The 72089-nt window shown below is 38.2% G+C and overlaps 4 protein-coding genes across 8 annotated transcripts; 1 reads left to right on the top strand and 3 right to left on the bottom strand.

The window, feature by feature from the left end:
* Positions 1–1297: 1297 nt before the first annotated feature.
* Positions 1298–10129, bottom strand: LOC129418093 (myelin and lymphocyte protein). Its single transcript, XM_055173018.2, has 4 exons — positions 9956–10129; positions 4608–4772; positions 2971–3126; positions 1298–1802 (listed from the first exon to the last, which is right to left on the bottom strand). The coding sequence occupies exons 1-4, from the start codon at positions 10028–10030 to the stop codon at positions 1728–1730; spliced, it is 471 nt and encodes a 156-aa protein (XP_055028993.2). The 5' UTR covers positions 10031–10129; the 3' UTR covers positions 1298–1727.
* A 9352-nt stretch (positions 10130–19481) lies between these two features.
* nphp1 (nephronophthisis 1) lies at positions 19482–32896 on the bottom strand. Its single transcript, XM_055172788.2, has 20 exons — positions 32575–32896; positions 32298–32362; positions 32098–32158; positions 31875–31993; positions 30043–30268; positions 29848–29949; positions 29592–29683; positions 29351–29393; positions 29139–29223; positions 28856–28950; positions 28614–28742; positions 25818–25892; positions 25612–25722; positions 24085–24167; positions 23932–24008; positions 23759–23861; positions 23081–23193; positions 20609–20682; positions 20282–20326; positions 19482–19934 (listed from the first exon to the last, which is right to left on the bottom strand). The coding sequence occupies exons 1-20, from the start codon at positions 32638–32640 to the stop codon at positions 19686–19688; spliced, it is 2013 nt and encodes a 670-aa protein (XP_055028763.2). The 5' UTR covers positions 32641–32896; the 3' UTR covers positions 19482–19685.
* A 292-nt stretch (positions 32897–33188) lies between these two features.
* Positions 33189–34003, bottom strand: lnc.lemp (lncRNA encoded micropeptide). Of its 2 annotated transcripts, none has more exons than XM_055172789.2 (2): positions 33727–33991; positions 33189–33506 (listed from the first exon to the last, which is right to left on the bottom strand). In XM_055172789.2, the coding sequence occupies exon 1, from the start codon at positions 33910–33912 to the stop codon at positions 33742–33744; it is 171 nt and encodes a 56-aa protein (XP_055028764.1). In that variant the 5' UTR covers positions 33913–33991; the 3' UTR covers positions 33189–33506; positions 33727–33741. The 2 variants fall into 2 exon arrangements, 1 of the variants encoding a protein (XP_055028764.1); XR_008635905.2 differs by having other exon boundaries at positions 33691–34003.
* Positions 34004–34176: 173 nt separating this feature from the next.
* ttbk1b (tau tubulin kinase 1b) lies at positions 34177–71476 on the top strand. 4 transcript variants are annotated; one of them, XM_055172297.2, is made up of 15 exons: positions 34177–34720; positions 39281–39424; positions 40731–40878; positions 41879–41952; positions 42101–42241; positions 44027–44131; positions 44757–44822; positions 45660–45752; positions 46125–46250; positions 46385–46533; positions 46662–46869; positions 49155–49327; positions 49672–50185; positions 65431–66800; positions 67426–71476. In XM_055172297.2, the coding sequence occupies exons 2-15, from the start codon at positions 39317–39319 to the stop codon at positions 67874–67876; spliced, it is 3726 nt and encodes a 1241-aa protein (XP_055028272.2). In that variant the 5' UTR covers positions 34177–34720; positions 39281–39316; the 3' UTR covers positions 67877–71476. The 4 variants fall into 4 exon arrangements, with proteins under 4 accessions (XP_055028272.2, XP_055028271.2, XP_055028270.2 ...); XM_055172296.2 differs by having other exon boundaries at positions 34183–34720; positions 39292–39424; positions 67423–71476; XM_055172295.2 differs by having other exon boundaries at positions 34185–34720; positions 67423–71476.
* The last annotated feature ends 613 nt before the right edge of the window (positions 71477–72089 follow it).

Below are 72089 nucleotides of genomic sequence, written 5' to 3'. Positions count from 1 at the left end.
AAACAAAAAGCTGCATCCTCCGGAGGTCGCATATGCAGGCTGCATACGTCATCAAGGTTTATTTCAGTTAATTATCTGAGCATTATATTCGAAAGTCGTGAGCATATTACAACAAGTTGCGATTAACTAAATAATTAGTAAACTTTATAATTGTTAATATCCTCTAATAAGACAGTCTTTATGAAGTAAATGCAGTTTAAAAATGCGACCTACGAAGGATGCAGTCTATTTGAGAAACGGCCAGCATTTCACCTCCACAAGAAATCTTGCAAGACACAGTTAATCTCGCGAGACACATTAATCTCATTAATCTTAGGAAGGCAAAACAAAACAGAAAACTTTTGTTTAAATGCAGCTTAAATAAATTGATTTCAACCATACCTTAAAAAAATTTAGTAAATTGAATGAATAATTGTTTTGATGTTATACAGAATGATTTTAAAATGCTGTATTATCATTATACATACATTATACAGTACACATAAACATGAGACCAGAAGAATGTTTTCATTTTGTCATATTTAACTATAGAATTTTATGGCTGCAGTGTTTCTGCCACTTTGTAATCAGTAATAACAAGTTACATACATATACAGTACGTTTACCGTGTGACATAATAATGTTTTTGACATAATAGTGGTATGTAAAAAGGAAACACAAACAAGCACTTTGTATACTGAATGTCTATTTATTTTGAGCTGAAAACCAAAATGTGCATAATAATAATTTTAAAGAAAGAAATCAGTGCATAGAGGAATTAAATTTCGTTTCAGCACTGATGAATATTAAATAAATACATTACATTATGGTGAATGATGAATAGTACCCCAAATAATGACAATTCTCTTTAAGATGTAGATCAAGAGTAAAATGCAAATAATAAAGAGAAGAAATATATAATATTAGTTATATATTTGTATGTGTGCTCAGTGCTGCTCGTCGTCTTCTGTGTTCACGGCTTCAAAAGACTATGAAAGGCTTCTTAAAAATCTATTGTTTTTATTCCAGCCTGTCTTACATTTGCATCTCTTCATCACGCCCAGTCTGAAAAAGACTTAATAGGGAATTGACCCCATGACTGCACCTGTGGACTGCCTAGTTATTGTAGATAATACACACAATCAAGCATATCGAGTATAATTTCTCAGAACTATACATATCACATTGATTTATTTTTAAAAGGCTTATTCCAGATTATTCACACAAACCATTTTCAATAGAAAATGTTAGTTGTTTTTGACAGCTCAAACACACAATAAATGTAAATAAAATTATAATCAATAGAGACCACCTAAAATTCATAAATCAAGATCTATTTTTTATTTCCAATGATCAGAAATACAGATTTATTATAGAATAAAAAGTAAACAAACAAAAAGTAAAGAAAAAAATAAAAACATTTCACCTCCTATTTTCATATCAAGCACCTCCTCAAATATCCTGTCAACATAGGTGCTTGGTTATGGTAGGATGTTATTCCTGATATTCTGCTGGTTGACTGATTACCTGGTTAAGGTAAATATCTGTCTCTGATATCCTCCTGGTTTGTTTGGCTAATTAGTTTAGGTGGTAGGTTTGTCCCTGGTATCCTGTTGGTTGATACGGATGGTTACTTTGGGTAAGGGTGTAAGGATTTGCTGTAATATGTTTATTTTGTTGTTTGGTTCATCTCGGCCTTTTCAGTGATGTTTTCTAAAAAAGTGTTTCATTTCTGTAGCTTCACATTTTCAAGAGGACTTCCATCGGAGAGCAGAGAGGATTGCGTGAATGAAGTACAACAATGTGGTAACGAAAGCGAACACCTGTTAACACAAGTTAAAACATTAAGTCAATCTACTTCAGGGTTACAAACATGGCTTCACAGGTTATCAAGTACTGCATAGGCTACTATACCTTCCAAAAGAAATCTGATCAAATGTATGAACTTACTCACTGCAAATTTTATTACATTTAGGCTGCAAGTAGTTTAACCCAATTAAGTAGCATTTTTTAAAGTCTAAAGTGGTTTTTATTTTATTTACAGAGATATGTGCATATGCATATATTTACCAGAAATTTTGATTATCAGCTGGGTGCATAGGAAGTTTGGTAATATACTGTAGAAGATACGTCTTAGAAGATACGACTTATGTTTATGGGGTATGTATTCTCAATTCTGGAATAGAACCAGGGTCCCTCTTAATGCTATTGGACCATTGATCTACCCAGCAGGATAAGGGGGCATGTACACCAATGCGTTTATGCCTGTGACTAGTTGCTTCCAATAGAAGTGGCACACTTTTTAAAAACGCCAGCAGCTGGTGGGTTTTTATCAGTTTTTTTTCTGCGCCCAGAGATGATACTTTTGTGTATATCAGCCGCCAGCTGCTTGCATTTTTTAAAAGCGTGGTTTGAAAAAAACTGAAACATTCGCCGTCCGCAGGAAAAAACACCTTGGTGTTCACTGTAGTTTAGAAAGTGAATGATTTATACTAGGGCTGTCAAAAGATTAATCGCGATCAATCGCATACAAAATAAAGGTTTTTTTTGCATAATTTATGTGTGTGCACTGTTGTAATTATTTTATATATATAAATACACACACGTTAATGTTTGTATTTAAGAAACATTTACATGTATAATTGTATATATTTTGATATATTTTATATTATAAATATAAATAAAAAATATACCTAAATAACATTTTCCTTAAATTTATGTATATGTGTATAATATATACAGCAAGTACACACATACATTATGCAAACACAAGCTTTTGTTTTGTATGCGATCAATCCCGATTCATCCCTTGACAGCCCTAATTTATACACTATTTGTCCACTTTTAATGAACATGTCAGATATATAACATTTCATGTTTGGCAGCTTAATTACACGAAAAGTTAAATTACACTTAAAATTATCTGTGATTTCTGTCCTGCTAATAGATGCTGATCCCAAAAAAATACCAAATTTAAGTACTGAGTCTTACCACAGCGGAAATGTACTCCTGGTACGTCTTGAAATAATAAGGGAGAACGGTAACATCGAGAAAATCGAGTGTTGTCTTCAAATTCAAGGTCACTAAAGCCAGAAGCACAGAGGCACTCAAATAAAAGAGCACAGCAATGGCATGATATATAACATCCTAATGAGAAACAAAAGACAGGACAAAAGTGTTTAGATGTGTTGTGTCTTGACAGTGGAAAACAAAATTAAATTCAAAGTTATTTATAAGGAGGATAGCATACGCAACACAAACAGACTGCTTCAATACATGTACTGTAAAAAATGATTTTGTGGATTAGTAAATTTAACTAAATAAAATGAGTACATTTTTTTTAATTATTCTTGATTTTTAATCAAATTTTAGTAAAAATAACACAAAAAGGTGAGTAATTCTAAATGAACACATTATGTAGTAAATTTAACCAAATTTTATCATGTACAATTTGTAAGAAGGAAATAAAATTAATAATTTTTGGTTAAATTACTTGAATTATTTTAGTTAATATAACTAACTAGGCAGTGGACTAAAAATAATAGGCTGTATTTACTTAAAAATACAGTGCATCATTTTTGCATCCAAAAAATGCAATTGCTTAAACTGCATAAAATTCCATGTAAAATTTACTTTAAAAAGTGAATGCAAAAATGATGCACTGTATTTTAATTTTTTGTAGTAAATCCAGTGTATTCTTCTTTCAGTGTGTATTCAAAATTAAGAGAAAATGTATTTGTTCACTTCACTTTGGGAACATTAGTCCATAGTCCACTGTCAAAACAAATTGGTCAAAAAATGGTCAAAGCTGTCACTGGGACAAAAAGTCCTAATATGTTTTATTTAGGTACAGATATGGAAACCTCTGAGGTACTAATATGAACTCTTTAGGTGTAAAGGTGTACTTTTTGAAAGGGTACAGTGTAAGCTGTAAGAATTTGTCATATCAGTTTAAGTTTTACTTCAACATAATAAATTAAGCTAAATAATTTAAACTTGTTTTAGACGTTTTGTCAACTCATCACTACACTGCAGAAATAAAAAGTACAAACGTCTTACCTTTTTGTCATTGGGACGGTACCTTTTAAAAAGGTCCTAAAATGAACTATTTAGGTACAGATATGTATATTTTTGAGGTACCACTATCAGTATTCTAGATACAAAGGTGTACCTATTGAAAAGGTACTGCCCCAGTGATAACTTTTCTACCTTCATGTACCTTTTTTCTTATAGTGTAGTCAAAAACTTAATACAGTAGCAGGTACAATTAACTTGCATTTTTTACAGTGTTGGGGGGACCAGCTTTTTTAACTTTTTTTGACAGTGTGTGCACTTAAAATTATTTATATATTTGTTATATTTGTTATATAGTTATATATTTGCAATAACATACATACTTTACTAAATGATACCCATGCTAACATCAAAATAATAGATTAATACATAATAAAGTGTCGTGGATATGTTATTTTATAGCATTGTATTGTTCTGTAAGATCACCATATTCACAAACTTTACTATCTACATTATACTACTCCCAAGAGATTTTCAAACAGTACTGTATTTTATTCGTTATTGTACACAGTTAAAAAAAAAACATTTTAGTTCCATTAACTGAAATTCCTTACCAGGACAGGCCAGGCGCTGCTCTTGTTTTTACCAATAATGAATATGAGGAACCAGAGGGTGGTGAAGACAAAGCAGAATATGGACACAAACATGACCCAGCCAAGAGGATTCGCTTCTGTCACACGTGTGGAAGCTACAAGGGTCCACACCAGTCCACCAAACACCTGCATCAAACAAACATTTAGTACATGCAAAATCATAAGACCATTAAATCAGAGTTTTCATCTATTTCTTTATTACAATGAACACAGGTGATTTAGGTGTTGTTCCAAGCAATAAAGTAATCATAAACATATGCACACAACACAGATGCAAATTAACAAGGTGAATTATCAATGATGTAGGTATAAAATGGTATAGTACATGCTTAATTTTTTATAGAGTAATATGGATGAGTTGTATCCTATTGGTTAGACAGCAGTGGTTCTCAAACATTTTCAGCGTGCGGCCCCCTTTGTGTACGGTGCATTCCTTCGTGCCCCCCCCAAAGAAAATTTATGACAAAAAACAGTTGTAAAACTTCACATTTTAATTAAACAAAACATTAAATTATACAAAGTAGTGCTGCCTTATTTTTTTTAAGGTTTATTTACACAGAATTCATGATAAATTAATGTATTTTATGAAATGTCATAAAACTGGGACCCCCCTGGCACCATCTCGCAGCCCCCAGTTTGAAAACCACTGCCATAGAGAGTCACTTGTAATTGGAAGGTTGTTGGTTTGATGCCAGTATGATAAGACTGTGGTGCTTCAGCAGGGTATTCTTGTTAGTTCAGTTTCAGACTTATTTAATGGGTGTGGCAAGAATTTCTTAAGAATTGATGCCAGTGCCACCTCATGACTACAAAACAAAGCAGTGATATATTTAACAATTGTCTCAGACAATTGTGTCTCTTTCAGGTTCCTCTGGTACTTAAATAGCATTTCTGTCTACATTCATGTTCTATCATCTCTTTTGTTTTTTTATTCTGCTACATTATAAATATAATGATTAAATTCACAACATAACGCTAACTCAAGTGCAGTTTTACTTTAACAAAACGGTTAAAAGTCACATAATTTGCCACTGTAAAGTTAGTTGTATTAAGCAAAATCAAAAAGTGACTTTAGATCATTTAAAGAATATTAAGACTGTAATACAGATTTTAATACAATAATATAATACTGTTATATAGGTGCTACACTCTAAAAATGGCTGGGTTATTTTGACCCATAATGGGTAAATATTGGACAGAACACATAATGGGTAAAAAATGACCCAATGTTGAGTTGATGTTATGCAACTATGGGGTATAATAACCCCCAGCTGTGTGTTCTGTCCAATATTTACCCGTTGTGGGTCGGAAATAACCCAGCCATTTTTAGAGTATGCAGTGTGTCATAGCTTTTGTTGTGTATTTTACCAATCAACACCCAGATCCACAACTATTCATTTATAATAAAGGTTTGGAAACAAGAAATGTGAGATGCTTGAGGATGCTCGATTGTTCTGGTTCTGTGCCACACACATGCAGTTTTTTCCTTTTCACTTTATAACAATGACAAAAATGTGACACACACACACACACACACACACACACACACACACACACATACTTCATCTGTTTAAAGGAGGACATTCCATAGACTGCTATTGTTTTTATAAAGCAGTAGTTATAAATAGTTATAAAAAATATATCTAAGACCTAACTCACTATAACCCTAACAGAAAACTTTTAGCATTTTTAAAATTAAAAAATGAAATGAGAACTTACTGTTTGTTTATTAAAGGTCATCAATGTTTAAGATCTTTTTATTGAAGTTTGATTGATGTAAATTACTTTCTGTGAAGTCAGGTGATCAGTTTTTGCTTTGGTATTGTATATATTGACCCTGTTCATCATGTCGTATTTCCATCCACAATAATGAAAATAAATGTCAAAAACACAGTTTGGTGTGTATTTTTGCGAAGAATCAAGTGCATGTAATTACTGACATAGAGATAGTCAAGGATTTTTTTTACAGTAATTCAATCTGTAAATACTATAAAAATTTAGTTTTATAAACTTTTGATTACATTTTTCTTACTTTGGTTGTAAAAAAATTACTTCAATTGGTATAACCTAAAATATTTAAACATTTTCAACTTAAATTTAACTGAAAGTAAAAAAAAACATTTAGGCGTTACTAATTAAAGTATTTTAAATTATAGAAATGTTTTTGACCCAACTTCTACTTTTATCGATGTACTTTTAAGTAGATTATATGAACACTTAAGTAAAATTAACAAATTAAAATAAAAACGTTATGCTCTGTTAACTCAAAAACTAAGTGGACAGGTTGGACAGAGCAATTGTTATTACAAATTATTTCAAGTTTTAGTGCATTAGGAATTAAGTGCATTAAACTTGACACGTTGGAAGACATAGAAATTTTAAGTTGAATTAAGTTAAGTGTTCCAGCAAATGCTTGGGCCATTTAAGTTTAAACCAAAACAGTGCGCACCGGTGCGCAAAGGGGTTTGAGATACGTTTTCCTTTCTTTGGTGGGTGTGTCAGAACTACAGACCAATCAGCAGCAACATGTAAATAAACCAAGCAGGACTTAAGAGAAATAAGTCCAAGTTGGAATGTTCTTTTTCATTCTGGACAGCTAGGGCAGTGACTGTAACATCAAGCGTATTTTAGTATTAAACACGTATCAGGCTCCGGAAACATTTAAAAAATAACACAAATAATTGCCTTCTCAGCTACCGTAGTTGCAACTCTTGCATCATCAGAACAGTGTGTTCAACGCATCACCGTGTCTGTTTAAAAAAAAATATGTGCAACGCTTTGTCGGGCTAAACGCAGCCCTAGTGTCACAATCCTAGTCTGTTTGCCTGTGTGTTTTTCCTGTGTTTTCCCCAGTCATCTCACTATGGACTCCAGTTCCCAGCATCCCTCACTCTCCTGCACCTGTTCTTTGTCTCCAAATCATCATCACATGTCATCTGTTACCCTCATCAGCTCCATTATTTAAGTTCCCGTTTCCTCAATCCTTGTCCGGTCTACGTTGTTTAATGTTGATTGTAAAGTCTCTGAGCCTGTATGCTCCTTATGTTTCTGGTTTCATTAAAGTTTATTTGCTTATGATATTCCTTCGTCTCCGTCATCCTTCCTATACCAGCATCGTTATTGGAAACCGGACCCAAAAATGGAAAATTAAGATGGACGGCCTCTGGAGGATTTTACTGAGGAGTTTGTGGAACTAATACACAAGGTGAGCTGGAACAACATGAAGCTAAACACATGCTTTTGGTTAGGACTGGATGATCCTTGGCTTCACCTTGCTACATGCAAGCTGGTTCACTCCTTCTCCTGGCTTCCAAGAGGTGCACGCTTGCTCTCCAAGGCTCAGTTAGATGCATGCTCATTCTCCTGGCTCGAAAGAGCCCATGTCCGTTCTCCAAGTATCAGCAAGATGCGTGCTTGTTCTCCTGGCTCCCCAGAGGTGCATGCTTGCTCTCCTAGTCCCCGGGAGATGCGCGCTCGTTCTCCTGGCTCCCCAAAGGCGCATGCTTGCTCTCCTAGTCCCGGCAAGGTGTGCATTCATTCTCTTGACCCCAGCGAAGGGCACCCTCCTAACCTCTGCCCAGCGCCCGCTGGTGCTCTTGAACTCTGCCCAGCACCTTCTGACACCCCTGAACTCATTTCAACATCCCCTGGCACTCATGAACTCAGTCCAACGCCCCCTGGTGCTTATTAAATCAGTCCAATGCCCCCTGGCTCTCCTGAACTCTACCCCGAACTCTGCCTTGAGCTCCTACACTTCCCTGAACACCCCTCTGAGCTTCTCTGATTTTCAAGAAAATCTTTGGGGGCTATAACCTCACAACCACAGGCTTCCTGCTCTGCCGGCCCCTCCATGGCTTCCTGCTAAGGCATCACCCCTGTGGCTCCCAGTGCGGGCTGCACCTCCCTGGCCTTCTGAACTGCCTGCACCTCCCTTTCTTTGTCCTTTTAAGCGCAAGGTCGCACCTTCTGGGAGGGGGGAGTACTGTCACAATCCTAGTTTGTTTGCCTGTGAGTTTTCCCCAGTCATCTCCCCATGGACTCCAGTTCCCAGCATCCCTTACTCTCCCGCACCTGTTCTTCATCTTTAAATCATCGTCACCTTTCATCTATTACCCTCATCAGCTCCATTATTTAAGTTCCCCTGTTTCCCCAGTCCTTGTCCGGTCTAAAAAGTTTATTTATGTATGGTATTGCTTCGTCTCCATCGTCCTTCCTACACCAGCATCGTTACAGCCGGACAATAAAGTACAACAAACAATTTACAGTACACATTACTTACATTTGTTAAGGGAAACCGACAAGTTTTTTTAAGAATTTAAACTCATATGGGTTTATGTCATCTGGATAAATGAAATATTTACCCTTCTCACCTACCTATACAATCATTTTATATTTCACTTATTTTTGCAAGTCTCACCAACACACCCTTAGTTTGAAATGTTCACTGCACACATAAACCTGTATGCCATTCAGATACAGACATCACAATGTGCAAGAGGGTGCAGTTATTTTACTAGCAGCTCCGCCCCACAGTAAACAGCCTTAAAATATACTCTAATTCAGGCTTTTGTAACTCTCAATAACTTCCTGTTTAAGGATTCGACTGCAGTATTTCCTTTTCAGTATTCACATCTAGCACTATACCTATAAATAGATAATTTTTGTCTAATTATAATCATTTAAGTATATGCTTTTAGATTAAAATATTTTTTAAATCATCTGAAACATTTTATTCAAGTGTTAAGTGAAAAAATTTAAAGGTGGTGTAAAGCAGTACAGCCACAATATATACTGCAGTAATTTTGTAAAATCTGTTGAATGTAACTAGAAACATAATACATGTGCTGTAGGCTACTATACAAAAACAAATGTGAATGTCAGGTGTGTCTCAACATACAGTTTGATTAGTCATGTTTATTAGAATAAGCTGCTATGACTCACTGCGTTCTCTTATTGAAAGTAACTGTCATTTGTGCGGAGCAAAATTAAAATGCACATGAAATAAAATAATTGAAAGCAAAGCAGATGTTTCCCGTAACTATTTGCAGTTATTGTTAGAATTACAATTTATCACCATCAACAGCAATATCCCAGAAATCCTTTTACAATGCTCCCATAGCCATAAACTCCAATTTGTCTTCCAAACTTTCAGATGAACAGGATTACATCAATAAATCACTCAGAATTAAGCACAATTAATTACATTAGTCTGATCTGTTGCTCTAGCTGCCAGATGATTTGATCATTATAATACTCAACAGGTACTGAACATATCTGAATAAAAAAAATCATACTGGTTGCATACTTACAAACTCTGGGATGAAGAGAATATCAGGCATGGTGGTAAAAATCTGACCACCACTGGGCAGCACGGATCCAGCCATTGTGTATGTGTGTGTGTATGTGGTACTAAAAGACTGTCAGGTGTCAGCTCTCAGTAAATGTGAACAGGGAGAATGAGTGACTTCTTAAACACATCCCTCACAGTGTCCCTCCCCATCCTCTTATTCTGGTTCATTTGCACTACTCATTCAAATAAAAGTTCAGTTGATCTCTTTGTGTGTTGTGTAAGAACTGGTCTGATTACATCTCAGATGTTTCCTCTGCACAATACAAAAGTTTGGGAATGCTATAAATACGTTACATATGTTTGAAAAATGTGGTTTAAATATTTCCTCAGCGTATGAATTACATTTAGTTAAAATCTGTATGGATAAATGTTTTCTTCCAAAGTATAAATGTATTATAATATATTTATGATGCAGGTGCCAATCATTTTGCAGAGATAAATCTAATACCAAGAAAAGATTGAAATAATAAATAATAGGATATTTTGTGGTGCAGGATATGAGTTGCCCTTCTCTAAAAAATGTCATTTACTTTTTACTTTCGTTTAGAGAGATGTTGAAGGAGAAAGTTGATAGAAGATAGATGATTTGCCTTTCTGCTCGTAAATGCTGATATTTTCCCAGCAGGATATACAATATGATATGATTTTCACTTGGACTGCATGATGCAGAACTTATTCCTAAAATTCCCTATAATTTAAAGGAACATGCCCACATTTTGGGAATTTTGATTATTCACCGTATCCCCCAGAGTTAGATAAGTCCATACATACCCTTTTCATCTCAGTGCGTGCTGTAACTCTGTCTGAGGCAGCCCGCGCTAGCTTAGCTTAGCACAAAGACTGGAAGTGAATGGCTCCAGCTAGCATACTGCTCCCAATAAGTGACAAAATAATGCAAACTCTGACCAAACTCTCTGCTCCTCACCAGGGGCTTCTCGGGTGCTGCGAGCAAATCACTCCGCCCTAAAGCCGTGCTTCGCCTTCGGAGAATATAGTTCCAAGTATGTATACAGTTAAAAGATGGCTGCGTCTCATATGACCTTGTTATTTGTCCACGGTGTTTCCATACAAATCACAACACATAAATAGGAAAATGTTCACGTTATTTTGTCACTTATTGGGAGCAGTATGCTAGCTGGAGCCATTCACTTCCAATCTTCGTGCTGAGCTAATAGCGGGGGCTGCGTCAGACAGAGTTACAGCACGCACTGAGACCCAGCACGCATCTCTGTTTTAAACCCATGCTGGGTAAATATTGGACAAAACACACGGCTGAGTTGAAATTACCCGGCATTGGGTAATTTTTAACCTAGCAGTGTGTTTGGTGCAATATTAAAAACAACTCAGCATTTTTATAAGTATTCATATTAGTACTTCAAGGGTACATAGTGATACCTAAATGGTACATATTAGGACCTTTTTAAAGGGTACTGTCCCACTGATAGGAATTCAACACACGACCTTTGCACTACTAATGCAATGCTCTACACTCTAAAAAATGCTGGGCTATTTTAAGCGTTATTAAAATTGCCACTTTGTAGGTGTAAGCAAAAATGTGCTGTGTTTTCGGTGTGTCCTTTTACATGCAAATTGGGTCAAAAACTTGACCCTTTTTGACCCAATTTGCATGAAAAAGGACACACCCAAAACACAGCACATATTTGCTTACACCTACAAAGTGGCAATTTTAACATGCTATAATGAATGGTATTTTGAGTTAGACCTTCACAGGTGTACTCTAGAGACACCAAAGATTTATTTTACATTTTAAAAAAGTCTTGTGAAATGTCCCCTTTTAACATTTAAGGTTAAACATTCCAACATGGATTAAATTACAACCCAGCGGGCTGGGTTTGTCCCTTTTACCCAATGCTGGGTTAAAAATAACCCAGCATTTTTTAGAGTGTGGCTACAGAAAAACCACCCATCATCACCTATTATCGCCATTGATTTAAGTAGATTTTGTTTTAGGTGATATAGTTTAGTGTAGTTGACTCTATAATACATCAGGATTCAAGATTGTTTTTTGTCAAATACAAAGTTATACAAGTGCACAACAGTAAAATGTAAATCTGGCTATAATTTAACCCCCCCCCCCTCAAATAAATGCATTTGTTCATCATTTAATCACCCTGTTTTAAACCTGTATGAGTTTTTTTTTATTCTGCTAAACACAAAAGAAAATACAGTATTTTAATAAATGATGGTACTGTATAACAGTTTACAGAAGAAAAACAAATACTATGGAAGTCAATGGGTACTATCAACTGTGTGCTTACAATCATTTATCAAAACATCTTCTTTTGTGTTCAACAGAATAAACTCATAGGTTTAGAATACGATGAGGGCGATCAAATGTACTTTACAAGGAATGTCACAACAGAGAAACACAGGAATACAATGGAAGAAAACAACAGTACAGTGTTATGATTCACTTTTATTGGACATGTAGATTCATTAGTTTGAGATTATGGTTTTGTTTGACTTGTTGCTAATATATAAACAGTCATTGTTGTCCAAAGGATAAAGCATTCCAGTGGAGGTTATCATCAGAAAACCATGGATCCAGAAGTGGAAAGGATCAAAGACATCAGCTTTAGTTTAGATAAAAGTATCTCAGTAATGATGAGGTCATTTGTATAACTGAGAGCAGTCCAAGTGCTAAAGAACGCAATGAACTGCACCAATGACATTAAAAACAAATAGCCCAAAATTTCGTAATATAGTCACGTAACTTTTTGATTCTTTTTTCATAATATTGTCATGAATTTCCACGTTCTATCGTGATCGTATCACGAATTTCTGTTTGCGTGTCACTCTCACGTATTGGTTACCCAACTGCTTTTTCCTATTTTCAAAACATTGTCGCTTCGGTTTAGGGTTAGATTTGGTGTTTGCATTAGGATGTCACTTTAAGTATTGGTTTATAAAAAAATCAGATTTTTTATATGTTCTGATTTTTAAACTATTGTCGCCTGGCGTTAGGGTTAGAGTTGGGTTTGGGTAAGGATGTCATTTTATATAAATCTATCCCCTAACCGAAGTGACAATGGTAAGAAAATAGGACAAAACAAGTTGAGGAACCAACACGTGACAATCACACCCAAACAGAAATTCGTGATCATGAAAAAACGTGGAAATTCGTGACAACATCACGAAAAAAGAATCAAAAAGTCACGTGACGAACTACACTGAATCCACTCAGCCAAACCTAAACTAAAACTACAACCACATTCTGCAGGAAGTTGTGTGGTTTCATTGTGAGTTTAGTGGAAAGTCTTTACAAATATCTTTATTAGGTTAGCTGTAGTTGACCTACTTAAAATTTTAGCAAGCTTTAGTTTCAATATTGCCAGTTTAACACTTATTCCCCATAATATATATTTTTTTTACAAAACAAAAAACACTTGAGTGCATATGTATGATAGTAAAAGCTTGAAATTCATGTTTTTAAACCTATACAATCTACTGGTTGTCCACCCAGTTTTTACCACTATGCACCACCTTGATATTTTGGGTGAGGTTAAGAAGGAAAGCAAACTGAAATCTCCCTTATTGGTGCAAATACTGTTGTAAATACTATCTTTAAACAATGCAGGTGAATGTTTAACCATCACGGATACCAGTCATTTCATATAACATTGTGCTTATAACCCAACAGCAGACTGTGTTTGTTGACAGTGTAAAGCCAGGGTGTATTTTACTAATAAAACTTAAAAGGTTTCACTGGCTTTTCATTTCCAAGTAAATGGGAGTCACACATCAGCTGGTTTAGCCAACAAACACTCTCTCTCTCCAGGGTGAGAGGCTGTGGGTCAGACAGACCAGCTCTTACAGAAACCTACTATTGTCTGGATGGCTTACGGAGCTTGTGTCTGATGAAGACACATTTATAAACACACCTGGCTGCTCATGGGTAGTGTTACATAGCTCTGAACAATGCCTGTTTGTAGCTGCTGTTTTACAGACACACAAACACATAAAGAAGTGAAAGCACATTCAAAATGAAACGTCATCCTTTACACACTTATGCACATGCTTATATAAGAAAATATATTTGCAATGTATTCGTAAATTCATCTTCAATTAAAAGAAAGTGTTTATCTCTGTCCACAACTCTATACAAAGTGTGCGTGTGTGTGTGTTAACTTGGGCTCCAACACTTTACAGTCACCACAGCACCAAGCCAACCAGGTGTGTCATCTTACTAACTTAAAATTCCTATACAGTGGTGAAATATGAACGCCTTGGAAACCCGCACCTTCAAACTGGCCTGAAACACACCCGCATACACGCTTCTCTAAATGATACTATTTAAGTTTACTCATCACTGTCATGACAAATGATGTTTTTCTGTTGATGGTTCGTTGCAGATCAGGGACGAAAGAATAAATGATTGGGCAATATGTTGGTTCAGGTCGATGATACACACAAGTTCCAATCAGAGGGAAGAGACTTGGATAGGGTGGATTTCAAGTTCATTTTAAAAGATGGAATGTTGTCACACCTGTTCTCCATTATTCCTCTAAAATTGCTGGAAGTGTGATGACAGAAACCAACATGAAAATAAGACAAGTTTCCTGGTCATAATCTACATTCACTCACATAGTGTTTATTACAGTGATGGCATAGAAGAACCATTTATTGTTCCTTAAGAACCTTTTAGTAAAAGGTTTATAAAAATAATCTCATAACCCATATCTTTGTCCTCTACCATGCACCTTTTGTGTTCTATGGATGTTCTATGGTTTTAGAAGCAACATAAACAAAACTTCTAGTACACTTTCGCATAGAATAAATAACAATTGAGCACCTCTAAAGAAGATTATTTCTGATAACAAGCAAAATAAATAACCAGTAAATTACCTTAGTACAAATCATAGCTAAAGCGCATCAACCAATACACTGAATGTTAATGTGTAAAATTAAAGGAACACTCCACTTTTTTTGAAAATATACTCATTTTCCAGCTCAGAGTTAAACATTTGATTCTTACCGTTTTGGAATCCATTCAGCTGATCTTCGGATCTGGCGGTACCACTTTTAGCATAGCTTAGCATAATCCATTGAATCGGATTAGACCATTAGCATTGCGCTAAAAAATAACCAAAGAGTTTTAATTTTTTTCCTATTTAAAACTTGACTCTTCTGTAGTCACATCGTGTACTAAGACCGACAGAAAATCAATAAGATATGGCTAGGACTATACTCTCATTCTGGCATAATAATCAAGTACTTTGCTGCCGTAACATGGCTGCAGCAGGCGCAATATTACGCAGCAGCCGAAAATAGTTCCCTTAGGCCCTGTCCCAAATGGCGCACCTCATGTGGACTTTCGGTCTCGTGGCCTTAAATTGAGCGTGCTCTCTTAGTCTACGAGTCTGTAGAGTGTCCCATCTGTCATTTTTATGCTTCGAATTGTGCTCATCAGCGCCCCCTTTGCTCCCTTGATGCGATCTTTGGGGAAGCCCGCACTGCAGCAGGCTTCGCACACTTTACCAACCCATAAGTCCTTGCGAAAGAGCAATAAGACGACGGAAGGGAGGAGTTCACACTGATGGGCAACTTCTCTACCTATTTCTGGCGTGACGCTCAAGTCTGTCCCAAAATACAACTTCGGTGCACCCTCTTGGGCTCGCGTCAAGGGTCCCTAGGGTCTGTACTACATGATGTCATCAAAAATGTGGACTCTGAGGAGATCCACAAGTCCGGAGTGTGTTATTTGGGACAGGGCCATTGTGTCTTTCAATAGCAGGGGACTATTTTCGGGCACTACGTAATATAATTGCGCCTCCTGCAGCCATGTTACGGCAGCAAGTTCCTTGATTATTACGCCAGAATGAGAGTATAGTTCCTAAACATATCTGCCTAGAAAATCGCAACTTTTAATTTTCCATCGCTCTTAGTACACGATGTAACTACAGAAGAGTCAAGTTTTAAATTAGAAAAATATCAAAACTCTTTGGATATTTTTTGAGCGTGATGCTAATGGTCTAATCAGATTCAATGAATTATGCTAAGCTAAGCTAAAAGTGGTACCGGCAGACCCAGAGATCGGCTGAACGGATTCCAAAACGGTACGAATAAAATGTTTAACTCTAGTGGAGCTGGAAAATGAGCATATTTTCAATACAGTGGAGTGTCCCTTTAATGTATGCAAGGTTAGCTACAGATCCTTGAATTCTTGCCTGGCTGCTAAATCCACACAGCGGTGATCCATGCTCACTGTCTTCCCTCACCTTTCCGAAACTGAAACATTTAGAATTTCCACAAGGTATTTGTTCCAGGGGTCACTTTAGTCATTAGCGAGCAAATAAACAAACACAGACCGGAAATTAAAACCTTTTAATTTTTGAGAGTGTATTTCTTCCCTTTTAAATACACGCAATCATGTTTAGTGTCAAATCCTGTTTAAGCATAATGATTTTTTTTAATATTACCGAATAGTACATAAATATTTTGCAACAAAACCCTATAGTTTACTGAATTGAATATTATGAAATAATAACAGATAAGGTTTTACATTATCCTGTTATGAGTGGAAGATCAAAGCTTTCCATAAAGCAATAAAGATCTTGAAGATTGATTGTGCAAAGTAGATTGAATATATGATCAACAATCCTGGCACCAGGTAAACCCAATTACTGCAAAATCAATACAAAGCATACTCTCCGTCAATACCAATCTCCTCCTCTGATTCATGTACTCCAAAGCAAATTATGAATCACTTAGATAAATGAATCAGTTATATTCAACCAATCATTTATGAGTGTTTCTTATGAATGCATTGGCGTAGAATTTGTTGACCTATATTCATTACTACAATGGATGAAGTCTTTTGTAACCAGACCTTTGATCTATATCTAATATTTGAAATTCTAAGGTTTGGTCTACATTTCAGCCTATTGTGAACTCAAGGAATTTTTTAATCTTTAGAAAAAGAAAATACTTCCAAAACAAAAATGAATGTTAAAGCAGACGGGCACTGTTGCAAATTGGCACATACACTGTTGGTCAAAAATGGTCATAATATGTACCCCAGCTGTCACTGGGGCAGTCAGATATGTATAGATCTGATATCAGTATGCACCTTTATACTAATATGCATCTTTAAGGTGCTGATAAACTCTCTTTAGTACCTGGGCACAGTTGCATAAAGCAACTTACCTACTGTAAGGGAATAATTTAAGGGGTAGATTCCCATAAACGGTTCTCTTAGGTAAGGGTAATCATTAAGTGTTTCATGACAGCGACCCAGGTTTGTGGTTATGAAGTACTACAGGTATTGTTGCCATGGAGACACAACAGAAAAAATGTAAGTGTTTATTCTGCAACACCCTTAAGTTTAAGGGAAACATAAGGGAAAATTACACTTAAAGGAATATTTAATTTTCTTAAAAGAAAAATTCAAATAATTTACTCACCACCATGTCATCCTAAATGTTGATGTCTTTCTTTGTTCGGTAGAGAGGAATCTGTGTTTTTTGAGGAAATCATTGCAGGATTTTCCTAACTTTGATGGACTTTAATAGAGCCCGACATTTAATACTTAACTCAGCACTTGGCAGTTTTTTTCAACGGAGTTTCAAAGGACTATAAACGATCCCAAACAAAGCATAAGGGTCTTATCTAGCGAAACAATTGTCATTTTTGACAAGAAAAATAAAAAATATCCACTTTTAAACCACAACTTCTTGTCTAGATCCGGTCGTGATGCGCCAGCGTGACCCCACGCAATACGTCATGACGTCAAGAGGTCACAGAAGACGAACGCGAAACTACGCCCCAGTGTTTACAAGTGTTTGAAAGAGGACCGTTCCAACATTGTTGTATGTCAACTGATAGTAATTAATGTCTTTGTGTCAGTTTTATTGTTTACAATGGTCTGCAAATTTGTGTTTTATATATGTAACACGTGACCTCCCTACGTCACTACGCATTTACGTTAGGTCGCGCTGGACCGGATCTAGACGAAAAGTTGTGGTTTAAAATAGCATATTTTTTATTTTTCTTGTCAAAAATGACAATCGTTTCGCTACATAAGACCCTTATGCCTCGTTTGGGATCGTTTATAAACCTTTGAAACTCCGTTGAAAAAAACTGTTACGTGTTAAGTGTTGGTTTCCATTAAGTCCACTAAAATGAGAAAAATCCTGCACTGTTCTCCTCAAAAAACACAACCTCCCCTCGACTGAACAAAGAAAGACATCAACATCCCGGATAAAATGGTGGTGAGCAAACCATCTGGATTTTTCTTTTAAGAAAATGGAATATTCCTTTAAGGTGCTTTATGCACCCTGAGGTACTTATATGAACTCTTTAGGTGCAAATCTGTACTTGCTGATGTTTTTCTAAAACCAGCAGATGTTTTGCTTTTTTAATAGAAAGTATTTACGATTGTTGACTATAAACACTCAAACCTGCAAATACACACCCACTTATACAAGTGGTGCAAATTTGCACATCTCTTTAAGCTATTTTAGGCTTGATTCTTTGTTATTCAAGAATCAAAGTGGAAATGTATAAAAATATATTTTTAAGAAAATTGTGATCAACCAGTACAATAATGGGCGGTTCTGTCCTCCTCCGTGCTCATTGATCTACTTATTTTTTCATGAGTATGCTGGACATTACACAGTTTTAGAAACATACAGTCATGTATGAACACTGGGCACAGCACAGGAACGCATCTTATAAGCAGCTAACCGAACAATAATTGGATGAAACATTCAGCTGGTATGTATTGCACTTTTCACATCATTGATACCACGGTCATTTTTAATCCAAAATAATTAACAGTTATTCGTGCGTTTAATCTCATGAGCATCTGATGCCACACCTGAGGACGGCAGGGCGAGGCAATGTGTCACAACCAGAACTAAGTTATGTGACCAAGCTTTTAGGTGTAAAAGAAGTATAGAAGGAGTGGACTACAAGTGTAATAAAGACAGAGGGGTGTGTAGCTATGTGTGTGACTAAGTATGAGAGAAAGTAAAGGGTGGAAATTCTACGCATCAACTAAGAAGGTTCGATTCTCAGAAGGTGTGGTTCTTAAAAATAGACCATTATTTAAGGTACAGAGGGCCGGATTTGTTCTTATTACAGATGAACATACACTAAGCACTCGTGACTTTTAAAAGATGTAGACACATTTAAATTATATATGTTTTCAATTATATGAAAAAAATTAAAGTGCTTAAAATTAGTTTTTTGTTTGGTTATGTGCAAAAAGATGCAATATAGGAAATGGGTTTTAGCTTTAAAGAAGCTAAAATGTAAGATTTGTTAATCATTTTCCATTTGAGATACGTTCATTTATGTTATAGCTCTGAAGACTTTATGTTTTTCACAAATGTAGATATCGTAAAAGGTGTGTACAAATATTTGACTGGCAACGTAAAAAACATGTGGCGTGATTTCAACATCACAATTAAGATTAAATCTTTTTTTCTAAAACTGGGTGTGAGAGGGATTAAGCAAACTCATAATAGTTCAACTATTTATTTGTGCTGTAAATATACAAATACGAATGATGAAACATTCAAATCTAATCTTTTAACAAAGAAGTGCTGTCTTAGATTTTAAAACTGATTTGTAAGATTGCACACCAGTTTCTGATCCGGTCGATCAGGTACAGGTAAACTGATACACTGCTAATGAGGTGTTTACATGATGAAGGTGACACTGTGTCAGTGCTGGGCGTTGCTGATGAGGTCATACGTGACCTGTGTGATGTCAAAGGCTTGTTGTGAGCATTCAGATGTCAGCATAGTTCCTACAGAGATTTTTCGGGAAGGGCTGTAGATGAATCGGGCACGTTGAGACTCCACCTCTTCATCAGCCCAGCAGGGAGTGGGCATCTCCACACAATACAACAAGGGATAGACACTTCCCATATATACGCTGACAAACAACTGCTTTAGCACATTAATGTCCCTCTGTAATACACAGAAACACAAGTAGTATGAGGGTAACATAAACAAATAGATCAAGAAATGTTGAACATAGGAAGCTGTTAAAACACATTTTATCTTCTATGACCATGTGCTTGATTTAGATTAGTTCACCAAACCTGATTATCAGGTAAATCATTCACATTCACACACACACACACACACACACACACACACACACACACACACACACACACACACACACACACACACACACACACACACACACAGTATATAAGCTACATAAAAGAATGACCAAAATGATACTAATAGCGTAGCAATGCCCTGAAACATATTCAAAAACACACACAGTTAATTCACACACAATTTACCTTTTCAGATCGTCTCAGGTTACTCACTGATTCGGTCCATGATTTCTGTAAAATAAGATTTTTAGTTTAGCACTTAATATACCTACCTTACACTCTAAAAATGGCTGGGTTATTTTTGGACAGAACACGTGCTGGGTTAAAAATTGACCCAAGCTGGGTTATTTTTACCCAATTGCTGGGTTATTATACCCCATGGTTGCATAACAACAACCTAACATTGGGTAATTTTTAACCCAGCATGTGGTAATTTTTAACCCAGCATGTGTTCTATTCAATATTTACCCATTGATCATAATAGTAAATATATGTGTGTGTGTGTGTTCTTACCCTAAATGCATCCATTAGGTCCGGCTGATCTAGAACATTGGGGAAGGAAGCTAGAACCGCACTGCAGATCAGATCTAAGACAAAGACCAACACAGGAATATACAATTGCATTATGTTTTTTTGTGTGGTGGTAACAGTCTTAAAAATATAGGTGCTACACAATGTCATAGAAGAACTATTTTTGGCTGTACAGTTCCACTATGAACCTTTGACATCTGAAGAATCTTTTTGTTTCACTTTAGTGAATAAAGTTCTTTAGAGCAGGGGTTTTCCAAACTTTATGATGGCAGGGACCTCACATATGATGAACCTTTAGCGAGGGACCCCTTTTCTAAAACATACATCTATATTTATATATTTTGTATAAAGAAAAATTTCAACTGTGTTAGATTAATAGCAACTCGGATATTATAAAGACACAAACTTGTTTACAAACTTAAAGGGGCTGTATGTAGTTTTCAGCGGCCTCTAGTGGTGATGTTTCAGATTGCAACCAATAAGTTTACAAGCGCGTGCTCGAAATGCTACACACCGGAGAAAGCACCATGCAGCATGCTGGAAACTCAGGTAAACTGCAACTGCAACGTTAAATTGACTGCATTTAGCCTATGTTATGTGGCGTTACATAGGTACATTTACGGTAAGATAACGAAAACGGTTAGTGAACTACACTGAACAATTTCAGTATAACAGTAAAGCCCGGTATACACTGTGCTATTTTAAATAGTCCTTTAGGATTGTTGCTTGCCACACTGTGCGATCAATATAGTTTCCAATCTCAGTTTCCATCAATGTCAGACTGTACGAGTTTAAAGACTTTTAAAAAGCGGACGCAGTTTTACGTCATCGATCCACGACGGCTGGGCGAACACACGCTAAAGCGAAGGCTAGCAAACCGAAACAACATGCTTTGTAGTAATGTTAGCTTACCTGTCCAAAAGGATGAAAGCCAACTCCGGATCCGTTTTTATACCCAAAACAAAGCAGAGGTTTCTCCATAATTCAAATGCCCTGCCAATGTTAATCCGTGTTTTTGTACGAAGTTGATCCGATTCACGTTTGGCTTTACGAGCTTAAGCAGATAATTTTTTCCTTCACAATATGTGAAATTTGTGTTGAAGTCTGTTGTGCTGGGAGCAGGTTGTTTCTTAATGTTATCAGACATGTTGCAGTGTCGTTGCTGTTGAGTGCAAAGTCAGTAGACGAGGCGAGAGGCTCGGTAGCGCGCATATGCAGGTGACGTCACTGGATTTCGCGCCAAATCCGACCTAGTACTTTCACATAAAATAATAATAGTTTTTTTAGAGGTAATAGCAAAACCCGCAAAGTGGATCATTTTAATGTGAGATTACAACCCCTTCACACAAAGGCAGTTGAAAAGGGATTAGTTTAAGTAGAAACACTGTGTACAGCTCCTTTAAATAAAAACTTTTAATATTTTTGCTTTGTCTGTTTTTTTGAGGGTCCAGGGGCCCCCCAAGGTTCCAAAGGGGTCCCCAGACCCCAGTTTGAAAACCCTTGCTTTAAAGGGATAGCTCGGCCAAAAATGATAACAAACCCACGATTCACTCACCCCCAAGACGCCCGAGACCCACACGTCCATCACCTCTCAGGCGAACACATGTCCAGTCATTTTAGAAAATGTCTTAGATCTTTCAGTTATTTAAATGTAAAGTTACAGGGTCCACTCCTGGCATTAATAAATAACAAAACAAATCAAAACGGCTCCACAATGATGATACACAAAGGCCCTCTAAGGGCAATCCACATGGATTTGTTGTAGAAATATCCACATTTAAAACCTTATTAACGAAAACAACCAGCTTCTGGTAACGCCGCCATCTTAGTCGCGTCCGCATTCAAGATCAATGCTTTACGCAGCTTACGGAGGTTTCTCTGCTGCTGCTCTGTCCCCCCGCCCTCCGAATTTGTTATACGTCACTAAGAAAAGTGCGTACACTACACTGATACTCTCTCCTGAGAGGAGTCCAAGATGGCGGCGTTACCGGAAGCCAGCCATTTTAATTTACAAAGCCCCAAATATGGACATTTCTACCACAAAATGGCACGAATTACCCTCAGAATGCCTCCGTCCATCATCACGGAGCCGTTTGGATTTCCTCTGCTAAGGATGGATGCACATTTTTGGACTTGAAGGAGTAGACCCCGTTACTTTACATTTGATAAGACATTTTCTAAAATAACTGAAAATGTGTTCATCTGAAAATGATGGACGTGTGCATCTCGGACGGCCTGGGGGCGAGCAAATCATGGGCCTAACATCATTTTTGGCCGAACTATCCATCCAAACTATGAAAAGGTAAAAATAAAATGGTTCTTTTAAGAACCTTTAACAACTGTAAATGGTTCTTTACGGAACCAATGGTTCTTCTATGGAATCACTGTGAAGAACTCTTTGAAACCCCTTCATTTATAAGTGTCTTTGAAGTACATTGTGTTTGGGTGTTTTACCTGCACTCTGCATTGTGACCCGGTCCAGTAAAAGAGCATCAGCCAGTATTTGCCTGTATATTGCCAGTAAGTGCAGTAAGGACAAACTTCCAACCATAGTGTCTGGCAACAGACTTGGATAACATGATGGAAAAAAGCCATTCAATGCTTCATGAGTATATGATAACATTTTATATGTAAGTGATAATGTATAGGAAGCAGGTTGTTATTACAGAAATAAGCCCTGACAGTGTTACTTTATTTGCAATTACAACCTGGTGCCTGTACATGATCCTGCTTATTACACGGCTATTTACCCTATAAGTAAGGTAAGGAAGATTAAATATTGATTTTAAATATTTTATCTGCTTATTTTTAACATATGCAGACCTTCCCCAAGGAAAACCTGTTTACTTTCGGTTTTAAGATAACACAAGACGTTCAAATGTCACAAACACACTATTTTGTTTAATCATATTTAACAAACATATTTACTGTACCTGTACCTGTCAAAATGATTTGCAGCATCCAGGTTAAAGTGTGTTATAGTTTCAGGCGGTTGTTGTCTCAGACTAACAAACCTTGAAATGTCGTGACTGGCCAATCAGAATCAAGCATTTAAGAGTGCCGTGTCATACAAGACATCATAGTCCCCCCCCCAGAATAACAATATTAAAGTCAGAGAATTTAAGCATTTACTTCAGAAGTTCTCTTCTGCGTGTGTTCACCGATTTGAGTTTTACAAGGAGTTTGGGCTGCTTCCTGGACAGCAACATCTGCTGAAGTACACTAGTGGATGTGCCTTAGAAGGGAACAGTGGCGATAAGTATGTGCGTGAGAAAGAGTGTGTGTGTTTTGTGACAGACTGTTACCTCTCTTAGTAGATGTGGCATCCAAATCAGTGTCTTTCTCAAATGGTGTGCCACCATGAATAGTGAGCTCTTGTGTCCTGAACACAAATATACAGAAGACAATAGTAATGTGGATTGCTTATGCTCTGTATTATTATTAGCATGTGTGTGTACCGTAGAGCGATGGGAGCTCCACTTTCTTCAAACAGTTTTAGGAAGGCCCAACCGCAGCTAAGATCTCCTTTCTCGCCTGTGGACTGTAACAGAGCCGAAACACTTAGTACCCTGCCATTATTTACTAGCCTGCAAAACTTTGTGTAGATGCAGATTTTCTCTACTGTATTTCATGGAAATTACCTACACTCACCTAAAGGATTATTAGGAACACCTTTTCAATTTCTCATTATTGCAATTATCTAACCAACCAATCACATGGCAGTTGCTCCAATGCATTTAGGGGTGTGGTTCTGGTCAAGGCAATCTCCTAAACTCCAAACTGAATGTCAGAATGGGAAAGAAAGGTGATTTAAGCAATTTTGAGCGTGGCATGGTTGTTGGTGCCAGATGGGCCGGTCTGAGTATTCCACAATCTGCTCAGTTACTGGGATTTTCACGCACAACCATTTCTAGGGTTTACAAAGAAAGGTGTGAAAAGGGAAAAACATCCAGAATGCGGCAGTCCTGTGGGCGAAAATGCCTTGTTGATGCTAGAGGTCAGAAGAGAATGGGCCGACTGATTCAAGCTGATAGAAGAGCAACTGAAATAACCACTCGTTACAACCAAGGTATGCAGCAAAGCATTTGTGAAGCCACAACATGCACAACCTTGAGGCGGATGGGCTACAACAGCAGAAGACCCCACAGGGTACCACTCATCTCCACTACAAATAGGAAAAAGAGGCTACAATTTGCACAAGCTCACCAATTTCTGTTGAGACATTCATATGGTAGAGTCAGAATTTGGCCCAAACAGAATGAGAACATGGATCCATCATGCCTTGTTACCACTGTGCAGGCTGGTGGTGGTGTGATGATGTGAGGGATGTTTTCTTGGCACACTTTAGGCCGCTTAGTGCCAATTAGGCATCGTTTAAATGCCACGGCCTACCTGAGCATTGTTTCTGACCATGTCAATCCCTATATGACCACCATGTACCCATCCTTTGATGGCTACTTTCAGCAGGATAATGCACCATGTCACAAAGCTTGAATCATTTCTCGAACATGACAATGAGTTCACTGTACTAAAATGGCCCCCACAGTCACCAGATCTCAATCCAATAGAGCATCTTTGGGATATGGGTGGAACGGGAGCTTCGTGCCCTAGATGTGCATCCCACAAATCTCCATCAACTGCAAGATGCTATCTTATCAATATGGGCCATCATTTCTAAAGAGTGCTTTCAGACTTTTGTTGAATCAATGCCACGTAAAATTAAGGCAGTTCTGAAGGCGAAAGGGGGTCAAACACAGTATTAGTATGTATTAGTATGTGTTCCTAATAATCCTTTAGTGTGTGTGTGTGTGTGTGTGTGTGTGTGCTAATTGAACGAGATAGGAAAACACTAAAAGACAAATGTTGTTCTGTCTATCTGAGGTCAAGCTGAGGTGTATATCCTGAGGGATCAGAGCTGGCTGTTATTGACATACATATGATTAATGAAACGATTACAATTACTCTTGGAATGAGTTATTGCTTACATTTCTTATGTAGGTTACACCCAATTCAAACAGAATCCCGAGATCAGGAGTTTCAGAATCGCAACGCAGGAAACAGTCTCCATCCAGAAGACAGGGAAGCATTCCAACCATCTAAAATACAGCACACATGCCAGGTAAAATGCAGATTAAAACCTGTGCACACAAAGAAGTATGTGCATGTATCAATGCTTGTGTATTATTCTTACCCTAGGAGAGAAGCTCCAGGACTTTGGGCTCTTTGAGTTGTAAGTGGCTCTGACTGTATGAATGTTACTCAAAACCTGACACGGAAAGCATTCAACTTTAGTCAAAAGCAAACTTAAAGTGGAACAAAGAGAGAGAAACAATAGTGTTATGTACACATATGTGTCACGACATAACAGCAGTTTCTTAAAGACGTTGAGTTTTAAATTTGCATTAGAATTGTTGTACATTTACAATGACTTATTAAATGACACACTCTTCAACTGTAAATGGAAAATTTGAAGAAAACTAAATCTGCAAAAATGATTGGATATGAATTAAAACCATAATGCTCAACCAAGTCCATATAATTTACTTAAATACATTTGGCTCATCCCTGCAACATTAAAAAGACAAATATTTAGCTGATGCCAAAGTAAAATTATTATCAAACATTTGAGTTCGTTTGCTTATTTAATTTTTTTAAACTTTCAACTAAAGACTCAAATACGCCCAATATTATAGTTTTGATTGTGCCTTAAAAAAGTTTAGAGTATGAACGCATGGTTTTGTCTATTTAAGCACCATTGTCATTAATCCCATTACGTTCTGTTATTTGATTTAGGTTTACAAGGTTCTGCCTTTTAATATTGTGCCACATGACCATCACATGATGTCAGAATTTATGAAATCATTACACACGTCTTTTCACATTTGTATTTAAATATCCCTCTGCTGAAACTACTCAGATGATAGAGGGGGCCATAATAATACTGATGGTAATATGTGTTCCAGACAACTCGCATTTAGGATATTTTTTCACCTCAAAAGTGGAAATAACAACTTAATTAAGTGACATTAAAAGTGTTTAGTGCCATTAATTTTTAGGGAAAAATCCTAAATTCTCCTGTATACCTCAGTGGTAGAGCATTGTGTTAGCAGCGCTAAAGGTCATGGGTTTGAACCCAGGGCACACATACAGTATACTGATAAAAATGTATACCTTGTTAGTCGCGTTGGATAAACATGTCTGCCAAATGCTTAAATGTAAAATGTAAATCTGAGTTGCCTGGACGTAGCATACATTGGTGTGAAAAGTGTTGCCCCTTTCTGTTTTTTTCACGTTTCTTACACTTTAATGTTTCAGATCATGATCATAATCAAAGATAACACAACATGCAATATTTTAAATGAAGGTTTTTATAATGAAGGGAAAACAAAATCCAAACACACATGGCCCTGTTGTTTGCCCCCTTTGTGGTTTATCACATGCAATAATTTTATTTTACATTTTTTTTGTAAATAAAATTAGTCCATGAAAAACTGATGGCGTGTCTTTATATTCCTCAAGTTACTTTTTTAGTTTTAAAGTTTTTAACAATATTTTATTAGAAGTAGATTCTGGAAAGCTAGTTATTCTTTTTCTTCTAGATCTTACAGCTGCTTTCGATTCCATTGATCATGATATTTTATCGAGTCGTCTGGAGGATGTTGGTATCAAAGGCATTGCCTTAGATTGGTTTAAATCTTATTTGAAAGACAGATCGTTCTTGATCTACATTGATGATCTGCACTTTTCATCAGCTAAATTACTTTGTGGTGTGCCTCAAGGTTCTATTCTTGGGCCCATCTTAATGTCACTATATATGTGCCCTTTAGGTTTTATTTTTCGCAAATACAATATTATGTATCATCGTACGCAGATGACACGCAGTTATATATTCCAATTGATTCGGATGACTCAAAATCCTTGGATGTACTTGTTCAGTGTTTAGGTGAGATAAGGCTTAGTTGAAGTGCAATTTGCTACATCTAAATCAGAATAAGACTGAGTGTGTTTGGTCCCTCTTCTGCATCAAAGGAAATTCATAAGTAGATTGACATGTTGATAAGTGTGTCAGACCATGTTAAAAATGTGGGCGTTACTATGACTGATCCTTGTTTTGGATATGCAGATAACCAGTGTTGTTAAGGCTGGGTTTTAGCAACGCATTGAGTATTATAATTCGATATACTATGGTTTATTGCAGCGCCTACTATTTCTTCAATTAACTTCAATTATTGCAAAATTCTGCTGCTAGGCAAAGAAAAGGTTGCCTGTAAAATTTAGGATTGAATTTAATATATCCTCTAATGCCTTATCAAAACACAAGAATCACGAGATCCACCAATGAGATGATTTTATATGTTTCTAAAACAAGGTTAAAATCAAAATGTGACTACTTTAGGTAGCTGCTATACGCTTATGGACCCCTAAATTCACACATGTACATTAAATCGACTCCTCCTGTGGATGTTTTTAAGTCATATCTTTTCAGCATGGCTTTTAATTTTGGCTAGAGTTTTATAAGCTCTTCTCTTTTTGTTTTAATGTTTTTCTTTGTCTTTTTTTGTTTGTTCAAATGCAGAAAGTCAATGGGAGTTGTTTTAAATGTGCTATAGAAATAAAGTTTGTATTGTATTGTGAGTTCTGTTTCTCTAGCCACCACACCCAGGCCTGATTACTGCCACACCTGTTCACAATAAAGAAATCACTTAAACAGGACCTGCCTGACAAAGTGAAGCAGACCAAAAGACCCTCAAAAGCTACTCATACTGTTGAGATCCAAAGAAATTCATGAACAAGTGAGAAAGAAAGTAATTGAGATCTATCAGTCTGGAAAAGTTTATAAAGCCATTTCTAAAGCTTTGGGACTCCAGCGAACCAAAGCGAGAGCCATTATCCACAAATGGAATATGGAAAACATGGAACAGTGGTGAAGTGTGACAAAAATGCAAAAAAAACTTTGTAAGGGTGAAAATGTGTGTCAGCTTGTTACCTGGCTTCCATTAAATGCACACAGACGAACATGCCTGCTGAGCACCTGTAACCCAACCCCAGGAGTAGGTATCATTCTACAGCTCCACAGATTTAGTGTTAAACTCACTTTAGATGGGCGCCCATGAACCTGAACAAACAGACACACTCATAAGTATTCAACATGTTATTAAAGAGGAGGGCAATACTTGTGTTATACATAATGAACTATAAACGGTTAGTGTTTATGTTGCAGGTAGATACCTTGCCTGTATCTGGGTCTAGATGTAGGTCTTTAAATGAGAGCTGTGATTGGCTAAGCTTAGGTTGAATGAAGTGACTTGCCCTGTAAGATATCCCTGTTCAACAAACACACGCACACATAAGATAGAAGTAGGCACACAGTACAACTCTAATAGCATCTTTGATAACAACTGAATGTATAACGCTTGTGACTTTTCAATATCTTCTGAAGTCCCAGCCTAAGCCAATTTACACAAAAGACACACACACTAGGAGTGCTACTGGTCTGAAATCAAGTAGTGACCTTCCTCTAGAAGTTTGGAGAGAGTGGATGGTCTGAAGCCTGGAGGGATGGCACCCATCGCTGCCAGCACGTCAGTGGCATCTATCTGCAGATACAACACAATTTAGTATGTGTGGTGACTAATTTATAAGTCTCTGTTATTGTGTTTCTGAGGTTTAGAGGAGAGTACATGCACATTAGATACATTAGTCGTATTAATTGAAAGAATATACCTCAGTAACAGCCTTCCGCACTGTATCCCAATTGGATGTTTTGCTATTTGAAAACGTATTCTTAATCAGTAAATCAGTTTACACAATGGACACTGTATGGTAATTAAAATTATTTTACTTTAAGATATACATACATTGTGAACCTTACGCATTCTGCGTTCATAAAGAAACCAGTTCAACAGAACAGACTGTAGAATGCAAAGGCAATCCTGCCATCTGGTGGAGAGAGATGAAACATTACCTGGATTTTCTGTCAGACTCCTCATGTTCTTCCTCACTCTCTTCCTCGTCCTCATCGTCATTCTCTCTCTCACTTTCCTGCTGAGACACCAGCTGAAAACACACAATGCTCTTAACACACATACTTTTAATTTAAACCAGATATCAGTTTAGTACTTAAACAAATAATTTTAAAAAATCTTATTTTTTATTTTAAAGTAACAAAAGTTTTAAAGCTCAATCTGAAATTTGTATCATCTTGAATAAATTAAACACACCTTTAGAAAAGTTTTAGGTACCAGCCCCTTCTGTCCAGCTGAATTTTGAGCCAACCACCATCCATCTTTATTCTTAGAAAGAATTTTCAAAACTGCTCCTTTCTGTACAAATAATACTTAGTGTAAAAAATAGCGTACGCTGAAAACATGTTTTTAAAATGATGAGAACTAAAATGCAGATGTTACGCTGGTCACCTGAACACTGAGATCTCCATCCTCCTCTCCTGTAAATGCACTAAGAGCAACGTATGAAACAGGTTCTTGTTCTAAAGCATCTGTATCCTCATCATCATCATCACTGTCATCAACATAATCATCCTGTATGTCTTCTTCAGCACTCTCGTCCTCTGAGCTGCCATCTTCATCACTTTCTTCCTCCTCACTCTCCTGTTCTGTCTGAGATGAACTAGTTCCAGCTGCTCTACATGGCCAGACAACAAAGACTTAGTCTTAAATGGTTATTGTTAATGGTTAATATGGTTATTAAAAACTACAAAAAATCTACTTTTACAAGTTGTTAGGACATATGTGTGTTGGCAGAGTGTGAATACAATGAAAAAAAATCCACCCTATTTTTCAATCCCCATTAAACCAAAACAGTCTCATTAGATATGCCATTCTTTTATCAATGTGATGTCGCAGTGATAAAGCCCCTCCCACAGCCATTGACTGACAGTCCTGCATTGCCATAGTTTCCGCCCTCCGCTAAATTGTACGCTGTTCACCATATCTCAATAGTGAGATACTATTGTCTATTTTAACTTAAAGGATTAGTCCATTTTCTTAAAAAAATTCCAGATAATTTACTCACCACCATGTCATCCAAAATGTTGATGTCTTTCTTTGTTCAGTCAAGAAGAAATTATGTTTTTGAGGCAAACATTCCAGGATTTTTCTCATTTTAATGGACCCCAAAACTTAAGTTTTAATGCAGTTTAAAATTGCAGTTTCAAAACGATCTCAAACGAGGCAGAAGGATCTTATCTAGCGAAACGAAAGAAAAATAAAAAATATGCACTTTTAAACCACAACTTCTCGTCTTCCTTCGGTCCTGTGACAATCGTTTCGCTAGATAAGACCCTTATGCCTCGTTTGGGATCGTTTAGAGTCCTTTGAAACTGCGTTGAAATGGCAATTTTAACAACTGTTGGGGTCCATTAAAGTCCATTAAAATGAGAAAATCCTGGAATGTTTTCCTCAAAAAACATAATTTCTTCTCGACTGAAAAAAGAAAGACATCAACGGTTTGGATGACATGGTGGTGAGTAAATTATCTGGATTTTTTTTAAGAAAATAGACTAATCCTTTAACTATTTTAACTGTAGTCTCTTTTGGTAAAGGTGCGAGAAGCAGCAGCTCATTTGCATTTAAAGGTACACACACAAAAACAGCACGTTTTTGCTCCCTCCCAAATAGTGGCATTTTTGGCAATGCTATACCTAATGATCTGTGAGGTATTTTCATTTGAAACTTCACAGACACATTCTGGGCACACATGAGACTTGTATAACATTTTGTAAAAATGGGCATAATAGGTGCCCTTTAAAGGCGGAGTCCACGATGTTTGAAAAACGCGTTGGAAAAGGAGACGGGCCGACTACCAAAACACACTTATAGCCAATCAAATCAAATCAAATGCCGGGTTGCGTATGTGTGGGCGGGTCTATCAACAGAAGGTCCAGATTCTATTGGGGTAGGGGCGTGTTTGTTTAGGTGATTTCAAATATCAACATTGGCTTTCAAACATCATGGATTCCGCCTTTAACATAAAGGCATAGTGGACTGTGTATGACCTTTAAATTCAGGCAAAAACACAAAAACCTACACCAGAAGTTTTACTGTCTACATATCAGTGCCTCTTTTTATCTGTCAATGGTTCTGCAAACAGATGCAACATGACAAAGAACCAATTTGATTTTAATGCACATATTTATCAGTAAACGCTTTCAAAAGCACCTTGCATTAAAATAATATGTTCACTAATGTGGTATGCATGGTTCTTTGAATAGATTTAAAACAGAACATACTCATCCAGAGGCTGTAGCTGAAGAACTAGAGACAGTAGACGCTCCTGTAGTGTCAACAAACGTCTCTCCTCTTCCTTTTTACACTGCTCAAAGTTCCCCACTGGAGCCGGCTCATCTGCCTGATCAACCACAGAATCATGCAATTAATCATTAATATAAAACATAATTTATTATGACACGCCACTGTTAAATAATAACATATAATTATAGACAGGGGTGTTACTTTAGATAATTTCTTCAGGGTTTTCAATATTTCCACCACTGCACGCTGTAACTCTTTGCACCTTAAAAAGCAAACATAGTTACAGATCACCTTGTGGCATGTGCAAGATCCTATAGAAATCAAACTATGTATGTATTCTTGTACTTGTAGTCATGTAGGCATTTTTAGTCCAAAACATATAGAAAATCAGTCTACTGCACCTTTCTAAGGTATCTGTCTTGTCTGTTATGCTTGGTTTAGCAGCCTGTTGGACCAACGAATCTACCTGCAAGACAGATACAGCACTATTATTATAGACTTTTATGTGCTATTCATAATATTCTGTATTATCAACAGAACAGAGGACACCAGTGAATAAGTTACAAACGAGTAGTACAGTATGGTTTAAGCTGGTTCTAGTACAGTATGGTTTAAGCTGGTTTTTGGTACTTAAGCAAAATCTATTGCATACAAATAAAACAGCTGATCTCATTTAACCTTTCGTTTTATGTCGTCCGTCTCTCTTTGGACCGTTTGAAGAGGTCCTCTCCTTTTGGGGGGCATCGTGTAGTTCGTGTATCCGTCATAAACACAAAACGCCAGCAGACTTTTTTGTATTAATATGTTATTTCCTAGTCACTTGCTCAGATTTATCAAAAATAAAAGCAGCGGCGCCATGACAGACACGCCGAACGTGGTTGCTAAGATACCACTTTTCGACGACGCTAGTATGTGACGACATCACTGTGCGCCCGAGAGCCCAAGCAAGTTTGGTCGACAAATGGTTTTAACGTATTTCGCTCTTATGTATGTTCACAAACTTAAACGACATCTCATTTTCATTAGAATTGAAATGTCTGCCGTTTTATTATAAACACATTTGTAGCTATGTATTATTATTAATAATACGCGCGTCCATTCCTATGTTGGGCTGTAATTGTCTAACCTGGTCAAACAGGTTTCTGTCTAAATGTCTGTAAACGAATAAATACGTTTCACTTCTTTCACCTTCTTTAAGCTGATTGATATTTTTTCTGGATTTCGACATTTCTCAAACTTGAGCTTATTATCACAAGAAATGAGCATAATACTTTATATTACAGAGTCAACAGTTAATAAAAATATTTTTTTATTTCAACTGCCACAGGCAAATAAAACAGCACATACATGGAAACAACACGGTTTGGGATTGAACAAATATTACAGAAAGGAAAACCTACAAATACAACATTTTTCTCAAGTGTCTTTGTCTGACATTATTTGCAATGCTTTTTCTCTATCCAGTGGAGTGTCTTTGATCCAAGGTTGAAAGCCTGAATCCTGGTAAATTCTGGAGAAATGCTGTTATTTAAGGCAGATCCCTCAATCCGGTTGTGAAGTCAAAACTGCTGTCACTATAGTACAGATGGCTTTGTTGTCTTTTCTAGACACTAGAAGGCAAATGTGCAGTTGGTTAAACAAAATAGTTTCTGTAACTTACATACACCAAGCGAATTGTAATGAAGTTGTTGAACAAAGTAAATTTAACACTCCAGAAACTACTGTGTTAACTAGCAACATTCTCACGAATATTTCTTCGTGTTAATTATTAATTTACTAATATTTAGGATTTACCAGAGTCGGTTTAATAGTATTTTGTTCACTGCTCACATTTAACTGTATCTGTCATGACAGGTCCAGCTTTTTCTGTGTTTCTGCGAGTTTGTCCTGCAAACGCTTTTTTCGCCAATCCAAGAATCTTCTTCGCATTCTGTTTGCCTGCCACCCAGCTACAAAACCAGCAGCAAACGAAACTAGAATAGCCACTTGTAACGTCCTTTCCGACACATCGGCCATGTTCACCTCCGTTTACCACCACAGCTCTGGATTGTGGTAGCACGTGTGTGAATGTGTGACGCGAATACTATCACGTGACATGGGCGTGCCGACAAGCTCGAGGGCAGCCGTGAGATAAAACAAGATAAAAGAAACCTATTTCTAATACTAATATATTACTTAATGCATTTGTTCGATAATGGAAAATGTTTAATTAAATAATTGTAATTTCCTCGTCTGGGAAAGTAAGAGGAAAATGATCACAATAATGTGTAGCTAATTTTACAATTAATTTTTACAATTAAATAAGCGAGCATGTTATTCAATTTTTATTAAATGTAAAACATTTAGTATTCTAACAAGTGTATTATAAATATTATATAAAACGCATAATATAAAGCACAAAGAACGTACGTCTATATTGTTAAGGTTTCCACCTAATTTACTTTACAATCTTACAAAGTTTAGATTCGTATGGCACTTTTTAAAGCTGCATTGAAACAATATTTCAATAATGTTAAATTATATTTTTAGCAATAGTGTATTTATTAAGCTGTACAAGATGGAATTTCTCAATGATGGCTGCATGGCAAGTCTGCAGAAGGGGATTCAAGCCTTCAGGTTGCTACGCAACAGCCGTCTTCGGCCACGCATGTGCGCGGTGCATAGTGGGAGTATCCGCACGATGCTGAATCAGTGCAGGACCAGGAGGAGGCTGAAAATGGTGCAGCATCAACAAGGGAAAAAAACGCTGCGGTCGCGTCAACGAAATGATGTGCCATCCCCTAAACTCTCACTTTGAGATTTTACTCCGACGACAGAAGAACAGGTCAGTCGATTAAGGTTTCGTTTTCCGGTGACTGTTTGGTTAATCATTTTTATAAAGAGCTTCTGTAGCAATCAGCCTGCCCCGTTTATCTTGGCACCCAGTCAATAGTGATGCTGTGTTGGCGCTAGCTGCAGGCTTCCATATATATCCCTTATATACAGGTGCAGGTGTCCATCCTCGGACACGTAAAATCCTCTCACGGTCATGACAAACTATTGGGCCTAAGTCAGAAATAGAAACTCAACCATTTTATATATACTGTATTGAATATTCATGCTTAAGGATAATCATGAATAATTAATGTGCTACATAATGCTGCTTTACGTCAACATGACCTGTCAAGGGGAGATGTAGTTTTTCAGACGTTACAATGTTGTGTTCGCTCCGTCTATTGTCTCCTTGGTTGACGACATATCCCAAAGTGCTTTTCGCTTCAGGCTTGAGCACGGGAATGGTCCGCTGATTGTTAGACATTTCCCCAATGGAGGATGCTCGAGGGATGCTTCGGGGCGGGGCTCAAGTTTGCCGGCTGTTGATTGGACCAGACCGCCATTGGGTGGGGTCGGTTCAGATCCTTTTGGCACTGCGGAGAAAACTGAAGATGTCAGGAGGCTGAACACACACAAATGTTTCGCTCATGACATTTATCAAGTCTTAATCATGGAGGGCTCGCAGTAATGCTTTTTGCAGTCAGCATCTTTTTTGAAGTGTGTGAGTTTGGGTGCAAACAGGTATACTCTGCTGCACTATATGTCAGGTTTATATTTGCTTTTGAACATGTTATAAGTGTCATATTAAAACACTGCTGTTGTTAATTTGCCAAATTGTCCATAACAGTCTTGATTATACAGACCTTACATTGTAGAAGCCGGTTAAAAGCTTTACAGTGGTATGTATATTTTTTACAGGCTGGATAGACCTTCAGTATGAGTATATATGTATTTTACATACAAAGACACTTACGGCACTAACTATCCATTGAGACTTACAGTGAATTATGTGGTATACATTTTTATCAGTAAACATTTAAATGTTTTACCTTACTGTGTGTTGTGAATTATAAGTATATGTAAATATTTTTTGCTAGCTGCATTATTTTACAATCAATTAAAAATGTGTTGGTTTGTGGCTTAGAAATGGAATCTGAGGTTGCAAAAGGCATTCCCTGCTTTCTCCTGAAATGCCTTTGTGGCTCCAACATAATCTCAGATGAAGAAGGTGACAGAAGTGTCAGAGTGGGAGTCTTTACACTTAATTAGATCCATTTATAACCATTTGCATTCCTTAGAGATATTAAGTTTGGTAGATGAGAGGTACTGTGAGCTTTTTAATGGTCAAGACAACTTTTGATGGTTGTGCTGGGGCATTTAGCTTACACATTGTCCACATTTAAGTGAAAGACAAACTGATGTGTCCATTTTAAAATCCTAATGACTGAAACATTATGGACTCGTGTTTAAGGGTGTAGTCTAGTTCTGCCCTCTGTGTATGATTGACTTTTGTTACCTGATACTCTGCAGACATTACAGACGACTCTGTCTTGGACATACTGCAGTGTAGGATCAGGGTGTATTGTCCTGTTCAGGGTTTATGAAAATAGTAAATGGACAGAAAAAGGTGTTTGTGGTTCTGTTGTGTTCTTTCAGTCTTTGTAAACTGGACTGTCCTTGAATAATCTATTTAGCAATGTTTAAAGACATTTAATTATGGGATTTTAGCCTCATTTATGCATGTGTTTGTGTGGCCTGACAAAGCATAATCGATTATGGATTAAAGCCCAGCGTTAAACAAAGCCCTACAGAAACACAAGTCCATTTATTCTGGTGTCTGCATGGTGTTCTTCATTCTAATGGACACAATGTTGTATTTGTTTAGTCAGCTGTGTTTGGTTTCGAACTTAAAGGGGACATTTCACAAGACTTTTTTAAGATGTCAAATAAATCTTTGGTGTCCCCAGAGTACATATGTGAAGTTCTAACTTAAAATAGATAATTTATAATAGCATTTTGAAATTGCCACTTTTTTATGTGTGAGAAAAAATGTGCCCTTTTAACATGCAAATGAGCTGATATCTGCACTAAATGGCAATGGCATGGTTGGATAGTGCAGATTAAGTGGTGGTAATATTCTCTTCTGACATCACAAGGGAAGCCAAATTTCAATGACCTATTTTTCACATGCTTGTGGAGAATGGTTTAACAAAACTAAGTTACTAGGTTGATCTTTTTCACATTTTCTAGGTTGTTAAAAGCCCTGGGGAGTAGGCTTTGTGCCCAGCTGCACTGCTTCCTGGGCTTCGGCCAGCTCCTTGTTTCCTGTCAGCCATTATTGGACAAACTGATGAATCCAGGTGTGTCTGATTACTGTTGTTGTGACTACTGAGGTCAGGCACACCTGGATTAATCAGTTTGTCCAATAATGGCAGACAGGAAGCAAGGAGCTGGCAAAAGTTCAGGAAGTAGTGCAGCTGGTCATAAATCCTATAGCACTTAAACATGGAAAAAGTCTGTTTTTAATGATATGTCCCCTTTAAAGGGATAGTTTACTCCAAATTATCGATTATGCTTTGTCATATAATTTGTACCCCCAATGTCTTTTGTTGCTGCTCAGAGCCCTGTTTTTTAAGTGTTGTTTTGAGGTTTTCTAAACAGAAAACCCTTTATGCTATAAAATGGCCTAAAAGTGTTAAATAAATAACTTCCCTTGACTTGTGTCATAATAAATTTAAAGTGTCCTGAAGACCTGTTTCTGTTATTACACTGTACAGTTCAGGCCCTAAAAGAGAGGTGACACTTTGAAAAAAAAAATCGGCATTTGGGTGTTGAAGAACAAATAAATAAGGGGTTTAATTCAATAGACATGAAGGTAAATAAATAATGACATAATTTACATTTTTGGATGAACCATCTCTTTAAAGGCGGAGTCCACGATGTTTGAAAGCCAATGTTGATATTTGAAATCACCTAAACAAACACGCCCCTACCCCAATAGAATCTGGACCTTCTGTTAATAGACCCGCCCCACACATACGCAACCCGGCAAGGATGTTGGTTAGTAGACACGCTCCTTTCTGCTGATTGGCTATAAGTGTGTTTTGGTATTCGGCCCGTCTCCTTTTCCAAAGCGTTTTTCAAACATCGTGGACTCCGCCTTTAAAATCTGTGTAAAGTAAATGCAGAGCACTGTTTTTTAAACACATTCACATTACACATTACAAAAGACTTCACTGAGCTGTGTAGTACTGAATTGTGGAGATGGTTAAATAGGTTTTCTCTATTTCTGAGGTAAGGATTTTTTTCGATGATGCTCTGGAGCCACTGAGCATGGGCCCACCCCTAACACAATCAGTTGCAATGGCCCCTAAAATTGCAGGTTTCAATGGTATTTGAAAATCGAAAGAGACGGCAGCTTTCTCACAAGTGGGCGTGGTTTCACCACCAACAGTTGGCACGGCCCCAGCATTTAAGAGCAAAGAATCCTGCCTATTTTTCCAAGATTTTGATAACTTATTTTATTTACTTGCCTTTTTGTTTTTCATCATTCAAATTTGGCTGGATTGTTAATAGCACATTTAAAATCAGACTTTACACAGACTTTAATGTGATTTTAATTCTATTTCTAAATAAATATTTTAACCAGTATCATTTTTTCATTGAGGTGTTGCAATACACCTAGTAACAATACCTGTTACATTATTAACCATGATTTTTGATATTGTGTTAATACTACACACATGGTAATATCGTAAATAGTTCAACACCAGTATCTGGTTGACACTGCTAAATAGTTGGCGGTAGTATTGGATCCATTTTAACATTTTGCCTTAAGGCTAGTGTACAGTGGTTACGTAATTTCTAGGGCTGTCAAAAGATTAATCGCGATTAATCGCATCCAAAATAAAAGTTTGTGTTAACATAACAAATGTGTGTGTATGGTGTATAATTATTATTCATATATAAAAACACACCCAATTATCTATATATTTAAGAAAAATGTATTATATTTATATATAAAATATTTATATTCATATTCATATATAATATAAATTATCTAAATGTATATACAGTATTTAAATGCAAATATTTCTTAAATATATACCTGAATGTGTCGGTATTTATATATACATAATATTTAGACACAGTACACACACATATGTTATGTAAACACAAACTTTTATTTTGGATGCGATTAATCGCGATTAATCTTTTGACAGCCCTAGAATTTCTCTCTGCTTTGAGGGAAAGTACATATATTTAAACTTGAAGTATAATTTAATTGATCAAAAGAGCAAAAACACAAAAGATTTTACTGATAGCTTTGTTTATCAGTTTAAATCCCACCAGATATCACAGTAATATTGTTATAAATATCGCTCAAATTCTTATGACCACGTGTTGTGAAAATCTGATATTGTGACAGTCCTATTTCACATTTTTGGGGTCTTTATTTGTTACAAAATGTAAAAATGTTAACTATAGTTTCTAGAAAATCGAAAGCATGCAGTGTTTTGGTATGCCATTTTAGCACACAGTACAGATGCATCTGCACGCTTTGTTGCAGGTAAATGGCAGGGTTTGGTAAGGTGCTGGCCAACCGATGCAGTGTGTAGGGCCCGTTGTCCACGGCGACGAAAACATGAACGGGGCGGGGGAGCAGGTTGACATCCTGCCCCCCAACTGCTTGGTAAAAGAGCGTTGGAAAGTGGTAAGTGTATATGTAGTGTTTGTGTGTGTGTGTGTGTGTGTGTGTGCATGTGTGTGTTGCTTTTGCTTCTTAATCACACAGGACAAAATGGTCCACAACAGATGTCTTTAGACCAACTTATTCTGGCTTCTTTCCAAATTGCATCCAAACCATTTGGATATGGGCCCATTCATAGCATCTCTCCATAAACATTAAACAGGCAGCTGTCCTCAACAATATATTCTTGGAAAAGGCTGCAAATTGTCACGGCTGATTTACTGTCTTAGTGTTGGGGATTTTGGAAGCACTTAAAGGGCACATAATATGCACTTTTTAACAAGATGTAATTTAAGTCTCATGTGTGCCTAGAATGTGTCTGTGAAGATTCAATTCAAAATACCCCACAGATCATTTGTTATAGCATGTCCAAAATGCCCCTACTTGATCAAAAAGCTGTTTTCATGTGTGTACCTTTAAATGCAAATGAGCTTTTCAACAGATGGTGAGCGCTTCCGTTAAAAATAGATCTGATTTCTGTGAATACAGTTTAAGTCAATAGTATTTCTTTCCCCATAAGCGCTACAAGGTGCTAACAAACACATTAAAAAAAGGTTTTGGGTAAAATTAACCAGCCAGTCAGAGGCCTTAGGCAGGGCTTTATCAATGTGACATCACATTAACAAGAAAATAAAAACAGTATGTCTAATGAGACTGCTTTGGTTTAATGGGGATTAAAAAAGAAGGAGAGGGTGGCATTTTTCATTGTAGGGTTGTTGTGTTCGCACACTGCTAACAGACATTTATTTCTAAACCTTGTAAAAGTGGATTTTGCATAATATGTGCTCTTTAAAACAAAGTCTTAAACATAACCAAGCAATAAAGCAAGTGCTGTAGTCAATTTAGGATTAACATTTAATACAAGATTAAACAATATGAGAGGGACTACCTTCTCCAGGATTCAAATCTGCAATACCTTTTGATTACCAATTCAGATCTATAACATATATCTATGCATTGTGTGCTTAAAGTGATGTGTCTTTAGGATTAGAGTTATCAAATCAAATGTACCCATAATTCTCCTTATTTGGGTTGCAAACAAATCAGTTGAAACCCATAAAACATTTTCTGTGAATTTATTGTATTTTACAGTTCAGATTCAGGACCTCTTTTCAGGTCAAAATACAGGACATTCTTTAGTATGATGTGATATTTATGTATTGTGTGTGAAGTAGGCTTCATGTGGTGGTATAGAATAACACATCACATCAAATCAATGCATTGCCATGACTGACCTTCTTACTGTTTCAATATGTGTGTGTGTGTTTAGCTGAAGAAAATAGGTGGCGGAGGGTTCGGAGAGATATATGAGGCCTATGACCTGTTAACACGGGAAAATGTGGCTTTAAAGGTGGAATCCGCCCAGCAGCCAAAACAAGTGCTAAAGATGGAGGTTGCTGTACTAAAGAAACTACAAGGTGAGGAGATTGTGGCATCATGTGCATTTTTACAATAACTCTCTGGAGTTTTGCCATTATATTAGATAAGATAATGTAGTAAGTAGTGGATACAGAGATAGAGAAAACAGGTCATTTTATTTTGTGGTTTAATGTTTTCAGCATAAAATCATCCCAGATAATGTAAATAACTTTTAATGAAAATATAACCTTGATATCTTTAATATTGACTGTGACATTAATATTGACCTGGTCAAAGATTAGAATTAAGTAAAAATTGGTGAATAAAATCAAGCTTTGATGCTCCTAATCTCAAAATTACTATGAATTGTGAAACTTGGATTTTATAGACAGCAGCAAATTTGTGTGTTTTGTATGTGTTTGTATGCTTACTAGAGGATTTAACTGTTACGCTGCATCTGTCTCTATTGACATCCACAGCAAGATGGTTTGAATGCCATTTGTGTATTATTCCCTATGTGGCGTGTTCCAAATTAGCCCATATTGAGACAGCTCACTACATTTTTAAAGCTAATATTTGTCCTTATATTTCGTAATTGTGTTTAGGTACTGTAGGTAATATAGCTTAGAATGGGTCCTGTTAAGTACTGTATTTGAAAATGTTATACATTAATATTCCAGTCACAATGTTTTTAGATGTGCACATATAAAACACACAGGTACACACACTGACTTCAATGCCTCTAAGGGCATTTTGCTTCAGCTGAATGGGAATCCATTGGGAATCTGTAAGAGTAATGAGCGTGAAGAACTAAAAGCAGGAATCACCTCAAAATCTCTCTCTCTCTCTCTCTCTCTCTCTCTCTCTCTCCCTCTCTTTTTTCTCTGTAACCTTCTTGGAGGACATGCTTGAGAATCCCAAATTCCCTTTGCTCGCTGCCTCCCTGTACCTGCTCGCTAAATGTATTTTGTATGTGTGAGTGTATGTGTGTGTGTATTCCGACAGTTGGCCTACAAATGACATATCTGTGAAATTATTATGTTCATTTCTTTTGTGCAGGAAAGAATCATGTGTGCAAATTCATTGGATGTGGAAGAAATGACAAGTTCAATTATGTTGTCATGCAGCTGCAGGTACGGTTGGAATTTTAATACTGTATGTGTGAGTGTGTTTGTGTGGGGTTGGTAAAAAACTGCAGTTGACTCACTCTCTCTTTTCTCTCTCTCTCTCTCTCTCTCTCTCTCTCTCTCTCTCTCTCTCTCTCTCTCTCTCTCTCTGCAGGGAAGGAATCTTGCTGATCTGAGGCGGAGTCAGCCTAGAGGGACTTTCAGTATGAGTACAACTCTACGGTTAGGCAAACAGATCCTGGAGTCCATTGAAGCAATTCACTCTGTGGGCTTCCTGCACAGAGACATTAAACCTGTATGTCGTCTGTTCTGTCCTGCTGTTCTGTTACAGTCTGTTATATATTATTCAAGTCAAAGTTATTTATATCTTACAATGCGCTCTTACAATGTTGCATACAATGCTTGTATTTACAATGAAGGTTTACAATGCTGCATTGTTTCAAAGCAGTTTTACTTGAAAGTACTTCTGTTTTATAACTATATAAATAATGTGTTAGTAATAATTGACAAAAGGCTGTTGAATTATTTGAAAATAATGCACACCCAAAGTGGTAATGCGAAGCAGAGTATCATTACATCACGAGTGTGCATTATTTTCAAATAATTAAAAGGACTGGGGTTAATTATTTTGCTTATACCACGGTTACCACAAACATGGATCTGGTGGTTATTTTAAGACATCTGACAGGTTAGGTGTGCGTTTTTTTAATTAACACCCGTGGAACATTTCTTAACCCAATAAAGCATTCAACAGGCCTATGGTATATATAAAATTAGATTTTGTTATGCATGTTTTTCACACTTAAATGTTTATCAAAGATAACACAACATGCAATTTTTAAATGAATGTTTTTATTATGAAGGGAAAACTAAATCCAAACCCACATGGCCCTGTGTGGAAAAAAAAGTGCTTGCCCTTTAAGCCAAATAACGGGGTGAGCCACCCTTAGCAGCTATTGCAATCAAGCGTTTGTGATAACTTGCAATGAGTCTGAATTTTTGACCCCCTCATCTTTGCTGAATTGGTGGGTTTTCGAGCTTGAAACGCATTTTTTAGGTCAGGACTTTGACTAGGCCTCTCCAAAGTCTTCATTTTGATTTTCTCCAGCCATTCAGAGGTGGACTTGCTGGTGTGTTTTGGATCATTGTCCTGCTGCAGAACCCAAGTTTACTTCAGCTTGAGGTCACGAACAGATGGCCAAGCATTCTCCTTCAGGATTTTTGGGAGATAGCAGAATTCATGGTTCTATTTATCACAGCAAGTCTTCCAGGTCCTGAAGCAGCAAAACAGCCCCAGACCATCTCACTACCACCACCATATTTGCTGTTGGTCTTTTTCTGAATTGCTGTGTGACACACACCTTAAAAACATTCAACTTTTGTCTCGTTAGTCCACAGAATATTTTCTCAACCGTCTTGAGGATTATCAAGATGTTTTCTGGCAAAACTGAGACAGGCCTTTATGTTCTTTTTGCTCAGCAGCAGTTTTCATCTTGGAACTCTGCCATGCAGGCCATTTATGCCCTGTTTCTTTCTTATGGTGGAGTCATAAACACTGATCTTAACTGAGGCAAGTAAGGCCTGCAGTTCTTTGGATGTTGTTGTGGGTTTTTGTGACCTCTTGGATGAGTCATTGCTGGGCTCTTGGGATAATTTTGGTTGGCCGGCCAGTCCTGGGAAGCTTCACCACTGTTGCATGATTTCGCCATTTGTGGATAATTGCTCTCACTGTGGTTCGCTGGAGTCCAAAAGCTTTACAAATGGCTTCAACTTTTTACAGACTCAATTACTTTTTTTTCTCATTTGTTCCTGAATTTCTTTGGATCTCAACCTGATGAGTAGCTTTTGAAGATCTTTTGGTCTACTTCACTTTGTCAGGCAGGTCCTATATAAGTGATTTCTTGCTTGTAAAAAGGTGTGGCAGTAATCAGGCCTGGGTGTGGCTAGAGAAACTGTACTCAGATGTGATGATAAACCTAGTTAAGTTATGTTTTAATGGGGGGCAAGCACTTTTTCACACAGTATAAAGTAGTTGACACACACAGTGCATTTTTACAGCTGGTCTCTCTCCTATCCTTAGTCTAACTTCGCCATGGGCCGGTTGCCGTCCACCTGTAGGAAGTGTTACATGCTGGACTTTGGTTTAGCGCGACAATACACAAATACGAATGGGGAGGTGCGGCCGGTGAGTATTGCTAGTTTCGGTTGTTTTCTTTAAAAGCAATTAAAAAGCATATTTTGTTTAGTTTTACATATTTCTGTTTTCTTTATTTGCAGTTTTGTTTCATGTTTATTTGCAATGTTCTTAATTTGAGGACTTATTTTCTATTATTTTGTGATTTATTTACATTAATGAATCTTATTATTTGTGTTTTAAAATCATTCTTATGTTTCACTTTTCTCAGTTTTGTTTTGCAGTTCTATTTTGGCTCTCATGTTGAATCGCATGCTTCCCTGCCAAAGATGTATGTCCCTGTTACCATAGCGACAGTCATATTGTGAGTTTTCCAAAATCTGCCTCTAAAATCAGCATTTCCTGAAGGCTATTAAAAATGACCTACTCTTCTCTATTGGATGTGCCAAGCCCTGACCAAACCCATTCTTTTACCATCTCATACCTGCTTCCTACATCCTTACTTTCTGTTTATGTAAAAGATGTCATACACTTGTGTTGAAAAAGTCAGTCAGTCTTGAGATCAACAAAATGACCAATACCTACATTTTATGTATAATTCCTATTGCCATTCCTTACTTTGCTTGAATGTTGTGTGTCTTTTTCCTATTCAAATCTTTATATTGTTCTGCTGTAGCCAAGGACAGTGGCAGGATTTAGAGGAACAGTTCGCTATGCTTCCATTAACGCTCATAAAAACAAGGTAATTGTAGACATATTATACAATGCATGTACAAGGATTTACTTCTTTAAAGGTGCAGTGTGTTATGTTTAGAAGGATCTCTTGACAGAATTGCAAAATAATATACAAAATGATATTATCAGAGGTGTATAAAGATTTTTCATAATGAACCATTATGTGTTTATTACCTTAGAATGAGACGTTTTTATCTACATAAACCGAGGGTCCCCTTACATGGAAGTCGCCATTTTGTGCCGCCATGTTTCTACGGAAGCCCTTAACGGACAAAGTGTTTTTACTAAGTTGTCTCAGACGATGGCATGTTTGTCCGGTGGTGTCTACCGTAGCTTCTCTGTGCGTTTCAAAAGTGAAGGGTGAACAGTGGGCTGAGTCGTTGGTTGCAATTCGCAACCTCACCACTAGATTCCGCTAAAATGTACACACTGCACCTTCAAAGGTGCATGCCATAATTCTCTTTACAAGGGTCATGAACATGAATTGGATACTAAATATGTGTAGAATCACGTACACTTACAAGATGAGATGAAATTACATGCATCATACCTCAACTCAGTTATACTAGCATTTCTTCCATGAAATGGGTTGGTTTATAGGGGCTAACATGCTAAGTTCACATGACCAACTAAAATGCTACTTTACTTATCTAAGTAACTCCTCTATTATTAGACACCTTGGAATTAATAAGTAATAGCTGACTGTGAATAGGTTATTTCTATAATGGTATCTGAAACAAATTTGGCAATATACTATTTACACCAATAGAAACATGACCAAAACAAATTGGTAATTTCCTAACAGCTTTAAGTACCTGTTGTAAATGTTTAATCTATTTAACAGGAAATGGGTCGTCATGATGACCTGTGGTCATTATTTTATATGCTGGTAGAGTTTACGGTTGGACAGCTACCATGGCGTAAAATAAAAGATAAGGTAAGAAACTCTCTAAGTGCATCCAACATGTTTTTTTTGGTAAATTAGCATTTTTTCAGACTCTACAAATAAAACACTATTTCTGCATGGTCTAAGCCTGGGATTAAGCGGCTTTACAGAAAAGTATTTGATGAATGTATAATACGTGCCAAGAGCATTCGGTTAACGGAGGTGACGTTTAGCGGCTTTTGCACCTGAGCTCTTCATTTATAATTTACATTCACATTAGCCAGTTAATGTTAACATAATGGGATCAAATTAAGTGCATTAACACTTATGTACTGGGTCTTAAGAGCTTTTGTTTAAAATATTTAAGGCCTTCAGAGATCTTTTGGCCAATCCTTGTTTCTGTAATGTGTGTCTGACGAACAGGAGCAGGTGGGGCAGATCAAGGAACGTTATGAGCATAGGATGCTGTTAAAACACATGCCTGCAGAGTTTCATATCTTCTATGACCATGTGCTGGATTTAGATTACTTCACCAAACCTGATTATCAGGTAAATCATTCGCGCACACACACAATTTGTGCATAAAACCTCAGTAAAACCTTCCTGAGTGAAGTTTGGATTTTTGGACTGCTAGTTTCTGTTGGGTCCTGTTCTTTATTTTATTTTATTTTCTTTCTTTCTAGTTGTTAATGTCAGTATTTGAGAACAGCATGAAAGAGAGAGTCATAACTGAGAATGAGCCATATGACTGGGAAAAATCTGGAACAGATACAGCCCTCCCCACCAGCACACCACCGCAACAAAATACACGACAGACTGCAGCCATTGTGGGGTAAGATTATAAATGTGTACACACACTTCTGCATAAGTAAATACACACTGTTCTTGGACTTTAAATAGATCATGGAGTGACACTGACTTGACTCCTTTGGTTTAATCTCTGGATCACGTCTCTCTCAGGATAGTGAATGTGACACCGGTTCCCGGGGAATTACCACGTGAGAACACTGATGATGTTCTGCAAGATGAACACCTGAGTGACCAGGAGAACGCTCCACCTGGTTTAATACCCAGCAGGCCTATTGAACCCACACCAGCCCCACCTGCTGGTGAAGGATGGGATGAAACTGACTTCAACCGTAATAAACTCAGGATTAGCATCAGTAAGGTACTGTACTGTTTATAATTTATTTTTGAAATTTAAAGTAATTTAATTGTATACTATAGTGTATATGCAGTATACTAGTATAGTGTATTGTATAGTTAGTCCGGTTTTTCACCCATATAAAATGACTCCTGTCTTCAGCACTGAAATCAAAATATAATACAAAGGGCCCTATTTTAACGATCTAAGCGCACTGTCTAAAGTTATGTTTATACTTGACGCGTCAGCATGATGTTAACCCGGAGTGGCCGGTCGTGCGCATTGGGTGCACGAGACCCCATTTCGCATGGAGATGTGCACGGCAATTTTTGTAACTGCGCGCGCGGCTCCACATCCGAAAATGACCGACCTCGAGGCGATTCTGCCCGAACAGGCAAGCCTGTGACGTATCTCTTTGATCAATACATGTACAACAATACATATACTATTTATTTGACACTCTTAAAGTGAAGTAGGTAAACTTTACAATTTAAAACACAAATGTTTTACATATGATTGAGAATTATTGGCTTATATTTGTACCACTGAATGAGGAATAAAATCAGTATGTAAGAAATTTATATCAATTAATCATAAAATGGCCCTGATATGTCACTAAACATTAAGACAACCTTTTTCATTTTAAATACTTATATCACTGACAACAGTGGTCCGGCCAGGATATTGTCATTTAAAAAGTGGAGTTGCAGCCCTCAACTGATGTTTATGTTGTCATTTTGTGTATTGGCCAACAGTTGTGTGATTGCAGTACCAGTTTTAGCCACAAGTTTTGTGATTGCAATACCAGTTTTGGCCACAATCCTACATACTGTTCCTTTAAGATGTCTGTACTGCTTGTTGAGGAAAAACATTAATGAAATGATAATGTTTAATAAAGATATATTTAAGAGAGTGTTGTTTTATTCATGTTCTCATATTTATATATCAAGTTCTGATGTTAGAAGCACTAGGGTTGTTCCAGCGGACGACTTTTTCTATCCTCTTCTTTTTGTTTGTTTTTGACTTGATTGCTTGCGTCGGCCCCTGGCGGTTCAAAAATAGTGCATCAGCGAGCGCGTCAACTATAAACACCTCATCCGTTAGGCTCGCGTTGCTGACCAAAGCTCCACTATAAACAAAGCTTAAAGCGCACAGTCTAAAAATGGGCGTGTCCGATTCCACGTTTGCTAATTTAAGGACGGGAAAAATCGTTTATGCGCCAAACGCATGGCCTAAATGTGTTGTTTCTATTCTCGTAATGAGTAATGGGTGTGTTTTGGGCGTAACATGCAATAAACCAATGAGATTCTCAGCTCTCATCCCCTTTATAAACAAGTTGCACCTTGCGCCATGCCTAATCCCTATTTAGGAAGCAGAATTTGTAAACTGAAAAACTAAACTAAAAAATTTTATTGTTTTATTTGTATAGAAATTTTAATTTGGATATTTTTTGGTATTAAAACCTTATGAAGTCGTATTCTTTCAGACATGGAAGTAAAATTAGCAGGCTTTTATTTGCTGTAAATGAACACGATCTGTGTTATCTTAAAAAATAATTTACAAATATGCAAGAAAAGGTTTGTACTTTAAAAATACTTTATTTGTAACAAACAGGAGATAAAGAATTTACAAACGTGTGGAGAGCCGAAACGTTTCAGCACTCGGACAGCGCAGTGAAACTGCTCTTTACACCTTCTAACGTCTCATAATCGGTCCACGTTTATGTCCATGAGACTCAATAATAATTGTTTACATTTTAATAATTTAGTTTTTCATATTTTAAAACGTTTATGTGCTGCTGCACATTCATATATATGACAAGCAAACGTGCGTTGTTGTCCCGTTTATAGGCGCATATTACTTACGCGCTCATTAAATTAAAAAAAAATATTGCGCCATTGACTTTAGACTTTAGACCAGGTTTTTGTTGGTCAGTGGTGAAGTCTATTTTAGTTGCCTCAAAATAGCAATGCGCCAACAATGCGCACGAACACACCTTATTTTCAGACCAGAAAGCCCATGGGCGCAAAATTGGTCACAAATGCATTTGCTATTTTAACAATGTGGCGCTAAACCTGAAAATGATAATTACACTGCATTGCACCAGGTGTATGATAGATCCCAAAATGTTTGAGTACTCTACTGGAGTGGTCAACAAATTAATTGACCATTTCTGTTCTGACCAACTGATTTTGTTGGAAGATGAAAGGGTCTACATTTCTTACATGTGTCTGTGTATCTTGTACAACCAGCCAGCGTCAAAGCGATATTTTAGATAGACTAAGATATGGCTTTTCTCCCATACGCAGGTAGCAGCAGCAGAGGAGGGAGAGGAGCCTGCTGGAGGGTTGCGGCCTGTGTCCCCGGGTAGGAGTGGGGAGGTAGACGCTCATGCCTGCCCACCAAGGTACCGGAGAGTCAACAGTCCAGAATCAGACCGCCTGTCTGCTGCAGAGGATAGAGGAGACGGTGCAGATAAGCGGTGAGGAGAGAAAGTGGTTCTGCAACATTTATGACTCTGCCTGTGACATTTCACTTTGTAAAAGGTCACACCACCACCACATATGTCTTGGTGGTGAGAAAGCACGCAAGTGGCTCTCTGAGGGGAAAAAGGGTGTTTATTTTTGTTTATATTACAACATTCTGCTATGACATTTAGGATAACATTTGTTTTTGAAATGAAAGAAAAACGTGTATGCGAAGCTTTTGGGAAACATAACAGGTTGGAATTTTAAGTTTCTTGGAACAGCTAACTGATAAACGTGTAAAATCTTCGTTCATGTGTGCATGTCTCCACGTGTGACTTAGCTTTGTGTTTTGTGACAGCTCTCGTATGGACATGCTGGGTTCCCCATCCAGACACGTCTACTCCTCCCAGCCTGCTCTGATGTTCTCTATAGAAGCTGGACAGGGAGATCGACTGGCCGGTGGCCGCCATGACATCTCTGCAGATGGTGACCAAGAGGCCCACAGTAACGCCTTCATCCGATCGGTTCCGCTGGCAGAAGAAGAGGACTTTGACAGCAGAGAGTGGGTAATGATCGATAAAGAAACAGAGCTGAAAGACTTTCATCCTGGGGCAGAGCCAACCACCTCAGGCACCACGGATGATGAACCCGAGGAATTACGCCCCCTTGAAGACCATGAGGAGAGGAGAAGAAGAGGAGGTGGTCATGGACTGGGTGGAGCTGAGGCAGTTGTGCGACCCAAAACGCATGGGATGATGCGTGTAGCAGAGGAGGAGGGGGCAGGGCCAAGCCCCACTTATTCAGCTGGTCAATTTTTGCCTCATACCTGCCCCAGAAGAAGGGAGTCAGAGCCATTTGGACCCGATGGACCGGTAAGTGTACACATTGGTGTATGTTTGTGAGTGTGTGAATTGTTTGCACCCATCACTTTACATGTTTGTGTGTGATCTTTGCTTTATATAGTCTCAGGATTTTCTGATTCGTAGACAACATAAAAGATTGAGTACAATTTGTATCTTGTCATTTATCAGATTATTAAATATCAGCAGTGTCCAAGTGCACAAAACCTTGTTATTTACAATTTTTAGAGGACGACTTGGATGCTTCTAAGCACCCAACACCCTGTTAAATCTATGTCTGTACACTGGCATAGATTTAACTTTTTTTTTTTTGTGATTCATTGTTGTGCATTCAAGTTGTTGTTATTATGTTGCTGACTGAATTATTGTTTTTATTCCATCTATGTGAATAAACACATCAATGATATTATGTGGCTTTTTTAATTCATAACAGAATTAAACATTCTATTATGAAACGTAAAAAGATCTGTTCTGAGCTTTAACCAATTTTATAATCTAGTTATGATTATAAAAAAGCAATAAGACACTTAAGGGTGTGTTATATTATTAATATAGTCACAGCTTAATGGGTTGCAGGCAGTCGCTGAGCATTAACAATTTAGGGGGCGTGTACACAAAAGTGTTTAAAGTGTTTAAAGGCTAATGTTCCAGCTCCCCTAGAGTTAAACCTCTGAGTTTTAAAGTTTTGGAATCCATTCAGTCGATCTCCGGGTCTGGCGGTACCACTTTTAGCATAGCTTAGCACAATTAATTGAATCTGATTAGACTATTAGCATCGTGCTAAAAAATGACCAATTAGTTTTGATATTTTTCCTATTTAAAGACTCTTCTGTAGTTACATTGTGTACTAAGACCGATAGAAAATTAAAAGTTGCGATTTTCTAGGCCGATATGGATACGAACTATACTCTCATTCTGGTATTACGCAACGCCCGAAAATACTCCCCTTGGTAACTTTCAGTAGCTGGGGACTATTTTTGGGCACTGCGTAATATCATTGCGCCTGCTGCAGCCATGTTACAGCTGCAAAGTCCTTGATTATTACACCAGAATGAGAGTATAGTTCCTAGTAATTTTCCGTCAGTCTTAGTACATGATGTAACTACAGAAAAGATTGTGAGACTACACCCCAATAAGTCATGTTTAAATGCTGTTTTCATAACTCTTAAACACCTGAAATAAGTTGTTGTGAAACTTAAATGGATCTCAGTTCAGAGAAACAACCAGTCCTGTCACAGATGCCGCTCTGCTCTGCACGTGTGCGTGCTCTGATTGAGTTCAGCTGAAGGCGGGAGGCGCTTGCTATTTTTTGGTTTCCCATGTAAAGAGCAGCTCGCAGGCATCTGCCATGCAATCTTTTGACTGGCTGTAGCTAGCTAAGTTAGAGGAGGTTGACTCGCAGCACTAGAGGTCTTCTCGGGTCCAAAGACATGTAACCGACCAGAAATGACCCGAATCACTTTATACCCGAACCCGATGTGCATAAATATTTTTTTTTAAAGAAATACCCGACCCGAGACAAACCCGAGAAAATTAGACCCGAGTCCGACCGACTAGTGGGAACCAGACAGAAAGAAACTCCGGTGGCCCCGCAACCAATTTGGCGAGCTGCTCCATTTGTTTTACTTTGTTATCTGATGACGACACGAAGGTAACCGCTAAATTGTAAATTTAAAATTGACTGTCATGTCTGTCTCAACGAAAATTAACCTACCGCCAGTCACACAATGTCACAAGCGCTCTTGGCAAACAGATAAGAGGTTTGAAAGGACATTGACGCACACACGCGAGAGAGTTCGGGTCTTGACACGGGTCCGTTTGGCAAAAACACATTCATTTTAAATTACCCGATGCCGCTATTATTATTCTCGACTCGTGTCCGAGGCACACATGAAACTTTTAGACCCGATCGGGTCTCGGGTCGGACCTCGGGTTTTTGTATCTAAGTGGACCCGTGAAGACCTCTACGCAGCACTCAACACATGTTTTTTTTCCCACTTGGCAAGCCGACCGGACGTGACATAGGGGCATGGCAGCATCGATAATTCCATTTTTTAATTCGAAGTTTGAGGTTGTGACTTAATTTTGATGACACCCTTATAAGCTATGTTAAAAGTGGTACCGCCAAACCCAGACATCAGCTGAATGGATTCCAAAATGGTAAAACTCAAATGTTTAACTTAGGGGAGCTGGGAAGTGAGCCTATTTTTTAAAAAAAGTGGAGTGTCCCTTTAAACGTGGCTGAAAACGGCAAAGTTTGCTATGATACTCTTGAACGATGCGCCGCTTGGTTGTTTTGATATTTGTCCCACCCCTCCTGCGCTGTTATTTGACATTTGAGTGAGAAGTGACATTGACGAGCTGATCGTTTCACCCAACATTGAAACTTTTTTTTAACTCTGGCCGCTCAGCGCAAAAGAAACGCCAGCTGCAGTTTTTGAAAAGCGTGGCCCTTCAAATGTACTTTCGTGTACACCAGCCAGTTCGCCGTTCTCGCCGGCAGCGTTGTGAATGCACAGTTAGTGCACTTTAGTTGTAACTGTGTTTAGAGTATAGCACAGCCTTTATTGCTTTATTGCTTAAAGAATAACTAAACCCCTGGTCAGAGCCTGACTCCACCCACTGGCAATATTTGAAAAATGCAAGAAAAGTGGGTAGATCCCAACGGAGATGAACTAAGCTCGTATCAAGTGTGTGGTGAGATTGTAACAAGGGCGTGGTGAGCTTGAACCTGCTTAAGTCACAAAGTATATTTTGGACCCAACATCCAATAGGAAAATTCAACTGCAGTAGCCACAGTTCAGCCTGAAGAGGGCAGCACTCAGATGTTTTACACCATATATTGTAGTATTAAAACACTTTATATCCAAATGTCAAAAAACTTACTAAAATCAATGAACAGCACTGAAAAAGTTGGTTTAGGGTTTAGTTACTCTTTTAAGGAAAAGTTTACCCAAAAATAAAAATGCTTTACTCACTCTGACGTTTTTTAACCTGTGTAAATTTCTTTGTTTTGCTAAACACAAAGGGAGATTTTTTGCAGTGGTCGTAACCAAACTGTTTTGGAGCACCATTGACATACAATTTTTTTCGTAGTATGAAAGTCAGTAGTGCTCCTGGTTGATTACTAGGGTGGCCATTCGTGCCAGTTTCGCCGGACACGTCCCGAACAGGTTTTCGGGGTTTGTTCTCCGGAAGACTCGTTGGTCGACCGCATACGTCATCAAGGTTTAATATTTCGGGTTCAATTTCAGAAAAGCAACCGTTACATTTCAAGGTAAGAATGAAACTACAATGATTGTATGTCTTAAAAGAAATAAATCTTAATTTTCTAATGTAATTTAACTGAAATGTGAGAACCTCGATGACGTATGCGATCGAGCAACGCGACTTCCGGCATGTTCGGGACGTATCCGGCGGAACTGGCACGAATGGCCACCCTATTGATTACAAATATCATTCTTTGTGTTCAGCAGAACAAATACATTTCTAAAGGTTTGAAACAACTTGTGGTTGTAAAAAAGTATGATTTTTTTATTTTTGGGTGAACTATCCCTTTGAATAAAAGGCGCTATTAATATTTCTAGAGATAATGTATTTTTTTCTTGGTCATGTAATATCTCTTTGCTGTTTAGATTGTGGGAAGGTTTAAGTGTTTTGATTTACTGCAAGCATTTTTGCTGCCTTGTTGTTGAATGGACAGTATTTCTACATTCTTTGTTTATGTAAGTCACAAATAGCAGGCAATTTTAAAGTCGCCATGAATCGGAAGTAGCGATTGCCTACTTTTCACTGTTGTGACTAAGGATGCACGATATATCGCCCGACATATCGTTATCGGCCGATAACTGCTTATTTTTTATATTATCGGTTATCGGTCTGATAGCAAAATAAGGCCAATAAATGAAAGGCGATAAATGATGGATTATTTTGGTTTGTTGAACCACTTCACTTGCTCATTCCTGGCCATGTGAAGTTTTGATTGGTGCTTTCTGTGACATAGCACGAAGATGACACGTGTTGCGGGCTTACGAAGAGTATGCTAGTCTAGCGCAAAGACAAGATGTCCACGGTCTGGGAGTTTTTCATTGCGAAAATAATATGAATATTTATCAGCCTATATATATATCGTTTATCGGCCCCCAAATATAAAGCGTTATCAGTTATCGGCCAAAATTTCCATATCAGTGCATCGCTAGTTGTGACGTATTATCCAAGTGAAACGGCTTCTGAATTGAGAAAAAATGTAGGGCTTAATTTCATCCATCGAGAACTGATTGGATCATTGGAAGTTGGGACTGCGATCTTTTCCCGGGCAGAAACAAGTCTCTGATAGCCCCGCCCTCGTGCCATTCCGTGTGACAGAAAGAAAAGAGGTCGTTTTGAGGAGGGGAGGAGATTAGTTTTTGATTATGAGGGCACATGAATAAAAAAATAAAGTGCACAGATAAGACACACTACAGTATTAAATAAAAGAATAAGAATTGTACATTTTGATTTTATGACAACTTTAAGCTTTTTATAACCTGTATTTGAAGAGATTAACGTTGTGTTCGTCTGTACACTTAATGTTTGTGTGTTGTATGTTTGTGTAATCCTGTGCGTACATGCAGTGTTTGCTCGTGTTTTTTTCTGGATGGAGAGGATGCGTGTGTGTATGTGTACATGTGTGTTTTCACGCTCACAGCCAAGCTTAGTTTTCTCATTGGTCATACAGGGGTCTGTGTGCACACGTTGGTTCCTTCACAACATGTAGTTGTACATACAAAAACACTCAAATGTAAATAGAAGCTTAAGCCATTCAAATAGATGTGGGCTGGTCTTGTCCTCTTAATAAGTTTGTACCACCCATTATATTTAATGTATCATCATCTTTTGTTTTTACTGGTGTGTTTTTGTGTGTGTTCTGGGGCAGCATCACACACAGTCTTAGACAAAAAACACACTTATGATAGCCTTACGTTTTTCAATACTTCGCGTTTTAGTTTATCCTCAGCCTGATTCCTCTTTTCCTCCGCTCTTATTGGTCTTTTTCAGTTGGAGGAGGACAGGCCACACCCACATCACTCATTCCCGAGGCCCGCCCATTTGAGAAGACTGGCGTCGTATATGTTTTCCTCCGCTGCCATGGACACGGAGGCCTTCCCCCACGACCCCGCCCTCGGGGGAGCGGCCATTCAGCGCAGCCGTTCGGCTGAAAGCAGCCCCGCCCACCGCCACGCCCATCGCAGACACATGCCCCTGTTGCCAGGCAACCCCAGAGCCAGGCATTCTGTACTCAACCTACCACGCATACACTTTCAGCAAATGCTGGCCAAACTTATGAACAAGACATGATCCCCCATCTTCAAAACGCATTGACGTATACTTGTGTGTAATAGAGGGGGAGCACTTCGCAGGCTTTCGTGTCCATAAATGGAAAAAAATCAATAAGGACGCTTGGGCGGTAAACTTGGTCTGTGAATGTGAGACACCCGAGTGTATGTGTGCATGTGAGTATGTGTGTGCGTGTGTTGGAGAGACACACTAGATGTTCTCCAGCTAAAATTGGATAGTAAGCACTTGTGGAGAGAGATACATTACATTGCATCTACACCTACTAAACAAAGCAATTCTGTAAAATGTATTTATTGAAATGTATTCACCCACTGAGGCACTGTACACACAAAAGTGATTTTTTAACATTCATGTTAATGGAGAATGTTGAGCTTCTGGTTTCCAGTGAGATGAACACATTGATTTGAGTAACGAGTAGGGATGCATGATGATTGGTCGTGATTAACCTATAGCGGAATAAACGTTTTTTGTTTAATTGATACATGTGTGTAAACTGTGTATAATAATTATGTACATATGGGTATGCACACATGCATGTATAATTTTAAGAAAAAAAAAATATATATATTAAGTATTTATACACTCACCTAAAGGATTATTAGGAACACCATACTAATACTGTGTTTGACCCCCTTTCACCTTCAGAACTGCCTTAATTCTACATGGCATTGATTCAACAAGGTGCTGAAAGCATTCTTTAGAAATGTTGGCCCATATTGATAGGATAGCATCTTGCAGTTAATGGAGATTTGTGGGGTGCACATCCAGGGCACGAAGCTCCCGTTCCACCACATCCCAAAGATGCTCTATTGGGTTGAGATCTGGTGACTGTGGGGGGCATTTTAGTTCAGTGAACTCATTGTCATGTTCATGAAACCAATTTGAAATGATTCGAGCTTTGTGACATGGTGCATTATCCTGCTGGAAGTAGCCATCAGAGGATGGGTACATGGTAGTCATAAAGGGATGGACATGGTCAGAAACAATGCTCAGGTAGGCCGTGGCATTTAAACGATGTCCAATTGGCACTAAAGGGCAAAAAGTGTGCCAAGAAAATATCCCCCACACCATTACACCATCACCACCAGCTTGCACAGTGATAACAAGGCATAATGGATCCATGGTCTCATTTTGTTTACGCCAAATTCTGACTCTACCATCTGAATGTCTCAACAGAAATCGAAACATATCAGACCAGGCAACATTTTTCCAGTCTTCAACTGTCCAATTTTGGTGAGATTGTGGAAATTGTAGCCTCTTTTTCCTATTTGTAGTGGAGATGAGTGGGACCCGGTTGGGTCTTCTGCTGTTGTAGCCCATCTGCCTCAAGGTTGTGCATGTTGTGGCTTCACAAATGCTTTGCTGCATACCTCAATTGTAACAAGTGGTTATTTCAAGGCAAGGCATTTCAATCAAAAATGCTCTTCTATCAGCTTGAATCAGTCGGCCCATTCTCCTCTGACCTCTAGCATCAACAAGGCATTTTCGCCCACAGGATTGCCGCATACTGTTTTTCCCTTTTCACACCATTCTTTGTACACCCTAGAAATAGTTGTGCGTGAAATACCAGTAACTGAGCAGATGTGAAATACTCCATACTCCACAGCCTTGCCACGCTCAAAATTGCTTAAATCACCTTTCTTTTCCATTCTGACATTCAGTTTGGAGTTCAGGAGATTGTCTTGACCAGGACCACACCCCTAAATGCATTGAAGCAACTGCCATGTGATTGGTTGATTAGATAATTGCATTAATGAGAAATTGAACAGGTGTTCCTAATAATCCTTTAGGTGAGTGTATATACTATAAATGATACATAAATATACAAATGTATATACACATGTTAACATTTCTTAAATATATACATGCATGTGTGTGCATTTATCTATACAAAGTTATTATACACAGTTTACACACACACACACACACATATATGTAAACAAAACCTTTTGTTCTGCTGTAGATTGGTCGTGATTGGTCGTCATGAATCCCTAACGCGAATATCTTCATGTCATTTGTGCCTCTTGTTTAAACAAGCTGCGTAGTTTTTCTGCTTAGCCAACTTAAATCCATTTTCTTTTTTGTAGTCTGAACAAGAAAACTAAATTATATGTATTAACTAATCCATTTAAAGGGATGGTTCACGCAGAAAATAAAAATGTATACTATTTGAGGGTAAGTAGATTATGACAGAATTTTCATTTTTGTTCGAATCATCCCTTTAAAATCTCTTTGATTTTTGAAATGCATCTGTATGAATGGTCAGATTTCATTTAGTTTCCCATCATTCGCAATGCAACATAAATACGAAACTTCTTATAAACGTGCAGCATCCTCGTTGATATATCTGTATACATTTTTGCTCCTAAAATAGCAAATAATAACTTTATGGCATAGTGAATACTAAACAAATGAACGAGTCAGCAGTTTTGAACATAGTGTAGGCTACTGATGAATGTTTACAACTATGGCTGGGTCCGAAAACTCTAAATTTCTGCCTTCTGAGGCAGCTTTCCAAGGCAGGAAGGCGTCAAGGCATGTCCGAATTCAATGTTAGGTTTACTTCCTGTTTTCTGAGATACCTATGCATGGTCGTACAATAAGAATGTGATTGGTCGAGCCTGGTCGAGTTCGAAAAAATAAAATGGCGGCCAAGGAAGCGACTGGAGCATAAATTTAGTGTAAATAAAGGTATATTTTCACTTTTTACACCTTTTAATTGCATTTCTAGCGAGAAATTAGTATTGTAGTTTTCAAATATGTGATTAGTTATCACAAAGGCGCTCTCTGTTTATATTTCAAACACGCTGTCATTGAAGTGTGCCCGAAAGTCTTTCTCTGAGCTGCGTTCATGCGTCCGAAGTCATTTACTCATGAGGCAGCAGGCAACGAGTCACTGCCTTGAGTTTTCGGACGCAGCCTATGTTGCTTATGTTCACTCATGCACTGAAACCAGATAGCAGAGGCCAAATCTACAGTTTTCTGTACTTTCCTTGTCACACGGCATTCATCCTACTGTAGTAACCGATGTAGACATGCTAGATATCAACTGCGCTGTCTAAACAAATAGGATCAGATGTAATCAGTTACTAAATGACAGTGGATATAATCGTTCTGAAAGATCATGTTTAAAAAACCAAATCAAATATAAGTGCAGTGTGAACGGTTTAATTTCTCATCACTTTAATGATTTAATGAAGGGAATAGATGGGATGTGGGCTGGAAAGTGTGATTGTTTTCATTGTTGAATGTCAGTTAGAACCAAAATTTGAACACACAAAGGGTGTGCTCATAGGGGACACTACAGTACAAGGACAGAGAGTGCTTGTTCAGCAATTGTTTTTGCACAATCTTTTCGCATCAGTATGATCTCAGCAGGACTAGCACATGAATAACCTGCCAAATACCACAACACACACCTCCAGGCAGGATTAATGGCTTTCTTAAGCAAGCATGACAGAATATGGATGAACAGATCTCTATGTATAGACTATCATAGACACAGGATTGCAAGTGAAATTAATTATATACATCCTGTATATATTTTAGATTTCTTGGCAACTCCTGGCATCGAAAGTAGCGCATTTTAACTTTATGAAAGATAAGCAAGTAAGAGAGAGAGAGTGAGATACAATTTTAAGTATAAGTCCCATTTTAAATAATTGTGATGTCACATTTGTCTTCCATATTAGCTGTAAAAAGTTTCTTTTCTCTTAGAATTATTGTCTGTCAATAATGTCAGATATATATGCACATTGCTTTTAAATACAGAGATACTGGGCACTGTATGAACATCTGCTGTGATGCGGAACATTTTAGTTGAAAGTCAACATCAGCACTAATCTTCTTGACTAAAAATTAGTAAGGTGATTTTGAAAATGAATACAATTCTATGGTATAGATATGTTGTATGAAGTGCAATAGAGTTCAAGGCAATATGTGCGTAAAAGAAAGACTGAGCCGCTTTCTTGATTTTTGTCACACATGCATAAGTGGTTCGATACACATATGCAGAACTTTTGAACTTGACTATGATTTACCATTCAGCAAACGAATGTCGCATTTATGTTTTTACTTGGTCATTGACCACGGACATGATACTTGAAGTAATTTGAAGTATTTATCCCAATAATTCATTGCACAACTAACCTCTCCAATGGAAACTGGCAGTGTCAGTGAATTGTGGTGTCATCCGAACAAGCGTCATATCCTAACCTACCGCAGCATTGAAAAGCGAAGAGTGACCAAACATTTTGCCAACCACATGGTTTATATTTCTGTGCTGCTGTGCTTTAGATTTTATCACTCTAAAATCCTGCTATTTAGATATTTAATGTTAATAACATTCTAACATTAAAGGGCACATATTATGCAAAATCCACTTTTACAAGGTGTTTGGACATAAATGTGTGTTGGCAGTGTGTGAACACAACAACCCTACAATGAAAAAAATTCCCCATTAAACCAAAGCCGTCTCAATGCTGTTTTGATTCTCTTGTTAATGTGACATCACACGAACAAAGCCCCACCCATAGTCACTGACTGACTGGTTCATTTTACCCAAAAGCTTTTCTAAATGTGTTTGTTAGCACGTTGTAGCACTAATGCAGCTAAAGATACCAAAAGTAATCATTGTCTGGTTGTAAAGGTGTGAGGAGCTGTAGCTCATTTGCATTTACAGTGATGACATTTTGCAAGTTTTCCCACTTAGAAATCATAGAGGGGTCTGAAATTGTCATCGTAGGTGCGTGTCCGCTGTGAGAGACATAGTCTAGAGGAAAGACTGGAATCGCAATGTTTGATTTTTTTTGACTATTTACTTGTGTGATACAGCTGCAAATAAGTATTTGAACACCTGAGAAAATCAAATGTTAATATTTGGTACAGTAGCCTTTGTTTGCAATTACAGAGGTCAAACATTTCCTGTAGTTTTCCCCAGGTTTGCACATACTGCAGGAGGGATTTTCCACACAGATCTCTCTAGATCAGTCAGGTTTATGTCGCTGAGAAACAGAGTTTGAACTCCCTCCAAAGATTCTCTATTGGGTTTAGGTCTGGAGACTGGCTAGGCCACGCCAGAACGTTGATATGCTTCTTACAGAGCCACTTCTTGGTTATCCTGGCTGTGTGCTTCGAGTCATTGTCATGTTGGAAGACCCAGCCTTGACCCATCTTCAATGCTCTAACTGAGGGAAGGAGGTTGTTCCCCAAAATCTCGCAATACATGGCCCCGGTCATCCTCTCCTTAATACAGTGCAGTCGCCCTGTCTCATGTGCAGAAAAACACCCTCAAAGCATGATGCTACCACCCCCATGCTTCACAGTAGGGATGGTGTTCTTGGGATGGTACTCATCATTCTTCTTCCTCCAAACACGTTTAGTGGAATTATGACCAAAAAGTTCTATTTTGGTCTCATCTGACCACATGACTTTCTCCCATGACTCCTCTGGATCATCCAAATGGTCATTGGCAAACTTAAGACGGGCCTGGACATGTGCTGGTTTAAGCAGGGGAACCTTCCGTGCCATGCATGATTTCAAACCATGACGTCTTAGTGTATTACCAACAGTAACCTTGGAAACGGTGGTCCCAGTTCTTTTCAGGTCATTGACCAGTTCCTCCCGTGTAGTTCTGGGCTGATTTTTCACCTTTCTTAGGATCATTGAGACCCCATGAGGTGAGATCTTGCATGGAGCCCCAGTCCGAGGGAGATTGACAGTCATGTTTAGCTTCTTCCATTTTTTAATGATTGCTCAAACAGTGGACTTTTTTCACCAAGCTGCTTGGCAATTTCCCCGTAGCCCTTTCCAGTCTTGTGGAGGTGTACAATTTTGTCTCTAGTGTCTTTGGACAGCTCTTTGGTCTTGGCCATGTTAGTAGTTGGACTCTTACTGATTGTATGGGGTGGACAGGTGTCTTTATGCAGCTAGCGACCTCAAACAGGTGCATCTAATTTAGGATAATAAATGGAGTGGAGGTGGACATTTTAAAGACAGACTAACAGATCTTTGAGGGTCAGAATTCTAGCTGATAGACAGGTGTTCAAATACTTATTTGCAGCTGTGTCATACAAGTAGATAGTTGGAAAGTCATACATTGTGATTTCTGTGATTTTTTTTTGGATTGTGTCTCTCGCGGTGGACGTGCGCCTATGATGGCAATTTCGGACCCCTCCGTGGTTTCTAGGTGGGAGAATTCTTTCAAGGTAGCAGGGTGTTCAAGTGCTTATTTTCCTCACTGTAAAGGTACACACATAAAAGCATTTTTGCTCCCATCAAAATAGGGGCATTTTGGACATGCTATTACAAATGATTTGTGGTGTATTTTGAGCTAAAACTTCACAGACAGAGAGACTAGGCACACCTGAGACTTATATTACATCTTGTTAAAATGGGCATAATATGTTCCCTTTAATATGTTCTCCAGTGTGGATGGTCACAGAAATCTTATCGCATTGTGTTCGGTTGACTTTCTATGACACATAGGAAATAACGTAGCAAATCATTGCTTTGTTTGTACTGTAAGGTCCTTGCGACAGTTGTTTTAATTTTACAATATATACTTATCTATATATATAAAGATTGATTGTGAATTGTCCATGTCATAGTGTTTCACTTAAAATTCATACCTCGACTGTAAAAATGCTACTGCGCAATGCTTGATATCAATGCATATGCAATTCTGAATCACTTTATAATTTGCCTCACTGGGGCCAACTGCTGATTGGCTAGAACAGGGGTCGCCGGTCCTGCTTCTGGAGGGCGGGTGTCTCTCCAGAGTTTGGCTCCAGCCCTAGTCAAACACACCTGAGGCACCTTAATTAGCTGCTTCAATTGTGTTTGATTGGGGTTGGAGCTGGACTCTGCAGGGGCACCGGCCCTCCAGGATCAGGATTGGTGACCCCTGGGCTAGAAAGATCAGCTTTGAGGTACGAATTCGATTTTGAGAACTATTGAAGAGAATGTTCAGGGCAGTTGGCTCCTGGCGTCTGTGCTGCTTTGACTGTTTTAATGCAATTTTCACCAATCACTGTTGATCTGGACTCACCAACACATTTTTCATGCCAATTCATATGTATTTTACGAGGTGGCCAATTTGTATTAATTCGTAGGACTTCAATTGGCTTTCGCCTCGTGACGTTAGGGTTAGGGTTTCAATATTGTTTTTTATTTTGAAATCCTTCACTTCATATAAATTCGCCAACTCGTAAAATGCGTATGAAGTCCTGTGATATCAGGCTGGAGTCATTCATGCACTGTAATGTATGAGTAGTCTGAATAGTTTGAGACAGCTAATTTATGTCTTCCTGTAAGAGGGTGTTTGAGGGTCCCAAAGATGGTTACATGGTCTGTTCATATTACATTTAATCTTTAAAAAGACAAATAGCTTTTAGTTTTTTTTTCTTATGCTAATTTTTTGAAGAAAATAGTTGGCCCGAACACAATGTTTTCACATTGTGTATTAATTTTAAGTGGGTTCCAATTTGTGTTTTCCCTGTGTGAGGAAATCTGTTCATTTCGGTAAATGGCAGATGAAATTTCTTATTCCCAAATTCCCTCTCTTTTATGTCTTCTCTAACTACTGAGAAATTACTCTTTAGCTGATTTCATTATTCACTCGGCTTTGTACCATTTAACATTCATGACGTCATTCATGGGTCAAATTGCAGCTTGTCACAACTTTCAGCTGTGAGCTTTACACAGGAATGTATATCCTCTTTAAAACAGTCAGAATAAATAGTAACTGTTTAAAAAGTCTATCTGTGTTGAAGAATTTGAAAAAAAAAGAATTAAAAAATATGTTTTTATTTAATACGTTTTGACAAAACAGATTAGTATTGTTATTATTCAATGTCAAAGAATTTTAACATTGTCAAAATTTTTATCTGGACTTTTTATTATATTAGTCATCAACTGATCCCAGATCTGCTCATTGAAGTAAACATACATGTGTAAACCAGGGTCAATCTTTAAAAGCAAGAGTCTTTCACAGAATAGCTTTTTATAGTGCAATAAACACTACATAGACTTGTATAGTAGACTTTTAATATGTACAAGCATGTATTTAAGGCTTTTGTAAATTGGGAAAATGTTTGAGCAAGCTCCTGTACTAACACATTCCTTTGTCTAATTATGCTCTTTGTGTGTCCATAGTGCTGTATATACTGTTGGCTGAGCACTGTCTTAGAGTCTACACTTGAATCACAAACGGGCTAAATTGTTAAAAAAAGAAAAAAATGACACTGTAAAATGGACTTTTGTGCCTTTATAACCATGTATTTCGTTCTAAAAAGACAATCCTGCAAAGCTTGTATACAACCAAATCACAAGTAAACAATCTGAAAAATGACTGAAGAGTAGTTTGTTCTCTTACAGTGTGCTGTGCATAAAGAGAAGTTTTCATTTGTTTAAAGGACAAGTTCGGTATTTTACACTTAAAGCCCTGTTTTTAGATTGTTTGTGATGAGGTGGAACGGTTTTGACTGAGGTTTGGACGTGTGCTGCTGGACGGAGAATTTTCGGTTTCTGTGGTGTCGCCCCCCCACTCCCACGGTGGCTGCATGGGTGCACTGGAACAATCCTTGTTCCAGGGACGTGAAACTCACCAAGTGGTCAGTGTTGTTCACTGATATGCTCACACAAAAATTGCTGCAAAAGATGCTTTCCAACGTGTTTTATCGTATTTTTTGTCCAACTCCATTGACTTGTATTAGAAGTGCTGTGAGGTACGGTATTACTCCGCCGCCGGAAACGAAAATGGAGTTGTTTGTATTCTTGCAATTGGCAAAGGTGGATTATCGCCACCTACTGGGCTGGAGTGTCTATTATTCTCAACGGAAGAATGTACGGGTGTGAGGCGTTTGAAAAAATAGGTCCACAAGTTTACAACGAATGGTAAAACACCTGTTGGAAAGCATCTTTTGCAGCGATTTTTGTGTGAGCATATCAGTGAACCCCCCTGACCACTCGGTGAGTTTCACGTCTTTGTAAACGAAAGTTTAATGCATTTTAGGAAAGATTGTTCCAGTGCACCTATGCAGCCATTGTGGGGGTGGGGGGTGATACCACAGAAACCGAAAATTTTCGGGCCAGCAGCATATGTCCAAATTTCAGTTAAAACCGTTCTATTTCATCATAAACAATCTGAAAACAGGGCTTTAAGTGTAAAATACCGAACTTGTCCTTTAAGGCCTTGTCCACAGGGACACGGGTATTTTTTATAACTGTGACTTTTTTTACGCAGTTCGACACGCAGTATCATGTCACTGAAACCTAACATTTTTTAAAACCTGCCAGGGTGAATATTTTATTTAATGCCGGTTTGCCCTGTTGTTGTGTATACAGTAAAACCAGGGTTTTTGCCTTGCGACGTCATTTTGTTACGCTTCTGATTTTCCAAGGTGGCTTTACGATTTAAGTTATATCACCGCCTGCTGTTGTGGCATGCTCTTGACAGCGCACTAGGCCTAAATGTGCTGCATTTTTAAAAATATAAAATAGCACCAACCAACCCTGGGGTGCTTTTCTCAAAAGCAACTCACAAGGTCACAAGTACTGTCGTTACCAATAGAGTTCAGTGGTAACATCGACTATAGTTAGCTAACGATGCCTTTGGGAAATGCACACCTGGTGTGCTGCTGTCCTGCGGACTTAAGTTCCATCCCAGCTCCAACACACCTGCCTGTTATTATCAAGTAACTCTGAACACCTTGATTAGCTTCTTCACCTGTGTTTGATTGGGTTGGAGCTAAAAGCTGCGGGATGGTAGCTCACCAGACGCAGGGTTGGTCCTCCGTACAAAATCCATTTGTAATCGTATTAATGGCTCATTTGTATTGAAAAGCCTTTATGTAAACACCTTAATCAATACAATTGAGGTCAATCAGATGCAAATTTCGACCTTTTTTTTTCAACTGCAGGAGATTGCAGAGACTGAATGCTTACCCAGCACCTCTCAAACACGTCTGAAGCGAGTGGACTTCATGTCTGGTGTGTTGATGTTTGATGACCTGAGAGAGGAGGAGGTACAGACACGAGGCTCAGGCAGTGACGGAAGCCCACGTAGTAGTGAGGGAAGCCCAGAGGGTGCAGCATCCACCCTGCTTGCCCCTGCCCCTGCCCACCGAGACCACGATCAGGAAGAAGGCTCACGCACCCTGGTGCTGGTCTCTGCTGGTAATGGCCAGGTTTCACCTGGAGACGGGCAGGGTACCCTGAACGCATTGACGCCGCAAGGAGAGCGGCCTGTGCCTGATGAATCTGAACCCGGGACCTTGTCCTCCGTCATCAGGTCGGAGCCCAGGCCTATCGTTATGACAACTGCAGCTGTGATCACCAGTGGTTCTTGCTCGCCTCCGTTCACCAAAGTAGAACGTACTTTCATCCAGATTGCGGAGACGTCACATCTCAATGTCATGAGAGCCAGACACCGTTCACCTGGATTGGATGAGGCAATATCTGTTGATCGTGACGAGTCAGGTGGGGAGAAAAAACAAAAGGAAGAAAAAAAAGAAGTGAAACAAGAGAGAAATAGAGATGGAATTACAGTGGAAAGGGAAGATGAACGCAGGGAGGAAGAAAAGAAAGACGATGAGGAGATAAAGGAAGAAATTGAAGCTGAGAATAATAGCAAAGCTGAAGAAATCGAGAAGGAAATAGCATGTGGTGGTGAGGAAGCAAAGACTTCCCATGGATCCCATGACCAACCAGAGACTACAACTATTGGCCCTGCAGAGACCCTCACTACAGAAACTAAAATGGATGTCAGACCAGTAGTCGAGCAACAAACTCAACAAGAGCAAGAAAAGTGTCCCTCTCCGACCCCTGAACAACAGAAAGATGCAGATGTGGAAGATGAGAATGGTGTGTCTCCACAGGGAGCAGAACTACCCAATGGAAAGCCTGAGGCTACACAAAAACGAAGCCGCATTCCTGTACTTATGTCAGAGGATGAAACCGGCTCGGACAAGTCATCTCAGGCAAGTCAAGAACAGCTGCAAAGAATTCGGAAAAGCCACCACCAACACCTTGCACGTCTCGTTCTGGAGCGTAAACAGACACATCTGATTCGATCTCGGTCAGCCTCCTCCCGCTCCCCAACACTGTCGACGACAGCATCTGAGGATGAAACCAACCAATCAGATGACTCCGCTAAACGGGAGACAGGAGCCGAAGGACGCAACAGAAGTAAGATCCCTCGGCCAGCCACCCCCATAAGGAGGTCTTCCGACCAATCGGGGAGCATGACACTCCAACAGACGCAGAGATCTGTGTCTTTTATTCAGTACAGGTGAGAAGAGCAGCAGCAGCACACACACACAAGTCTAATGTAGGGTTTACACCAGACGTGGTAGAGGTGGCAAGCGCAAGTGATTTACATGTTAAGTCAATCCAAAGACGTGATTAGGCATCCTGAGGCGTGGTAGGCACGGCGCGAATGGTACGGAACGCGCACAAGACGCGAATTGAGTGTTGCCGCGGGAAACGCGCAAGCTGAAAAATCTGAACTTCGCCGGATTTCCGAGCCGCATTAACCGATCAGGACCTTGCTGTAGTAGTGACGTGATTACAGGAAGCGACCGGAGTCTCAGCGGAGTCACTGAAACCCTTCCCATTGCGCGAATTTCGGCGTGAATGTCTCGGATGACTAGAATTTCACATGCAGTTTTCACGCGCGAATGAAGCGAGTGAACTCAAATGTTCAAGCGTACAACTACACATGAATAACGCGTTTTTGTCACCTGTACCGCGTGTGATGTGAACGCAGCATTAAACTTACATCAGCTTTTGAAAACAAAGTAATTTTGCACACATTTTGCACTATAAGTAAAATTATCATTATTATATGCAAAAGTTTTTATACTATGCTGTAATACCACTGAGTGACATAACTCACTGTTTCCTCTCTCCAGCAGAACCAACAGTTCTCTCAATCCCAGGATTCAAAAGTCTGCAAGTCTGCACACAAATATCCACCAGCAGCAGCAACAGCATCAGAAACCTCAGCTCCGACCCTCTAAAACACTTCCACCTCGTCCTCCAACTTCGTCCCCATCCCACTCACCAGGAAGTCGCACCGCCACGCGTGCTGTTTCTCGTACCTCAGCTCCCAGTGCCCCCCGAAGCATTAGCACCTCCCCCCGGAGTTACGCCACCTCTCGCACCGATAGCCCCTCCCCGCAACGCTTCCGTCGACAGCCAACACCCAATGAAACGCAAAGACACCCCCAGAAGCCCAAACCTCTTTGCCCACAGTCCAAACCCAAAGCTCAGGACTCCACCTCCAAAAAGAGTAAAGTCCACCCATCAACCCCATCCCAAAAAGAGAAAAAAGAACCGGTGGAATCCAAGACTAAACCAAGATAATTAGAGTGCACTGAATGAGGACTTTTACGATCATCCAGTCTTTATTCTCTAGATTGCTTCTCATCCTTAGCGTCTTCATTTAGGACCTGCTCGGCCACAACATTCAGTGTTGGACAGAAGATGAACCACAACAGACTCAACCAAAAGATATTATTCAGCCAAGAGACTGCAACAGCTACTTAAATACCTCTATTGAGGAGAACCTCTGACATTTACACACATGCACATTGAGTGTAGAAAACTGTGTGGGTATGTGTGGTTATCATGAAGAAGTGTGTTGGACAGATCAACACACCTCATATGCCTTAAACCTTCAAAGGAAATAATTGCTGCCATCACTTTAAGGCTTCCACAGGCTGTATCCTCCTGTCAAACATCGTCACGTCCAATAATACAATCAATCCTATCATATGCTTTACAGTTTGTTTCAGTTGCAGCTTTGAAGCACTTCCTGTTCAGCTTCCTCTTGTTACACTACTACAGGTAAATAGACAGACAAATAATTGATTTGATTTGAAAATGATTTCTAAAATGCTTGATCAACACAAAGTCAGAATCTGTAAAAAGAGAAAGATAGCTTTACTTAACCTGCAATTTTAATTTCTATCAGAAATTGCGATAGAGTGGCAAAAGTTACAGATTGCAGCTTTAAGTAAATGGTTGTGGCTAGAAGGGATACAGGTATGGCCCAAATATCATGAAATCTCGCCGGATGAGCATTGTTTTCATCCTAATCCTACCCTTAAACCTGCAACTTTCGCCTCTATATCGCCATCTCTGATAGAAACTTAAAATTGCATGTTACTTTACATATTTATCTTTACTTTGGTTAATGTCGAATCACGTAGTTTTCAACAAATTGTACTATTACTTGTATTATTAAAATTACAATCTGGGTAAGGTAAGGAGACAGTTTTGAAAGTTGATTTTGTATGTACAGTACTTGCTCAATAACTGTTTATTTTTAGTTTGGTTATAAGAAACAAGTTACGAATTGCAGCTTTAAAGACAAAAGTCCCACATGTACATAAAGGTCACCTAATATGAGAACTGTTGTTTGAACATATTTGTGTCCCCTGTTCTAAGCAAACTGACGTCACTTTGCACCGGCCCCCTGTCCAAAAACATCCAAAGGCCACACTAGGTCATAATTTATTTAGCATGTTAGAAGTGTGACGAGATCTCACGAGATTAAAATGATAAGAGATTTCTCGATGAGGTGAAATGCTGTCTCGTGATATCAGCATAATGTTGAATTTGTGGCAAACCCTTTTACAATGGATGCACTATATTATTCTGTATTTTACTGCGTGTGTCTCAGCAGTGTAAACATGAATGAATGTCTGCATGTTCTTGCTCAAGAATTACAGTGGCTGTATCATTTCTTTTGTAAAGAACTGGACAAATATTAAAAATTTTAATGGATTTAAATGTTGTTTGGCCAAAAGTGAGCGTTTTTCAATCTATAATGAAAGTACAATAACAATCGTGAGTCTGCTGGCGCCCTCTGCAGGCATTTGTTATAAAACATATAATTCTGGTTTTTATTCCATATATGTTTTTGTTTAATAAAACATGCGTTTACTTTGTTTTGATACTTTATTTGCACCAATTATTAGTCAGTTCCTCCAGAAAAACACGATTATGCGATCGCATGATTCAATGCATAATCAGCCAAATTCGCCACATAAATTGCAGATTTCTGCTCACAAAATATGGCTTGCATAATCTCATTTTCATAGCAAGAAGTCATATATATCTTAGCAGAACGTTGAATACTTTAGCATTTACTTCACATATGCGCTGCCATGTCCCCTGTTGTCATGGGAATGTTAGGAAGTGACGTAATTACGTGACGTGAACATCAATGAAAAGCTGCAAGCAGTTTTTGCAAGTTCACACAGTTTTTGGAAGTTCTCACAACTTTGGCAAGTTCTTGCAATTTCATTGCATAAAATTGCATAAATATCCCACATATTCCATTCCAAGGATTTTTGCCCGCAACAATCACAAAAAAACTTTGCGTTTTTCTGAAAGGGCTGATTAGTGCATCATCGTTATTATGTGTAATTTTAAAGATTATTGCTCATATATTTTATCCTTGAGTATTTTTTAAAAAGTGTAAAAATCTCGTTCTAGTGAACCCAATCTCGTGTCTCATCTCGTGGAGTAAGTGTCTCGTCACACCCCTATTGCACGTTTATTATGAACAATGAAGTAATGTGATTTATATATTAGGTGACCTTTTATATTCAGTTTCTCTGTGTTTAGGGCAGTCTTTCATTTCAACCGAAATCTGTTAAACTTGGTATTTATCTCACAAATAACAACACTAATAGGCTTAAAATGGTGGTTGTGTGCAGAACATGCAGAAATATAATGGGATGGGGCACCTAAGACTGGTATAAATAAATGTAATCTCTATACAGGTACATAACTTTGCTGCTACAATGTGATGTCAATCATGAATTCATTTTGGCCCCTCCCATGGTCTACTGAATGTGTCAATCCGTCGGTGACACACTTGTCTGCTAAATCTCTTTGTTAACCAATCCCTGACCAACACTGCTCTAATGGCATGCACATAGATATGCTCATTCTTTTCTGTTATTCTCTTTTGCAAAACTGTAGATAATATAAGCAGTATATTTGAAAACAAATTTATATTTTTGTTCCAAAAACAACAAAGGTTACAAAAAAGATTAATGAATGAATATAGGACTACTTAATAGCATTTTTTCAATCTAAAAATGCACTGTTCTGATCTGTATGCAACATTTAGAGTTCAAAGAAAGTTTAAGAGAAGGTCAAAGAGAATAGAGATGTCTTCTCTGAAATAGAGACATTTTGCACAGACACACCAAGACGCTACAGTGATCTGAAAACAAATTGGCGGGAACCAATACTCTGTGTAAAGGCAGCATGTGTGAAATTTGTAAATGTAAGGTAGAAAGTAATGTTACGGTACTGCTGCTCATGTCACAATGAATGTCTACAGCATGTATTTAAATGGTTGTAGGCCATCTGATGGAGTTTAAATTACTAAAAGGTGCTATTCACGAGTGAGTGTTTATACAGGCCTGCTTTAGTCATTGGTGTTTTATTTGTCCTGTGCTTGGATAGAACCTGAACATCCCTGAAGAAACAGAAACACGTGCTGAAAAATGTCATTAGTGCACACTACCCAGTGTTATTTGTGAGGTCTACATATATATGTGTATGTGTGTGTGCACACATATGAACTTAAAGGCTTAGTTTTGGACTACTCCCACTGCAGAACCACTGCATGCTGTTGTTCGGTTGAAATAACAGGACATACGTTCTGCAATATATGTCCCAGAATGTTCCATCTGTCACAAACCCTAAAAACTCTGCTTTTATTACCAACAATTTAACGAAAGAGGGAAGGAGGACGAAGATGGATCTTTGGTCATCTCTCTTTAATGCGTTCCTTTGTGCCCATGAAGACAGAGAATTTGCATGAATGTGAGTTTAATGAATCATGACTGACTAACTTGTGCTAAAGAACAACCGTTCTGAAATATACAATTAAAAGTACAAATTATAAATGTCATTCAATAAACAGACGTTCCATCATTGTTTTTGTAATTGTTTTCTTTGCTATGAGACAAATCTGACACCCACATTTGGATTGGATGTTAATATTGTATTTTGTTGGGCCCATTTGCTTCAAGGTTCAACATGTGCATTTCAAGATCTTTTCATTGGATGCACGTGTGTTGTCTAAGTTACGCAACTAAACCCAAGTGAACTTCCTGTCTGTATTGGTCTGGCTAGTGGCTAAACTGATCTCTAAAACAAATACCTCGAAAATAAGGGGCTCTATCATACACACGGCCCAATGCGTAACACAAGTGTCTTTTGCTAGTTTCAACCCAGCGCAATTATCATTTTTACGTTTGTTTAAATAGCCACGTTGTTTAAATAGCAAATGCATTTGCGCCCATGGGCGTTCTGGTCTGAAAACAAGGTGTGCGCATTGTTGTTGCGTTGCTATTTTGAGGCTAACTAAAATGAACTATGCCATTGACCAACTATAACCTGATCTAAAGTCAATGGCGCAATATTGTTTTTGTTATTTAATGAATGCACGTCAATTGGCTTATCACATGGATGCGCAGCAGCACATAAACGTTTTAAAATATAAAAAATCTAAGAAATTAAACAAATTTCGCTTTAAACAAATGTTTTA

Source organism: Misgurnus anguillicaudatus, chromosome 7 (assembly GCF_027580225.2).
Source record: "Misgurnus anguillicaudatus chromosome 7, ASM2758022v2, whole genome shotgun sequence".
In the NCBI taxonomy this organism is placed as follows: Eukaryota; Metazoa; Chordata; class Actinopteri; order Cypriniformes; family Cobitidae; genus Misgurnus; species Misgurnus anguillicaudatus.
The sequence above is the reverse complement of the archived record's forward strand: the minus strand, read 5'-3'. Positions and strand labels throughout refer to the sequence as shown.

Coding starts and splice junctions, on each gene's coding strand:
- LOC129418093 (XM_055173018.2), bottom strand. CDS start 10,030: ATGGCTGGATCCGTGCTGCCCAGTGGTGGTCAGATTTTTACCACCATG. Junction 4,773..9,955: donor TTCTCTTCATCCCAGAGTTT/GTAAGTATGCAA, acceptor TGTTTGATGCAG/GTGTTTGGTGGACTGGTGTG. Junction 1,803..2,970: donor AGGAGTACATTTCCGCTGTG/GTAAGACTCAGT, acceptor TTGTGTTAACAG/GTGTTCGCTTTCGTTACCAC.
- ttbk1b (XM_055172296.2), top strand. CDS start 39,317: ATGCAGTGTGTAGGGCCCGTTGTCCACGGCGACGAAAACATGAACGGG. Junction 45,753..46,124: donor GGCGTAAAATAAAAGATAAG/GTAAGAAACTCT, acceptor TCTGACGAACAG/GAGCAGGTGGGGCAGATCAA. Junction 46,534..46,661: donor CAGACTGCAGCCATTGTGGG/GTAAGATTATAA, acceptor CGTCTCTCTCAG/GATAGTGAATGTGACACCGG.
- nphp1 (XM_055172788.2), bottom strand. CDS start 32,640: ATGCCCCCCAAAAGGAGAGGACCTCTTCAAACGGTCCAAAGAGAGACG. Junction 25,893..28,613: donor GTGCATTTAATGGAAGCCAG/GTAACAAGCTGA, acceptor TTTCCGTGTCAG/GTTTTGAGTAACATTCATAC. Junction 24,168..25,611: donor GTGTAACCTACATAAGAAAT/GTAAGCAATAAC, acceptor GCTCTGTTACAG/TCCACAGGCGAGAAAGGAGA.
- lnc.lemp (XM_055172789.2), bottom strand. CDS start 33,912: ATGGCCGATGTGTCGGAAAGGACGTTACAAGTGGCTATTCTAGTTTCG.